The 72,089-nt window shown below is 42.0% G+C and overlaps 1 protein-coding gene and 1 non-coding gene across 5 annotated transcripts; both read left to right on the forward strand.

Moving 5' to 3' along the window:
- Positions 1–5,179: 5,179 nt before the first annotated feature.
- On the forward strand, positions 5,180–45,648 carry LOC122045655 (OVARIAN TUMOR DOMAIN-containing deubiquitinating enzyme 3-like). Of its 4 annotated transcripts, none has more exons than XR_006130062.1 (9): positions 5,180–5,341; positions 5,432–5,543; positions 5,651–5,741; positions 6,138–6,201; positions 6,477–6,582; positions 6,657–6,711; positions 7,558–7,611; positions 7,803–7,921; positions 45,185–45,253. XR_006130062.1 is itself a non-coding variant. In XM_042605971.1 (9 exons), the coding sequence occupies exons 1-9, from the start codon at positions 5,200–5,202 to the stop codon at positions 45,432–45,434; spliced, it is 774 nt and encodes a 257-aa protein (XP_042461905.1). In that variant the 5' UTR covers positions 5,180–5,199; the 3' UTR covers positions 45,435–45,648. The 4 variants fall into 4 exon arrangements, 3 of the variants coding, with proteins under 3 accessions (XP_042461905.1, XP_042461906.1, XP_042461907.1); XM_042605971.1 differs by lacking the exon at positions 7,803–7,921 and adding an exon at positions 45,400–45,648 and having other exon boundaries at positions 45,185–45,299; XM_042605972.1 differs by lacking the exon at positions 7,803–7,921 and having other exon boundaries at positions 45,185–45,648.
- On the forward strand, positions 37,663–37,768 carry LOC122049805. The gene has a single exon (XR_006131061.1). It is a non-coding gene; the product is annotated as a small nucleolar RNA R71 (small nucleolar RNA).
- Positions 45,649–72,089: the final 26,441 nt, after the last annotated feature.

The raw sequence follows: 72,089 nt of genomic DNA on the forward strand, positions 1-72,089 counted from the left end.
AAATTATTAACTAAGGATTACTGTAAATTAGAAAAAGAAATTAAGAATTTAAAAATAATATTAGCTAAATCTTGCCCAATAGAAGAATTCGACAGAATTAAATTAAAAAATGATAATTTAAAAATACAAGTAAATAATTTGAAAAACCATGCATGCTCATCTAAGACCAATGTTAGAAAATTTAATAATTTAAATTAGTATTTTAGATATCATAAGGGACAAATTAGGAACATTTCAAAAAGATATGTCCCTAAGAAATTTTTAGTCAATCCAGTAGGCTGGAACCTATATTAGGTTCCAAAGTCCTGTCTGACTTGAACATGAACTAATTAGATTTAGAGCTTTCAGCGAGAAAATTAGACATTAAAATTTCTTTATGAGCCTTTGTCTAAGGAAGTGGTTGTTGCTCCAATAACCAAGAAGGTCTAGTGTCTCACCACAACTTGTAAGCCAAAATATTAAAATTAAATGTTTAATTAACTTTCTGAGAAAGCATTAAGGTTAAAATTTAATAATGCTTTAAAAAGTTTTTTAAATATTTTTTTCAAATTTTTTTACTTAGAAATTTTTTTTGCGTAACATTTATACTTATAAAAATAAATTAAAAGTTATTCTGAAATTAGAAATTTCTATTTAAATTTTTACTTAGAAAATTTTTTCAAAAATATTTTTGCAAAATTTCCTAAGTCAAGATTTTTACTTAAAGCTTTACATAGAAGATTTTTCATACTTAGAGTTTTTTTTACTTAGAAAATTTTCTTACCTAAAGTTTTCTTAGAATATTTTTTTAACTTAGAATATTTTTTTAACTTAGAATATTTTTTCGTTGAAAATTGTTGCAAAATTTTTTTTCAAAGTTTCAAAATTTTCCCTTAGAGTTTGTCGTTGAACCCCAATTTTTTATGTGATCAAAGGGGGAGAAGAAAAAAATATTAGTCTAGGGGGAGGTAGACCAAAAATTTTAATTTTCTAATTTTTTGCACTTTATTGCAAAATTAGTTAGTTTATTTTTTATGTCTATTTACCCTATCTTAACTTGGGTTATTCACATCAAAAAGGGAGAGATTGTTGGAACCCCAAGATTATTTTGGTGCGATCAACAAGTTAAGTTTGGTCTTGTGTGTTTTTAACCTTGTGTCTAAGTGTGCAGGAGCTTAGGAGCACAGGTAGTCGAGTGAAAGACGCAACTAGTGAGAAGGATGACACGCGGTGCGTCCGAGGGACGAGGCATTGTGGAAGAGTACACCGACGGACGAGAAGGAAGCGTGCGGTGGTTCCGAGGGATGAGAAGCCGGAGCGAAAGACTACTCGGGGAGCAAGAGACGCAGCTAGCGAGAAGGTCGGTATAGGATGTGATCGATGGACGAAGACTGCAGATGAGTACGCTGGCGGACGAGAAGGAAGCACGCGACAATTCCGAGGGACGAGAAGTTGGAGCGGAAGCCTGCTCGAGCAGACAGGAAGTTGGGTTCGGGTGAGCCTTATTCCGGATGACAGAGATCACCCAAGCAAGCGGAATACTCAGTCTGAGGCGAACAGAGCCGGAGCAGAAGACCCGGGCTGAAAAAAGTCAACGGGGGTTGACTTCCCTAGCCATGGCGCCCGGAACAGTCCGGGGCGCCCCGAACCCCTCCGGGTGCCCAGACCGAAAATATATTCAGATCTCGGTCAAACCGATATCTATGCGTTGGGGATAAAGTTTTATCCCCCCAAGGTGCCCGAAATCCCTTCGGGGTACTCCGACCAAAGCTATAAATATAGTCTTGGTCCAGAAGCTTGGTATCAACTCAGAAATTGTGTATTCCAACACTAGTGCACTTATAGTTATAGTTTAGCTTCTATTTCTTTGTGCGTTATTGCTGTAAGAGGTTTCTCCGCCTGAAAGAGTACTAGTGCGATATTTTCCTTAGATTAACAGTCTCCCCGGTTGTAACAAAGTCAAATCTTTGTGAGCATCTTCTTTTACTTTCTGCTTATTTATTTTATGCAAGTGTTAGTTTAAGAAAAGTCGAGAAGGGTTTTGTGTTTTTATTTTTTTCAGGCTATTTAACCCCCCTTCTAGCCGACCGTCGTGATCCAACATAGTGTACTAGTATAATTTTATACTCAAGATAAACTAGTACCAAATTACACTACAAGTATTCCAATAGTTTATCCCAATCCATCTTGGTTGTGAGCTGCTATTTATAATTTATAAGGAACTGATAACATGATCTTCTGTGTGACACCACACACCATGTTATCTATAATATAAATTAAATGGACAACTGCATTTTACTAAATGCAGACATTTGATCAATGTGATTCTTATTTCAAAATAAATGTTCATACAAAAAGCTAGGCTTTTAGTATACATCCTAACAATAAGTCTCTTTAATTGTCTAATAGCCATAACAATATCCATATTCTTTACTTAGAGAAACTTACTAACAATGTTAATCTCATTTAACAACTTGTACCAAATTATCATTCCAGACACAAATTCAAAATTCTCAAGTTCAAATGATGTCAAACCCTCAGCTTCACTCTTTATTTTTGAGTCATCAAAAATGTTTGCCAAATCAATTAAAGCATCTCGTATTTTTGAAGTTTGATCTTTTATGGGCTTCACGCTTTCAACATGGCTTTCCCATCGTGTTTGTGATAATGGCTTGATCGTAAGACCTTGCACATGATCTTTGAAGATTTGCCATCGCTTGGTAGAAGAAGAGAACAATGAATATATGCATTGTATAATACCGAAAAAGGACATTGCTTTAGGATAACATTTCACCATATCACATAATGTGAGATTAAGACTGTGGCATCCACATGGAGAGTAGAAAGCTGTAGGATTAATTTCAAGTAATCTACTCTGTACACCCTTGTGCTTTCCTTTCATATTAGATCTGTTGTCATATCCTTGACCTCTTATATTATCAATGTCAAGTTCAAGATTGCTCAAAATATTTTTAACCTCTGTAAAAAGCTCAAGCCCTGAAGTTTCATCAACTTTCAAAAATCCTATCCAAAATTCCTTAATCGCTATTGCATTTTCTGAATCATCCACACATCTAATTATAAGGGACATCTGCTCCTCGTGACTTGCATCTGGAGTACAATCAAGTATGACAGTGAAATACATTGCATGTTTAATTTTTGCAACAATTGAACTTCTTACTTCAACCGCCAACATCTATATCAATTCATTTTGGATTTTGGGCCCAAGATAAGTGTAATAAATCTATTTTTCTTGAAGATGCCGAAGGTGTTCCTCTATTATTGAATCAAATTCAGCAATCATTTCAATTAGTTGTAAAAAGATTCCATTATTCTCGACATAAAGCTTCTCATTATCTTCCCGAAGTGCCAAATTATTTTTTACAATTCTTTGCACAACTACAATTATTCTCTTCAATACATGTTTCCAATGTTCTTTCTCTTTGTTAATTGCTACTTGCATATTTTCATCAATTGTTTTTTTTCTTTCGAAGTCTTGTTCCTAATTCGATCCAACTAGTCATGCAATCAATATAATCTTTACTAGTTTCATGAAGATTAAGACATCGACTAATATTCTTCCAATCTTTGTATCCTTCATCAACCAGATGACCAAGTTTCATTGTGGTTCTTTGAGTCTTGAATAATTTGTAACAAAAATAGAAGATCTTGTCCATAGAAATAGAATATACTAACCATCTTCTGTCACTTTTCTCACCATTTGACAACTGCCTCTTATAATGTGATGGATTGAAGTGTCTTCCGGTGTTTTCAAGAGAAAATAAAATACTATCATCTTTTCTAGGACCTCTTTCAACTAGAAAGTCCCTAATATTTTGAATTTTGTCCTAATTTCCTCGATCATCAACATTTAAAGGAAACAATATCTCTTGATTTATATCTACATCATTGCCATTTTTAGGCATACTGGCTTCACCTTTATCATTTTCAGATTATTTTGGGTCTTCATTGTGAAGTTCATTCAATTCACTATATTCTTGATCATTCAACTTATTATCAGTGTCATCCTGATTCACTTTTTCTACTACTTCTGTTTGCTTTGCTTTTTGGCTGCTAGTGAAATACTTATTAAGACTTCCTGCTTGACTTTGAATTAAAGTTTCTTCCTTTTATTTTTTCTTCTTTTTTTCTGCTCCAGATAATTGTTTTCTTATAGGAGGCATGTTTGCTAAAAGCCTAAATATTAATCTGCACCGATAGTTCATAGATTAAAATAGTTTCAACATCTAAATGTAGGAAAAATTTACTAAATCATAATATATGTAAATACCATCATGCTAAATCATATCATATTTTTATCCAATCTTAAAACTATGGCGGGCTTAAATAAAATGTTCATCAAGGACTTGAACACTGAAAACATTCAACAAAAAAGTTGAAAATAATAAAAATCAGAGAAATTGAATGTCAATTAACATAGTTTTCCTTTAAATTTAATTATCATTGGCATATTTAATATCAAGCCACATTAGCATTACAATAGTGTTATCTTTAACAAGAGACAAAAGATTACTAAATTAAATAAGAATTCATAAGATTAATAATAAGAAATGTGAGAGACAAATAAAAAAAAGGAAGTAACAATTGCATGACATATAAAAATAGAAAGAAAGTTATCTTTTTTAAAGGATTCTGTTCCTAGAAGAGAGGAAGAGATCAACAAAACTTTGATTGTTGAAGAGATCAGCGTGACTCTTCTTCTAGCTGTAGAGATAAAGGAAGATATGTGAGCGATAATTTTAGGGATCCTTTAACGCCTTAAGCGACTCTACGCTTCAATGGATCTGTAAGGTTTTATATTTTGATGAATATATTTTTTTTAAAAAAATGGGCTCTTTCTTAAATTGGGCCCTGAGGCAAGCTGCCTCACAGGTATTATAGAAGGTCCAGCCCTGACTAACTCGAAAGGAGTATTGAAAGTAGGCAAGAAAACACTACCTAACATATATTACAAATAAAGGAAAAGTAGAAAGTAATTTAGAGAGCACTTGTTATCTTTTATGCCCATCCATATTTCTTTCACGTACGTCGGTTCTTATTCACAGGCTTCATGCAGGAATAAAATATTCTTTTTTATTTTTTAAAAATAAGAATTAATTTTTTAACGATTATAATAATTAGGGATGCTTTTTAAAAAAAATTACCCAAATAAGTTGATCAGATTGGACACGGTTCGAGCTCAATCAGCCCAATTAGTTGATGTGTCAGGTCCATTGGAGTTTGGATCAGGATCATCCGATTCCCTTCCCGTCTTCCCCGCTCCGCTACCTCCTCGCCGCAGAATCCTTTTTTTTCTGCTTCCTTCAGTCGATGGCGAAAGGCGGCAGGCTTCCTTCGAATGGTATGCTCTCGAACCGTATCTCGACCTTCTTCGCTTCTCTCGTTCAGTAGGTTTTCTGGGTCCAAAAGAATCGTTCATATGAGTTTGCAGAAGTCCTCCTTGAGCAGCTGAGAAATGGGACTGCTCAGTTCGAGCTCCTCCCGACGCCGGTTCCCCTGTCTGCTCCCGACGTCCGATTTTTTGCTAGGATCGGTTCCTCCTTGTACTTTTATATCTGTTCCAAAGTCCTTTTTTTTTACCAGGAATTCACTAAAGGGCATTCCTTTTGTTTAATCGATTACTTTTTTTTAAAAAAAATTTGGATTCAAGGGGAGGGGGTGTCTCGCCGGCGACAAAGAAAGTAGAGCGCTACGCAGTTCACAAAGTCACAGGCGACGGTCGGTGCATGTTCCGTGCTCTGGTACAATTTTTTCTTTGTTGACTAACCTTGAAATTTGTTCTTCATATTTCTTTTGTGTTAGCTATCTTCAAATGCATCGTTTGCGTTTAATTTATGCTATTTTTAGATAATAGTCTCATGATAAATGCCGTCTATTAGGAGACTTCGGATTAAGAAACTGATACTGCACTGAATGCTGTAGAAGTATGTTGCTTCATGCTATTCTTTATTGAGAAATCAAACGCTTGGATTGTGCATTGACTAGACTTTTCTGGATTCCCCATTTTTCTTATTGAAATCTATCTCTAATGCTTAAAATTTAATCCCAGATTGAAGCACAGCTGAATGTTTGCTAGCTAAATTTTCTGTTTGTCACACTATGGAAATGATTCACCAGTCATCAACTTATTCTTTTAGGTAAAGGGAATGGCAAATTACAAAGGACTGGCACTTAGCTTAAGACAAGAAAAGGATGATGCAGGTAGTGTGTTATTTTTCTTGTGGGATGGGACTTATAATATCTATTAAATGGAAGTGGGACAGTTCTGTTATAGCTAAGAACGTTTAATATATTCTCAAAGTTCAAGATGTAATGGCAACTGAAGCTTCAAAATTTGTCTTGTTTGTTAATTTTATTATATCCTTGTCAGCTTCTCTTCATTTCAACTCTTCCTTCACTTATATGCTTTTGGTTCTGTTTACTCCACAAAATCTTAACTTGTCATCTCGTATAACTTAATATCTCAAATTATCTAGACGAGTTGCGTATGGCAGTCAAAGAGATAATATGTGACAATGAAACTGAACGACGCCAGTATGAAGAAGCACTTATAGCAATCACTGTGGATGAATCATTGAAACAGTGAGTTTACATGTGCATTTTCTATTATCCTCATTAGCAACTTCCTAATTTGTTTTGAGCACTGTCATTTTCAGATACTGTCAACGTATTGGACGATCTGATTTTTGGGGAGGAGAGTCAGAGCTGTTGGTAAATTTACTGAATCCCTTGTCATTCTTCTGACCATGATATAGATAAACATTCAAGGCTACATACATATGCAAGGGCAGGAAGCTCTATTTCCAAATTTCTAACTTCATTGTGTTCATCTGACAAAATATTAAGTTGACATATACCTGTTTGTGAACCTGTGGGAAATCCCATTCTACTAACTAAAACCTGACTTTATTCTCAAGTTAGTCTTTGCATTTTGTCTTCTCAATTTGGCTCCTTGATTTAGGTTTCCAATCTCACTCTGGAACTTCTACTTGACTTGTGAATTTTAGGTTGAAAATGTTCACCACTGTAACTGTGGTAGAGTTTGGAAACTTTTCTATTCTTGGGCATTTTGTTAAAAATTCAGTGTTTTTGGGAGAAAGAAGGCCCACTCAGAGTAAAATCTTAAATCAACGTCTATGCGAGTTAAAAGTAGAAGGGCCACCATATTAAGAACAATATCAAACTTTAGAAGCACGTTGAAATGTTTCAAAACATGTTGATGCTTACTAATCTTGTTTGAATGGGTACAAAGCTTGCCTTGTGATATAACATTGAAAAACAATATCGCTCCTTCCAACTCATACCCTTCGTGTACTGTTTCTGCCCTCTCCTCTGGTCTATTTGTTAACTTGCAATATATATATATATATATATATATATATATATATTCATTTACAAAGATTAAAATTTTGTTGTTGCATGAACAAAGTTTTTCTCTCTTTTTATGTTTTATTTTACATGTGACATTTATAATTTATCGACTGTAAACACTGATAAGGAATGTTAAATTAACCATTTGAATTTTGAAATTTCATCTAATATTAAGTTTGTCATCAGGTATTGTCCAAACTGTGCCGGCAACCCATCATTGTTTATATACCTGAGCATGAAGTAAGTTTCTGATTTGTTAAAGTTATTGGTTCTAGAACCACAGTCAATTAAGAAATTGTAGATGTGCTCTTAATGTTGGTTATGCCCACGTTAGTAGTGTTGACACTAATGATCAAATCTGAGTTTTGATAAATAACAAGTGAATTAAAGTTAGATATATTGTTGATCTAACCTTATTACTGAGTGCGCAGGGTTGATTAACTTGACGGGACCAGACACTAGGCGGAAGTCCAAATGTGGAATTCGGACAGGAGGTCAGGATGTTTGATTCCCGATGGATTGAAGTCTGGATGTGCGATTCCGGCAGGAGGTTGGGATATTTGATTCCTGATTGACAAAGTCTGAATGTGTGATTTTGGCAGGTCAGATTGGACGTCAAGGAGGTAACTTGACATTTGGTAAGTGAAGGTAAGTGACTAAGGAGAGTGACTTAGTGAGGACGTGTTCTGTTTGAGAGGACAATAGACGTCGGTCCAATTTAGGTCCATTTTGGATCCCTAAATTGAGACCTTGATTAGTTCCTGGTTTTAGAAGGACAAGAACTAATTATTACTGCTATTATATTATTATGCTAATTTTGTTTTGTAGGTTAGATATTTTGTGTCAGACTAACACATTTTGTGAGGCAAAAGGAGCACAAAATGTCTCGGGTGAATAGTACCCGAGGCGCCTTTCAGGCGCCGCCTTCCAGGTGACGGAAGACGCCTTCCAAGCGACGCCTTGAGCAGAAAAGGCGCCTTTGAGAGTTTGGAAGGCGCCTTCAGTTGGATAACTCAAAAGACCTCAACAACGATAAGACATTGGTTTTGCGAGATAAACTTTGCCTATCGAAGGCGCCTTCAGTGCTATGGAAGGCGCTTTCAACCCTCTTTAAAAGAGGTTTTTGCCCAAGGCTTTGATACAACTCAAGAACATCACTTCTACAAGTTTCTACGCGTCCGTTTGATGTTCCAATTGCACCGGCTTCGAAGCTCTGCTATAGCACTATTGCGCCCGACTACTACTGAGGAGCCGTCCAACACCGAGCCTGATCCGATCATCTTCGAAGGTGTTGAGTAACAAACATTTAATATTGTACTTAATTTTTGCATAAAGGAAAGTGTAGCTTGTTATACTTTTCCTATTTTTTTTTTTGTACCCGATCCTCTCTTCTGGCGGTTTATTTAGTGGATTACCTGTCGATAGGTCCGTAGGATCTGAGTCTTGAGTAGGAATTCCCGAAGACTCCAAACCAAGTGAAACTGCTTGCGTACTTGTGTTTTGGCTTTTTGTTTATGCATTTAATTCTGCTGCGTACTCTCTTATCAAAAGAAAAAGAAAAAGATTCTAAAATCATGTGATTACCCCACTCTCATGTGCGTCTCGATCCAACAAGTGGTATTAGAGCCCTTAGCTCTGAATTGGTGCAACCACTAATCAAGCCGACGAAGTTGGTTTGTTTTTTTTTTATGGATTTCAATTTTTCGTATTTTATTTGAATTGGTAAAGTTTAGCTCTTTAAATAATTCGTTCTCGTTCGGTTTTTACTTAAAGTTGGTGCAACACTACTCAAGTCGTCGATATTTCTTCTTACTTCAAACTCTGCTAATCCAAGACCTAGTCTTGGGACATTTCTTTTATTTATTTTTTTTTGCAAGATAATTCAAATAACCCAACTTGAAGGGTACAACACTACTCGCCTTCCACTCTTGAGCGGTGATGACTTCCCCTGTTGGAAGAGAAGAATGGAGGTATACCTGAAGACGAATATCAATCAATGGTTCACCATCTAACGAGGATACAAGGCGCCGGTTGACGAAGCAACCAAAACACCTATCGATTCTGAGGATTGGAACTCGGATATGAAGAAGGCCTAGACTGACAACAAGGCACTGAATACCTTCTAATGCGGGCTGACCAAGGAAGAACTGAGCCGAGTCAGACCATTCAATAACGCAAAGGAATTATGGGACAAACTGGTCGAACTACACAAGGGAACGACCGATTCAAGGGTACCAAAACATAACCTTTTTTTAAATTCGTTATTTAATATCAAAATGCAGGACGAAGAAACCGCAAGCCAACTATACACGAGGATCAAGGACATCCTCAATGACCTACATATGATCGAACATCAACTCGAAAACTGCGACATTATTAGGTATGCTCTTAATTCATTTCCTCAAAATGCTCATCGATCGTAGATGCCTATAAGTTTCGAGGAACCTTTCAAAGTTAAAGTTAGACGAGCTGTTTTGTGAATTGGAACTGTATGAACAAATTAACGTTATAAAGGTCGAGAAAGGGATTACTTTCCTTGCAGGTACTTCAAAGGAAGCCAAAGCACGAACTCGAGCCAAACCTGAGCCGGAGATGGAGTCCGATGAAGAAGAGCAGCTAGTGAACATGGTAAGAAAAATGTTCACTAGACGCAAGAGAAACTTCTCCAAGCACGACATGAAGAAGATGTCCAAGTCCACATCCAACAATCCAAAGGCGAAGTCACGTGCTACGGTTGCAACAAGAAGGAGTACTTCAAACATGAATGCCCGAACGAAGACAAGACAAAGAAGACAAAGCAGAAAAGGTGCTTCAAGCGACGCGGGACGAGTCTTCCTTAGACGGATATGAAGCCGACGAACCAAAACAAGCAAGTTACCTCGCGCTGATGGCAATAGGAGGCGAATCGAATCATGACGAGTCCGAATACGAGTCGAGCAATAGATCCATATCCGGTTCAGACGAACCAAATGGGGCAGATTTTAATTATACTGGAAAGTTTTTTAAAATAATTTCCTGCTTAAATAAAAAATTAACAAAAACTGAGGAACACGCTAAACTCCTCGTTAAAGAAAATAACACCTTTAAGGAACAACTGAACTTAACCTCTTTAATTGATCAAGTTTAAGATAGAAATTCAAAGGAAGAAAATTCTGTTTGAAAAGTCAAGTTAAAGAACTAAAAGATCAGTTGAAAAAGTTTATCTCGGGAATTAAGTTTTGAAACATGCTATTTGGATTCCAAAGAGCTGTGTATAATAAATTCGGACTCGAATACAATTCTAACTCTAAACTCTACCCTTAAATCATTTCTAACCCTAACTCAAAATAAAAAACTAACTAAAGTTTGAGTTCCTAAAACTTATTTAACTAACCACGTTAGACAAAATCAATATTATGTACTTAAAGATAAAATTCATATTATCAAAAATAAACCATAAGATAATTTAAATCAATTAAGAAAATTTACAAAATCAAAACATAAATTCAACCAAAATTACAAAACCCATAAACAAAACTATAATCAAGTTTACTATAACTATAAAATTAAACAAAAACTTAAAAGGAAAAATCTATGATTCAGGGAGGCTTCAAATTAGTTGGCACCTCAAAAACATAAACCCCTTACTTATTAAGGGTAACTAGGACTAGGACAATTAGGGACAAAATTTAAGACAAACAGTATTGGAGAAGTTTGGAATGATAGTAGGTTAGGGAAGTTTTGTTTATGCTTGTCTAGGAAGATATGACTTCGACTTGGTGTATTTGGCTTAGTGGAACTAACTGAAGCTACCCTTTACTAATCCTAGCTGGTTGCTAAAGTTTTGTATTAAGTTATTTGGGCAGGACTATTTGAAAAATCTTGAAGCATATGGTCGTGTGACTTACCACAGTCTAGAAATTTATTCAAAGAATGTCTACATGATTAACCCAAAGCTAAACTTAGAATCTAGCACAAGTTAAACTAAACCCTGAAATTCAACTTAACTCATCTCACAAAATTATAGGATTCCCGTAATTAAAAATATAGATCGAGTGAGATGCAACAACAACAACAACAACAACCAAGCCTTTTCCCACTAGGTTGGGTCGGCTGTATGAATCCTTTTACGCCATTGAGCTCTATCTCCTATTATATCATCATTTATATTTAAATAAATTTTATCTTGTTTTATTGTCGCTAACCAAGTCTTTTTTGGTCTTCCTCTTCCTCGTTTGATATGCATGTTTATCATAGTTTCACATCGCCTAACTGGAGCATTTATTGGTCGTCTAAGTACATGTCCATACCATCTTAAACGTGTCTCTCGGAGTTTTTCCTCAATAGATGTAACTCCGACTTTCTCTCGAATGCTCTCATTCCTTATTTTGTCCATCCTCGTATGCACACACATCCACCTTAACATCCTCATCTCTACAACTCTCATCTTCTGCTCATGTGCTCGAGTCATAGCCCAACATTCAGCTCCATATAACATAGCATGTCTAACTGCGGTTTTATAGAACTTACCTTTAAGTTTAAGAGGTACTTTACGATCACATAAAACATTCGACGCTCCCCTCCATTTCACCCATCTTGCTTGTATTCTATGTAAGACATCTCTCTCAATCCCTCCATCGTTTTGCAAAAATGATCCTAAATATTTAAATCTCTCGGTTCCGGACAACTCGTCCTCTCCTATCTTAACAATTGTTTCATTACTTCTAATATTGCTAAACTTAAATTCCATATATTCTGTCTTTAATCTACTAAGCTTACAACCTTTCTCTTCTAGTGTTTCTCTCCAAGATTCTAGTTTAGCATTTACGCCTTCACGTGTTTAATCAACCAAAATAATATCATCTGCAAATAACATGCACTACGGTACTGTGTCTTATTCATCGAGTGAGATGAATAAGGATTAATTAAATTAATTTAAAATAAAATAAAATAAATTAAATAAAATAAAAAAAGGTAGCCCGGTATACGAAACTCCCGCTATGCGGGGTCCCGAGGAAGGTCCATTATGCGTAGTCTTACTTGTTTTTTGCAAGAGGTTGTTTCCAGGATTCGAACACGTGACCTTTTGGTCATAAAACAACAATTTTACCGTTGCGCCAAATCTCCCCTTCAAAATAAATTAAATTAAATTAAGCTAAATAAAATAAAATAAAATTTAAACTTAAACTTAAAATAAAACCTAAATTTAAAATTAACTTAAAAAATTAAAAATAAAATCAAAATAATACAACTTAAACAAAGTTAAGTTGATACTTAAGCTAAATTTTTTATTCCAACTCTTTGTAAGAATCTAAATAGATATTAGACAGTGGTTGTTCTCGACACATGACTGAGGATCAAATAATGTTCACAAATTGACATTCAAAAGACTAGGAACATTTGCCTTTGGAAACAATGGTAAATTTAAGGTAATTGGAATATGTAACATTGAATTAGAATCCAATTTCATTATTCATAAAATACTACTTGTTAAAAATTTCAAATTCAACTAATTCAGTGTTAGTCAATTGTGTGATTCAGAGTATGAGGTTAGGTTTACATCCACTGAATGTTTAATTAAACATATGAAAGACCCACAATAAAATTAAAAGAATTTAGAAATAATAATATTTACACAATTAACCTATCCAACTCCTTACTTAAGTGTCACTTGACATAAAATGAGGAAACTTGGTTATGACATAGAAGACTGTTCCACACTCACTTTAGAAACCTCACCAAACTAAATGGCTTAGTTAGAGGACTACCAAAACTACCCAACTTGGACTCAATAATTTATAATACTTGTCAACAAGGAAAACAAACCAAATCAACCCACATACCAATTGATCAAACTCAAACTAATTCACCACTTGAATTATTACACTTAGATTTATTTGACTCACACGAGATTAAATCTATTAATGGGAATTTATATTGTCTAGCAATAATTTATGATTACTCAAGATTCACTTGGGTAAAATTTAAAAAAAATAAAGATGAAATATTTAGTGAATTTTTAAATAAATTGAAAACAAAAAAGACTTAAAAATTAAAAGAATTAGAAGTGATAACGGTGGGGAGTTTAAAAACCATAGGTTTACTAAATTCTGCTTAGAAAATGAGTACCATCAAAAATTCTTGTGCCCTAATACACCTTAACAAAATGGAATAGTTGAAAGAAAAAAATAGAACCTTTCAAGAAGCCACTAGGACAATGTTTAATGGATATCAACTATCAAAATATTTTTAGACAGAAGCTGTTAGTATAATCTCCTATGTACAAAATAGAATAACAATAAATAAGAAGTATAATAAACTCATTTGAAATTTACTATAATAAATTACCCAATTGAACAAATAATAGGTGACCCAGAACTAAGGGTTCAAATTATATCATCATTTAGAAACCTAAGTTAAATATCTTTAATTTTTAAGATTGAATCTAAACAGTAGAAAATCCCTGCTTGACCTAAATTGGATTATTGCCATACAGTAAGAACTGGCCCAATTTGAAAGAAATGAAGTTTGAGATTTAGTACCATTACCTGATCGTAAGAAGATTATAGAAACAAAATGGGTATTTAGAAATAAACTAAGTGAAAATGGGAAAATTGTTAGAAATAAAGTTAGACTAGTAACTAAAGGGTTTAGTCAAATAGAGAGACTTGACTAAACCAATGTCGTAGCTAGACTTGAGTCTATTAGAATGCTACTAAGCTATGCGACTCATAAAAGATTTAAACTTTATCAAATGGATGTTAAATCCGCCTTCTTAAATGCTATAAAAGAAGAAGTCTATGTAGATCAACCACCTGGATTTGAGAGTCTAGACTATCCTAACCATGCGTTTAAACTAAAGAAAGCATTGTATGATCTTAAACAAGCACTCAGGACCTGATATGAAAGGTTAACCTCCTATCTAATTTCCAAAGAATTCAAATAAGGTTGAATTGACCCAACCCTCTTTGTAAAAACTCTTAAATCCAATATTTTTATAGCCCAAGTATACATCGATAACATAATTTTTGAATCTACAAACTCAGATTTTTTATAAGAATTTATAAACCTAATGAAGCAAGAATTTGAAATGAGTCTAGTAGGTAAGTTAACATTCTTCTTAGACTTACAAATTAAACAAACTAATAGAGGTAATTATGTCTATCAAGAAAAATATACAACAGAATTGCTTATAAAATTTGGAATGGATAATTCTAAAGAAATAAAAACGTCTATGCCAATAAATGGAAATATAGATAGTAATCCTAATGGAACATCGGTAGACCTAAAGGATTATAGAAGTGTCATAGGTAGTCTGTTATACCTAACTGCAAGTCGACCTAATATACTATTTGCAGTTAGTATGTATGCTAAATATCAAACCTATGCTAAGAATCTCATCTAAAAAATGTTAAAAGAATTTTCAGATATCTAAAAGGTACATAAAATATAGGAATGTGGTACCTAGAATAACTAATTTTGAACTTTTAAAATATTCTGACTCAAACTATGCTAGCTGTAAATTAGATTGAAAAAGTATAAGTGGTGGATGCCAATTACTTGGACAATCACTTGTCAGCTGGTTTAGTAGGAAAATAACATTGTGTTCCTTTATCTATAATTGAGGCAGAATATATAGATATGGGTGAGTGTGTAGTACAATTATTATGTATGATGCACACATTACAAGACTTAGAATATAAAAATACAAAAATTTTTATTGATAACATAAGTTCAATTAATTTAACCAAAAATTTAGTGCATCATTCAAGAACCAAACATATAGAAGTAAAACATCATTTTGTAAGAGATCATGTATCCAAAGGAGATATTGAACTTAATTATGTTCAGTTAAAATCAAATTTGGCCAACATATTTACTAAACTATTATCAGAAATCAAATTTAGCAGCTTAAGATGAAAATTAGGAATGTGTACGATAGACTAGGAGCGGGGAAAAGAATGTCGTTCTATGCACAGATAATTTTTACCGTTCTGTCGCCTGGCCTAAATCGGCACCTGACACGCTGTGATTTCGGCGCGTGATACTCGCGGGCACGGCGCTGTGCTTGCGACGCGTGATATGCGCACATTTGCGACAGCACGCACGATAGCTCGCGATCGATTAATCGAGCTATAGAATGAATTGAATCGATTCCTTCTGTCGCGATTAATCGATTGCAAAAAACCTTATAAAAAGGCACTAGCAAGCGATCGATTAGCAGCAACAAGGCGGTAGCGGCGAGGCGACCACTCCGGAGGTACGATTTCCCCTATTCGCCGGCGTTCACAGGTGGCGCCAAAGGAGTTGTTGGACGCCTCCGGCGGCACCTGATGCGTCCCGCGATGCCTTTGGTGCCGTCTAACCCTGCGATCCACCGTTGTTGAGCCGTGTGATTGCGTTGTCGTGACCTGTGACTTAGTTTAAGAAAATAAATTAAATTTTAGATTTATAACAATTCCCAAGTAGCTGTGATATTCCAAACAGGCTTAAACCCTAATTAAATTATCTCAATAAAATATATAAAAAATATATTTAAATTAAAATTTTAATTAATATTCTAAAAAATTATTTTTTAATGTTTTAAAGTGTATTTAAAAATTAAAAAATTATAATAAATCTGTTTAAAATTTTTAAAAAATTATAAAAATTCAGATATAAATTATAATATTTTTTATTATTTAAAATTAAATTTAAAAATTAAAAAAATTATAGTAATTCAGATTTATATTCTAATATTCTAAAAAAATTAAAAAAATTCTAAAAAATATAATTAATTAAATTTATATTTTGATTTTTTTATTATTTTATATTTTTACAAATAATAATAAATTAAATAATTAATTAATTAATTTGTATAATTATTATATATAAAATAACATCTTTATGCTAATTTATATATTTATTATAGATAATATTTTTTTTCATCTTAGAATTAATTTAAAATTTGTATTCATGAATATTATTTTTATGATTCTTGCTTCCTGAACATATGAAATATATATTTTTATCAAAGAATGTTTCTATTGATCTGTTATATATAATTTTATCTTAGAATATCTTTACTTGATATGTTTAGGAAATATTACATGTTCTTTATTTTTAAAAAAAATTTGATAAAGATATGTTGTCAAGTTTATGATTCCTAATAAAATACTTATAATATTATGCAATTTTAATCATTCTAAATTGAGAAATGTGAATTAATATTTTTAGGAGATTATTTCAAATTTTATAAAGTTGCTCTTTATAGTTTATATTCTAATTTGTAAATTTACAATGATAAATACATTCTTGACGTTATAAAATGATGACCATTACTTTGAAATGTGTATTATTCTTAATTTTTTTATAATGCATAGGCAATGACACCCAAACAACAATCTTATGATCCATCTTGGAGACACGCACGTCGATTAGAAAATCGATTCCATTGGCAATGTTTGCATTGCGATATGATTGGACGTGACGATGTGGTTACACGCCTAAAATAACATCTTGCTGGTGGATATCCGGATGTTTCTAATTGTCTAAAAATTTCTCAAAAAGTTCGTTGTGCAATGAAAAAGGAATTTGATGGCAAAAAAGTATTAAAGTATAAACAATAACAACAATGTGAACTTGTTGATTGCTGAAGCTCTAAAGAAGCAATCTACGATGAATTTGAAGGTCGTGGTGAAGTTCTAAATGATGAAGACTTTTTAGCAGCTCTCAGTGCCTCTCAAACTCAATATGAAGTAAAATATGCGATATAGAAGTGGCTTTGGTGCCAGTGGAAGTCACTTAACTACTGCATCAACATTAGAAAGGAGTGCAAGTGTTTGTTTTCCTTCAACACAAGGTGGTATTGGTCAATTTTTTTCCTTGACGAAGACGTGCAGTTGATATTGCTAATATTGATCCACTAGCATTCCTAGGCCAAGCTAGCAAACAGACTAGGATTGATGATACATATTCAAAAGAGAAGAAGAAATCAATTGGTAAAAGTATTGTTAAATTTTTTCATTTTAATCATATTCCCCCTAATGCAGCAAACAACACATCGTAGCATGGTGTTCAACATCCAAAAATGTGGTCCTGGTATTCAACCTCCGACTGCATATGAAATTGTCGGTCCATATTTAGATGAACAAATGGAGGAGATCAAGACTTAGATCCTATCGTGCAAGAAGCAATGGAGCTTATATGGGGTTACGTTGATGTGTGATGGTTGGACAGGATCTACATGGATGAGCATTATCAATTTTCTACTATACTACAATAGATAGGTGATATTTCATAAATCTATTGATGCAACTACAAACTATCATGATGAACCCTACATATATCGTTTGATGGATAGTGTAGTTCAAGAGATAGGTGCAGAAGATATAGTGCAGGTGATTACAGATAATGGTGCCAAGGCTGGAGAGTTATTGGAACAATAGTATTAAACATTATTTTGGACACCATGCGCAGCACACTGTATCGATTTGATGATGGCAGACATCGATAAACTCGATATAGTGAAGAAGGTAGTTAAAAAAGGTTAATATTTAACAAAAATTCTCTATAATCATCATTGGGTTCATGGATTAATGAGGAAATTTATTAATGGGGAGATTCTGTGACCAGGAGCGACTAGGTTTGTCATTCACTTTCTCTTATTAAAGTCGTTGAATAAGAAAAAAGTCGGATTGAAGGCCATGCTCTCTTCCCATGATTGGGAAGCCTCTCGATATTCTAACACGGCCAAAGGTAAGAAGGTGCAAAAAATTATTATATTTGTTAGATTTTGGGACTATATCGCAGATATTCTTATAGCAGTAGAATCATTGTACGTTGTTCTACATAAAGTTGATGAAGCAAAAGAGGAAATTAAGAGGTGTTTACAATCACCAACCAAGTATCAACATTACATTGATATAATTACTACAAAATAAGACAATCAAATGGGAAAATATATTCATTTGGCCTGTACGTATATTTTAATGTTAAATTTTTTTTAATATTATTATTAATAATTATATATGTTTAATTATCGTAGGTTATTATCTCAATTCAGTATATCAGTATCGTTATAATCTTGGCACAAATGATGATTTATTAGTGGTACTCAGACATGGAATATTAAGATTGCATACAAATAGAGAATCAATTGCTGAGACGGTTAATGAAAGTCGATTATTTTGAATGACGTATGGTTCTTTTAGCGATTTTATTGCAGTGTCATACAGATATAAAATGGATGTAGGTACGTATAGTAAAAATTATTACTAATTATTGTCAACAAATATAAATATTATTTTAATTTTGTTCTTATTTATAGCGGTGGTTACAAGATGGAGGATCAGTTCTAAATTTGAAAAAGATTGCAACACGAATTCTCTCACAAACAACGTCTTCAAGTGGTTGTGAAAGAAATTTGTCAACTTTCTCCCTCATTAATACAAAAATACGAAATTGTCATTCTTATCGTCGCTTGGAGAAGATGGACTATATTCATTATAATATGTCTTCAACTAAGAACAATAACAGAAGAGAATGAAGAACAAGAGTCTGGTGATGTAGACCCATTTGATATTGGATTTGCCTAAACTAAAATGATCCAATGATGGATTGGTGGAGTGTTGTTGAGGCTGAGAATCCGTTACTTGATGAAGCAGGAGATCCACCATGACTATCTCAATTTCCTACTCAACAGATTGAAAAAATACAAGATAGAGGAGATATCTGTGAGGAAGAAGATAATGATGAAGCATTTGATCAAGAATTTCGATTTTCTGGATCTCGTTCTAGACATTCTCAAACATCCCAACCCCAAACCCAACCGAAGACCATAGATAAAGGCAAAAACAAAGGCAAAGCTCTTGCAATTTTTATTAAAAAGAAAGAAAAAGGTAAACCTCCTGCTTTTATGGGAAGGGGTCAATTGAGAATTAGAGAAAATTCACTCGATACAACACACATGCAACTCTAGATTATGATCATGGAGCTAGAAGTAGCGCTATTCAATATCAGCGTCGATATAAGGGTGACAAACAAAAGAAAGCTCATAATTATCAAGATATGCGGGAGAGTTTGGCTGAGATAGATTCGGGTCGAAGTTCATCATACTCGCAACTTTCTTATTATAACTCTGATGCATCATATGGTGACCCATCATACCAGAGCTCAGGGGCGTATCCTTATCCTGTGTCTATTTCTCTACCTATTCTGATTTTAATGGTGCCAGTTCAAATCTAACATCCATGAATTGAGACACGCTGATGGACATGTGGAGAAATCAATATCAATATTGCATGTCATGGGATGATTATTTAATCTGGGTGTTGGAGAACTATAGAGTTGACTTAAGTAGAATGTTACAAGAACCAATGCTTCTATTTGATTCATGCTATTCCTTTTGGTATTAGTAAGGTAACATATTATGATGTATCAATTTAATTCAAGTTATTGATAAATCAATTTTTTTAAAAGAAAATTATATTTAATTATTTTTTCTAACAATTTTAAGTTGTTCAATAATTGAGAATTTATATAAAACCAACATATAACTTATTTTTAAATTATACACAATAAACATATTTATCTAATAATTACTATATATAAATAAAAAAATATCGAAACATATCGGCACGACACGATACGATACTGAAATCGTATCATTTTAGTCTGGGACCATAACCGCGGCATGGGTCAAGATTTTAAACCCTGACTAGGAGTAAGGTTTAAAATTTGGACCCGTGTTGAGGTTTTGGTCCTGGACCAAAACGATACGATTTTGATATCGTATTGTGCCGTGCCGATATAGTTTTGATATTTTTTAAATATAAAATATATTAATTAAAAAAAAATATTTAATATAAATATTTAAAAAATAAACAATATAAAAAATAATCTTTAGAAAAAGGAAAAGATATGAAAATAGAAAATAAATAAATAAAAAATTTATTATAATTTTTAAATTAAAATAATAAAATATAAAATTCATTAGATAATTTTATTAGGATTTACTAAAGCCTTTTTAGATTATCTCCATTATAGTTAGGAGTTGATTACAATAATTAATCTAATTTTAATTAAAAAAATTCGAAATCCGACACCACTCGCGAGCTCGCGCCACTTCAGCGTCGTTGCGGGATTGCGCAACCCCTCAATTATGGCCGCATGGATCGGGTGACTCCTCCAGCGCAACTGTGGTGATCGTGCGACCCTCTGTAATGGCCGTAGAGTCGTGCGACGCCTCCGCTGCAACAACGGAAGAGTTATGCGACCCCTCTGTTGCTGTTGCGGCCATGGGGTCGCGCAACACATTACAGTTGTCGTGGGTCTGGTGTTGAGGTCGTGCCGGTGCTGGTCGTCTAGCGGAACGAGATGTTTCGCTTGTTTTGACTGTCTAGGCATAACACTTTAAACTATGATCAAACCTGAGTTTTGATAAATGACAAGTGAATTAAAATTAGATATGTTGTTGATTTAACCTTGTTAACACGTGTACAGGGTTGACTAACTTGATGGGTCAAGAGGACCAGACAGCATGCAGGAAGTCCAGATGTGAGATTTTGGCAGGAGGTCGGGATGTTCGATTTCCGATGAGTTGAAGTGCGATTCCGGCAGGAGGTTGTTACGAAGCCGCAAGTGCACGGTTACGTCGTCAGTCATATAAAAGATTGTCGAACCCACATGGACTGTTGATTAAGTACTAGTTGATTTCGCACAGAGTAATTCCCTAGACAAACGAAAGGTTGGTTGAAAAAGAGAGAGTAAGAGAAAGATTAAGAAGGAGAGAGAGAAGGAATAAGAGATTATCTTGGAAGGGGATGGATGATAAATGTTAGGATTTCGATTTTGTTACGATACTAGTTAATGTCCCTATGCATTGTTCATCTATCTAACTCCATGCTTATACTCATATAGAGATTCTAACTAAAGCCTAGTACAATCCCACATAGGTTGTACCGGAGAGTCTACCCAAGTTTTAACGCCATTAAGTAAAGAAGTAACCTAAGAGATCCGATTAAGAGGGAATCCCTATCATTATGAACCCTCGACCATATGTTCCTAGATTACATAGTTACTTCCTAACATTAATTTGGAGAAAATTCCTAAAACTTTAATTAAAACCCCTAGTAGAGTATTGATCCCGGTTTCAAGGGAATATCGTGAAAAGTAAGGGATACCCTCTGTCACTGGTCCCATTGTAAGCACTGGGTCCCATTATCTTACAATCCACGACATCTCCTCTACATGGTTAAGATCTGATGTGGATATAGCTTAGGGACTTAGGAGGAATTAGATGAAAAAGGAGGGGTATCACACGTCGTCGTTGTCGGTCGCACACCTTCTCCATCGTCGCCGGTGAGCCCTTGCTCCCCTCCCCTGCTTCCCTCTTCGCTACCTCCTCCCCCACTTCGACACTGACGCCGCTGAGGAGGATCGCCGCTGCCTCCGGCGGGCACTGCCTCCTCCAGTGGGAGCTGACGCCGCCTCTGGCGGCTGTGGATGCCACCGCCGACGCCCCCGGCGAGCGTCGACACCTCTTCCAGCGGTCGCCGGTGCCTCCCGTCGTTGCCGCCGACGCCTCCAGTAGCTGCCGACACCGCCTCCAGCGGGCGTCGCCTCTGGCAACAGTTGCTGCCTCCTCTAGCGGTCGCCGTCATCCTCCGGGCTGCCGCCGTTTGAGTGCTCAAGTTTGCCTACTCCGACCTTCGAGTCGAGGTGATGTTCGGCCTGCGAGCCAATGTGATTTCGGCCATCGAGCCATTATATTTCGCTCTTCGCACTGCTATTACGATTATGAGTTACTGGTATTATCCGGCTTGCGAGCCGCTATCATATTTCGGCCTACGTGCCGCATTCTGGATCTATGCTGCACCGGATTCCATGTCGTCACCCCTAGATCCGACTCCTCAGTTGACTCACACTCATCTATCCTGCACGGTCGCGACGACTCGATCAACATCACGACCAGCTCACCGATCCATCCGAGGGCGCCCCCCGGGCGCCAGGGTATGTCACCGTATTCATCCTTTATTTTACTTTGTTAGTCCACTATTTATTCGGCTGCTTATATATTCGTGAGACCCGCCTCGAGCATCGGGGTACTAGGGACCGGTGCAACTTAATCATTGGCTACAGGTACTGTTGACTAGAGGACTTCGGACGACTTGGTCAACATAGAAGACAGTTTACCATCCGGGTCATGGAGTTGCTGTCAACATTCTAGCCACGTCATTCCGGCAGTTCCTTCTTCTTAGATTTTGGACAGGATCAAGATCTTTTGACTCTAGAAAGTGGGTAAGTATCGATGCCCTCTGTCACTAAGGGTATAATATGTCCGGTTGAATGAGTATCCTTTGTTACTAAGGATCCCTCGATTATTCAGTTTTGTAACAACCTTAACATAGAGACAAACCTCTCATGTCTACATGTTTACATCATTCACACATTTCGTCAAACACGTAAAAGGCGTAACACATAGAACAAGTGATCCTGTTCGAAAGTGGGAAGGTGGAAAACTGGGGATGTGGCGGCTTTGCTGACCGATGCTAGACTTCGCTCAGCTCTGCAAAACAAGTAGCGTCAATGCCGACTTAGGTAAGGGGTTACTGGCGTTAGCCCTCCGATGCTCAAGTTAGTCATCGAAACTGTAGAAGAAGTGGAGCAACAGTAGAATTAACACCAAACAGTAATAACGTTTACCTCTGTTGGTGATGAACCCCTTTTATATAGAGCTGTGGGGGACGTGCACGCTTCTCAAGGTATAAGCACGCTCTCTAATATGTCCTATGAAAGGATCTGTCAGAAAAGTACCTTTGATACCATACCTTAATAGGGGATATCCCTGACAAGACAGTAGAAGCTTCCACTATACGATCCGCCTGTCGACCATTCCTTGTGTCAACGACACTATCTCCCAAAAGGATGTCGAGAGATACTACAGTGATCCCGTTGCTTGGCCGAGCGGGGTAGCCGCTTGGCCGGGACTTCGCTCTGTCCACAGCCAGGTCCCGCTGCTTGGCCGAGTGGGGTAGCCGCTCGGCCAGGAGCCCTCCGCTCTGTTGACCTCAGTTGATCTTCCGTGCGGTGACTGTTTAGTAACATGCCTTCCCCTGTTCGGACAAGCTATTCGATCTTCCTCTGTGTCATGTTGCTCCGTACTGAGCGTCGGCTGTCTTACGTAGCATCCCGAGCTGGACGGGTGACTTGCTCGGATATGTCTCCTGTCGGTCGGGCCCTGATTGACCCGATCGACCATTGCAATTGTTCTTCGTTCGGCCCTTTGACACCTAGGCATTGACCACCTTGACTTTGACCTTCACCTTGGTAGTTGACCCCGTGCCAGGTGGGCCTCCTTAGATCATCGCATTACAAGCCTCCCCTTTAAGTCTAGTCGAAGGAAGCTGTAAGTCTGACTGACTAGACCAGAAGAGTCTTTGGCGACTTTCACAGTTTTGCCGTTTGGCTTGGTATCGCTAGGCTAGTTCTGTAACTACCACTCGGACCACGCCTTTCAAAGCAGATTGTGCCTCGGCCGTTCGGCTATGTGATAATCCCTTATCAGTGCCCGGTCGAGACGATGTGCGATAACACTTTGGTGAATTTTCTCCTTTCCTTGCGCCTCCTCAGCTAAACGTCCTGACGTCATCTATATTTCTTGAAGACCGTGCAAATCTTCGATCATTAAGATCGAGCACGCGGCCATACCTTTTAATTAAGTCTCATTAATGATTTCCGGTGATTGAACGCCACGTGTCCCCCTTTCTACCGTCGCATGTTTGACGTGACAGGCGGAGATTTGTTGTTGACGCGACATGCGTCTTTTCAAATTCAACAGTTGAATCTTCTCCTAGTTTTTCGCAACCCTGGATCGGACGACGAGGTCGATTGGCCGCGAGGTTTATAAACCTCGCGTGTGTCGTCGTCTTTTTCATTTCGCGTGCCTTTGTCTTCGAGCTCCTCTGCGATGATTCACCTTCTCTTATTCTCCGATGATCTTTTCTGTAAGCTCCCTCTCCTTTTCTTGTTCGAATCTGTTCGTTGTTCTTCTTCGCCTTTGTTTTCAATGGCCAGTTCCTCGCAAGCTCCTGTCCCTGTCTCTGGGCTCTGGTACACTTCCATCGAGTCCAGGTTCGATGGAGACGACGTTGAGAGCCTAACCTCTGCCTACCAATTTCCTCCCGGCTACCAAATTGACATTCCTTTTGCCTTTAACCAACCACATGAACCACCGCCGAGTTTTTTATGTTTCTTTAGGGATCAGTTCACCGTCGGTCTACGGTTCCCTGTCTATCCTTTTTTCTCTGCAGTTTGTAAATATTTTCGTATTTCCCTTAATCAATTAGTGTCGAACACCTTTCGGCTGCTGTGTGGGGTAGTAGTTTTATTCCGCCTGCACGATATTCCTTTGACTTCTCGGCTCTTCCATTACTTTTATTATTCGAAACTGTCTGAGCTGGGGACCTTTCGGTTCCAAGCTTGAGTGAGCTTGGTTTTCTTTGATAAAATACATTCCTCCAACAAGCATTTGAGATACTACTACTTTTTTCGCTTTCTCGAGTGGCCAGATTTTCCGACCAACTGACAGCTAGAAGTGACGAATCCACCATCGCTCAAGAATTACAAAAGCCGATCGGACTATCTCCAGGTAACTTCAAGCTTGGCCGGTCAGAAGTACCACATCCATAAGTTGTTGCTGGAGGGCGTCCTCTACTTGTTTGGCTTGAGTCCGATCCGCACAAAACTTCCGTCCAGCCTAGGTGTGCTCTTTCTTTTCCTAATCTTTAAATCTAACTGATTTTTCCTCCTCTTTTGCAGCTCGAATCATGTTGCGAGCACGTTTGGTCGACAAATGCAAGCTCGCAGACGCAGAGATCAATACTGCGGTCGTGGCCAAGCTGGAGGGTCGCGGCCTGCAGTCGGTCAGCTCCCACGAGGGTCCGCTCGGCGACGAGGAGGGAATGCAAGCGCTAGGGAGTGTAGATGACTGCTAGTGGAGTGACAACTACAGCGGACCTTTCAATCGAATGGTCGTCGATGATTCCGATTGCGGTCGCTTCAGAGTCAGCTACTTCCGGCGAACCCCTGCGACAGTGCAAGAGACGCTGAAGGAAGCTCCGAGCTATCGAGGATTTAGAAATCAAAAACAAAGAGTTTTGGGTGTTAGCTCAGAACCTGAAGGAGGCGGAGGCCTCCCAGAATGCCGAGCGGGAGGGTCGGTCGGTCGAGCACTCCGCCGCGAAGACCCAGCTTCCGACGAAGGATGAGGAGCTGGCCAAGTGGAAGGCGGACGTGGAAGCATCCCGAGCGGCCCTCGAGGCTTATCAGGGTGTTGAGTCCAGCCGATTTGAGCTCATGAAGCGGGACTATCTCTGCTCGGACGCCTTCAATGACTAGCTCATCGATCGGGCGCTTTGTCTCTTCAACCTTGCCCTCGATGGGACGCTTGACCAGCTGAGGGGCGGCAGCTATATCTCGACCGCTCTGACAAACAAGGTTATCAACCGGGACAAGATGTCCGAGTCGCTGCCCAACGATGTGTTGGATTACCTTGAGTGAACCCATTCCTGCGAATCTTGTCTCATTTAGTATTGCTCCTTGTAAAAATTCTAAGTGTTAATGGAAGATTGCTTGTTCAGACTTCAGCGGCTTTTCCTTTTATGCGTTGATCTCTGCTCTGCTCTAGTAGGACTACGAACTACTTACTGTTTTTGCGAAAAATTTCTTAAGTGTGGCTCCATGGACTACTGATCAGCGACGTTATACTTGTCGATCATCTTTATTCGTAGAAGGCTTAACTTTAGAGCGGTCGATCAATCATTTTTCGTTATAGCCTCAGGTTTAAAGTCAATGCTCGACTGTTGACGAAGATCAGGATTTAACGTCGTCACTCGATGGTTAAAATGCATAGACACAAGTTTAAGGTTGGCGCTCGACCGTCGATGAAGACGAGAGTTTAAGGTCACCGCTTGACCGCTGACGTAGACGAGGGTTTAAGGTCGCCGTTCGACCGCTGATGTAGACATCAGCAAGGGTTTAAGGTCGCCGCTCGACCGTTGACGTAGATGAGGGTTTATAGTCGTCGCTTGACTTTTAACTTGGCCGATTGACTCAAGAATTTGAAACACTTGTAATTTTATTCATATTTATCCTGCATCCAGAAGCCATACATGCAGTTATATAGGTATATTTATATTTATTCACGCACCTCTCACCTGGCCCTATAGGGTTGGAGATGGTTCGTGCTCCACGGTCGCTCGAGTTGTCTTCTGTTTTCGTCCTCCAGATAATAGGCTCCCAAGCGAACCTTCTCCACGACCTTGTAGGGTCCCATGGGGCTTCGACTTTGGTGACATCGCCGATCGGCGTTATTCTCTTCCACACCAGAACACCGACTTGGAAGGATCTCGGGATCACCCTCCAGTTGTAGTTCTGCTTCATCCACTGCCGGTATGCCATTAGCCGAACGACAGCCTCATCCCGCGCCTCATCCACCAAATCGAGATCCAAAAGTTTTCGTTCGGCGTTCCCCTCATCGTAGAGCTACATCCGATCAGATTTTACATCGACTTCCACCGGGACTAACACTTCACCGCCGTACACCAGATGAAATGGTGTTACGCCGGTCGTCTCCTTTGGAGTCATGCGAAGGGCCCACAAGACGCTGGGGAGCTACCCAGCTGTCTCCTGTATGGTCGAGCCGAGCTCGTAGACCTCTGAGGATCTCGCGGTTGGTGACTTCCGTTTTACCATTGCTTTAAGGGTAAGTCACTGAGGTGAAGGATTGCTGAATGCCATAGCCTTCACACCACTTCCTGAGCATCCGACCGGCAAACTGCCTCCCATTGTCTAAGAGGAGACAGCGGGGGATGCTGAATCGGCACAAGATGTTCTGCCAGACGAACTTGATGACCATTTGCTCGGTTATCTTTGCTAACGGCTCGGCTTCCATCCATTTTGAAAAATAATCTATGGCGACGAGTAGGAATTTTCGCTGAACGATCGTCATTGGAAACGGTCCAACGATGTCCATGCCTTATTGGTCGAACGGGCAAGACACGACGCCTTCATCTCCTCGGTCGGTTGGTGCTGGATATTATGATATTTTTGGCACGACAGGCAAGTGGCCACTACCCGAGCAGCATCTTCCTGAAGTGTGGGCCAAAAATATTCGGTTAGGAGGATCTTCCGGGCTAATGAGCGGCCACCCAGTTGACTTCCGCAGGAGCCTTGATGTACTTCTTGGAGGATATACTTTATGTCTTCTGATCCAACGCACTTGAGCAGTGGCCTCGAGAAAGCTCGCTTATAAAGTTGGTCCCCGATCAGCATAAAGCGTCCGACCCTCTTTTTCAGTAGATGAGATGCTTCCTGATCGTCCGTTGCGCTCCCCGATCGGAGGAATTCAATCAACGACGTCTTCCATTCGCTTGGAAAGGCTATTCCCTCCATCCGATTGGTGTGCGCCACTAGTAAGACCTGTTCGACCGGCTGGCTTATCACGATCGGCGATAATGAACTAGCTAATTTAGCCAGTTCGTCCGCTGCTTGATTGTCTGATCGGGGGATCTTTTGTTTAATGACCTCTTGGAAATTTATTCTCAACTTCTTGAAGGCTTCTGTATATAGTTTGAGTCGGGAGCTGCTTATTTCTAACGTCCCTAACAACTACAGTGACTAACTGAGAGTCCGAGTGAATGAGGACTTTTGTAGCTCTAACGTGCCGAGTTGTCTGCAGGTCGTGTTGTTAAAGGCGCGCTTGAGGTGCGCCCGAGGCGCTAGGCACACAAGGCGCTGGGAAGAACGCCTCTTCCCACGCAAGGCGGGGCGTTGTTCGCCAAGCGCACGCCTAGGCGCGCCTCGTGCGCCTTTTCACCTCAACGAAGGCGCGATCGAGGTGCCGCGATCGATCGTGAACAAATTTGGATTTAAAACAAAAAAAAACATTCCAAATCAACGTTGTTTGGAATTAGGGCTTGGGAAACAGGAGCAGAAAACGCAGGAAGGGAGGAAGAGAACGCAGGAAGGGAGGAAGAAACTAAACCCATTTCCGTCCGCCGTCGCCATCGCTGAGTCGCACCATCACTGAGTTGCGTCATCGCTGAGTTGCAAAAGTTTGTTATTAAAGTGCTTAGCCTCACTTGTAGTGATTCTGGTTGTGAGCGCAATTGGAGTGTATTTGAGCGGGTATGTAATAAATATAAATGTTTAATACTATTAGTATATTACTTTTATAAGTAGAAAATATTCTTTGCTATTTTATTATACTTATTGTGATTTTTGACATTTTGTAGATTCACAGCAAAAAAAAAAGGAATAGGCTAGCTCAGCGGCGCTTAAATGATTTGGTATTTGTGAAATATAATCGTGCCTTAAAACTTCGGTATGATGCACGTGATAAGATTGACCTCATCTCTTGATGATAGTAATGAGTTGATGGGTAGAATGGATGGAGAAAGTGATAATGAAGAAGATGAGTTGGTTTTTGAAGGTGATGACTTAACATGAGATGTCGTTGCTAGGGCTAGTGGAGCTGAAGAGCCTGAATATTGTACTAGAGGAAAAATTATTGCATCCATGATCTCTAGTTCACATGCTAGGCCTAAACAAGTTGAGAAGGGAAATATATCTTCCTCTATGAGACACTCATCTCTAAGACTTAGAGATGAAGAAGAAGAAGAAGAAATTGAATTTAAAGAAGAAGAAGAATACAATAAGGATGATCTTGAGCTTGATGATTAATTTGACTTATTACGCTTGTTTTGATGAACTTTGTTAGTTTAAATTAGAAAGTTAAAACTTGAAAGTTTGAAACTTTTATTAATTTTATTATGGCGTTGCTTTGCTTGTCATATTTGATATTGATGTGTGTGGAATATTAATAGTTATCATATTTGACATATTATATGAGTGTGTCAATAGTTTAGTAGTCATCAACCTCATGTTCAAGAGGCGCGCACTTCGAGCACGCCTTGCGCCTCGGGCTCTAGTAGCCCCTTTACGCCTCAGTGCGCCTCGCGCATCTAACAACATAGTCTGCAGGTCGACTATTAAGGCTTCATATTCGGCTTCGTTATTTGTTGCCCGATAGTCCAACCGAACGGACAGTTGCATTCGATCCTCCCACGGTGAAATCAACAGAATGCTGCCTTGTCGAGTAGATGAGCCGTCGACGTATATTTTCCAAATTGCATCTGGCTCGTTGTTTTGGACTTTTGTGACGAAATCTGCTAAGGTCTGGGCTTTAATCGCCGTCCTGGGCTGATATTGAATGTCGAACTCACTTAGCTTGGTTGTCCATTTGATCAGCCGTCTGGATACATCTGGGTTAAGGACTCTTCCCAGGACACTATTGGTCATCACGATGATCGGATGTGCCAAGAAGTACGGACAGAGTCTCCGAACGGCTAGCACCAATGCATACGCTAATTTTTCACCAATGCATACGCTAATTTTTCGAGACAGGTGTAGCGGGATTCTGCATCTTTCAATATATGACTAAAAAACTACATGGATTGTTGTTCGTGGCTGTTTTGCTTTACTAATGCCGAGCCAACCGCATACTCAGTAGATGATAGGTAAATCCAGAGCGGCTCGCCCTTGCTTGGCTTGGCCAATACATGCAAGGAGTTAGGTACTCCTTGAGCTCTTCTAGCGCTTTGTCGCACTCCGCGCCCCATTGAAATTTTGTAGCTCGGCGTAGCACCTTGAAGAACGGATAGCTTCGGTCGGATAATTTGGAGATGAACCTTGACAATGTGGTGATCTGTTCGGTCAGTCGTTGGGCCTCCTTCAAGCTACGAGGCGGGGGTATATCCTGTAGCGCTTTCACCTTGCTTGGATTCGCCTCGATTCCTCGCTCGGTGACGATGTATCCAAGGAAGCGGTCACTCTTTGCGTCGAACAGACATGTTCAGATTCAGTTTTATTTCGTAGGCCCTTAAGGTTCGATAGGTCTCCTCGATGTCTGCACAAAGGTCAACAGTTCGGAGGGATTTTATTAATATGTCATCGACATATACCTCCATGTTGCGGCCGATCTACCGTCAGAATACCTTGTTCATCAACCTTTGATAGGTGGCGTTGGCATTCTTCAATCCGAACGGTATGACGTTGTAGCAGTATGTTCCGTCGACAGTATGTTCCGTCGGCCGTGATGAAGCTGACATTTTCTTGATCCTTTTGGGCGAGTGACACTTGGTGGTACCCTTGGTATGCGTCGAGCATGCAGATTAGCTCACAACCCGCCGTAGAGTTCACCATCTGATCTATCCTGGGCAGCGGATAGAAATGCTTCGAGCACACCTTATTTAAATCATGGAAGTCGATGCAGACCCACCACTTGTTGCCCGGCTTGGAGACCAGCACGACATTACCCAGCCAGCTCGGGAATTGGCCTTCCCAGATGTGACTGGCCTCCAACAGTTTCTCTATCTTTGCCCGGATAATCAGGTTTTGTTCCGCGTTGAAGTCCCTTTTCTTTAGCTTCACGGGCCGAGCGTCCGGTTAGACGTGAAGCTCATGTTGAGCTACGCTCGGCGAGATACCAGGGCGCTCATGTGTCGATCAGGCGAACACATCGTAGTTTTGTCTAAGGCAGGCGACCAACTCTGCCTTCTTTTCGTTCTCCAGGTCAACGATGACGAAGGTGGTTGCCTTCGGTCGGTTGGGGTGGATTTGAACCTCCTTTTCGTCATAGACCAGCGTAGGAGGTTTCTCCGTGATAGCGTTCACCTCCAAGTGCGGATTTTTTTGAGCGGCCCTTGCTTCAGATTTGACCATCTCGACGTAGCATCGCCTAGTGGCCAATTGGTCACCTTTAACTTCACTCACCTTGTCCTTAACCGGGAACTTAATCTTCTGGCAGTAGGTGGACACCACCGCTCGGAACTCATTGAGGGCCGGTCGACCTAGTATGACGTTGTAGGCTGACGGTGCGTCTACTACAATGAAGTTTATGGTCCTTGTTCTCTTCAGTGGCTTCTCCTCGAGCGAGATGGCTAGCTTGGCCTGGAATAGCAGCAACACTTCATTGTCGGTAAAATCGTAGAGCGAGATCGTCATGGGAAGCAACTCACTACGGTCGATTTGAAGCTGATTGAACGCCTTCTTGAATATGATATTCATCGAGCTCCCTGTATTAACAAAAGTTCGATGAATAATGTAATTAGCGATTACCACTCGGATGATTAACGCGTCGTCGTGAGGGATCTCCACTTCCTCTAAGTCTCTCGGGCCGAAACTGGTCTCGGGTCCTTTGGCCCTCTCCTTACTGCAGCGAACATTGTGGATTTCAAGTTGTCAAGCATGCGACTTCCTCGCCCGGTTGGAATCATTGTCGGTCGGCCCACTGGTGATCATTCCTATTTCTCCCCGAACGGCGTTACTCCTGTTCTCCTCTTGAGCCAAAGGTTTGCCCTGCTCGACCAAAGCTCAGGTAGGACTCCGGTTGTTCCCCCTCTGAGATTGATGAAGGCGTGGCTCGGCCACTGTCCTTTCTTCCTCCCTTCGCCCGGTTGATCAACGTCTATTTCGCCGATCAGGAGATGGGGATCGATGGAGATATTCCCCCGAAGTATCGTGGAGCCGACCTGCTAGCTATTGGCGTCAGGTCGTAACAGTCCCGTGTGTTGTGTGTCGCCGACTGGTGGAAGGAGTAGAACAGCGGCGCCCACACCTTGCCTTTTGCAGCCTTTGGGCGACCGGCTGCCACATGCTACATGACATACGTCCTGGGCTCATGGTGTGGTTGGGCTCCTCCCAATCGAGGCCCTGTAGGGAGTTGATGGTTGCTCGACTGTCGCCGTTCAGATGCTCTTGCAGGTTCGGCGGGCGTCTCCCTCCTCCTTGTCGTCTGGGTTTCTTCCACGTTGATGTATTTTGTGGCCTTCCTTTGCAGGTGGCCAAAGTCCTTTGGTGACTTTCGAATGAGCGATCGGAAGAACTCGTCCTCGGTGAGCCCCTAGGTGAAGGCGTTTACTAGTATGTCTAAGAAGACCGCTGGGATATCCATGACCACCTGATTGAAGCGCTGGATGTAGACCCTCAATGCTTCCCTTGGGCCCTGCTTCAGCGAGAACAAATTCACGCTCGTCTTCTGATGACGACGGCTACTGGCGAAGTGGTGTATGAACGCCGTTCGGAAGTCCTTAAAGCTATGGATTGATTCGTTCGGCAACTTCTTGAACCAGTGTTGTGCTGACTCAGAGAGAATGGTGAGAAAGACCCGACACTTCACTCCATCGATGTACTGATGAAGTGTGACCGCGTTGTTGAATTTGGCCAAGTGGTCGTTCGGGTCGGTAGTTCCGTTATACTCTTCGATTGCTAGCGCCGTGTAGTGCCTTGGCAGACGGTCGTTCAGAATCCCCTGCGAAAATTGTTGATTGATTCGCTCGGGCGAATCATCCTCTCTGGGTGCCTTCCCTTTCTTTGCGTCCCGAACGAATACATCATTTGAAGAAGATCCCCCGATCCTTGTCTGCTCGGTCCCGTTCCTTCGGTGGGGCCTTGAACAATGCTCGGTGGATGGGGATAGGTGCATTGGGTCTTGTTATTCTCTCGAGAGGATATTCGGTCCTCTCGGTCACCGTGTTCAGCTGGTCGATCGGCTGCTGATGCTGCGGGTTTTTGCACTTGGCGTTCGGCCAGTGCCTGTTGTTGTTGCTGCTCCACTATCTTAGCAGCTCGGACTTGTACCAGCATGTCGAGCTCCTCTTGTGTCAACGTCACCGTGGTGAATCGTCCAGTGTCCTCCATCCTTTCGTTCGGATGCAGGCTACGTTCTCATAGACGACGCTAAAATGATCTTGTCCGAAAGCGGGAAGGTGGAAAACTGGAGATGTGGCGGCTTCGCTGACCGACGGTAGACCTCGCTCCGCTCTGTAAAAGAGTAACGTCAGTCTCGAGCCAGGGATGGGGTCCCTTGCGTTGACCCTCTGACGCTCAAGTCAGTCACCGGGACTGTAGAAGAAGTGGAGCAACAGTAGAACTAGCACAAACAGTAATAACGCATACCTCCGTTAGTGATGGACCCCCTTTATATAGAGCCTTGGTGGACGATGTGCGTGCTTCTCGAGGTATGAGCTCGTTCTCTAATATGTCCTATGAAACGATTTGACACTATACCTTAACAGAGTATGCATATCCCTGACAAGATAGTAGAAGCTTTACCGTACGATCCGCCTGTCGACTATGCCTCGTGTCAGTGACATTATCTCTTAAAAGGATGTCGAAAGATATTACAATGATCCCGTTGCTTAGCCGAGCGGGGTAGTCGCTCGGCCGGGACCGCTCCGTCCACAGCCAGGTCCCGTTGCTTGGCCTCAGTTGCTCTTCCGTGCGGTGACTGTGTAGTAATATGCCTTCCCTCGTTCGGACAAACTATCCGGTTTCCCTCTGTATCCTGCTGCTCCGTACTGAGCGTCTGTTGTCTTATGTATCATCCCGAGCTGGACGGGTGGTTAACTCGGATATGTCTCCTCCCGGTCAGACCCTGACTGACCCGACCGACCATTGCAATTGTCCTCCGTTCGACCCTTTGACACCTGGGCGTTGACCACCTTGATTTTGACTTACACCTTGGCAGTTGACCCCGTGCTAGATGGGCCTCTTTATATTGCCGCATCAACAAGCAATAAACATATCATTGCATAGGAAAATGTCCAAATACAAGTTCATACATCACATCGCATCATAACTACTTTTTACATCCTAGATCTAGAGATCTACTCCACTGCAAGGGAGATATAACCAAGAGGCGATAAATATAGCATCTATAACTCAAAACATGAATTGAGAGAGAAGATGAATGTTTATCTTTGAAGCGTGACGTCCTTGGAGACATTCCCTTATTCCGGAAGTGGACAGATCGGTGAAGATCGACGAGGATGAAGCCTAAGGCTCCCCCAAGGGGGAAAACCCTTCCTCAATATCCAAGATGATTGAAAAGGGGAAAAAATCCCTTTAAATGGAGCTAGCACGACCCTAGCCACAGGTCGTGCCATGACCGTGCCCAAGGGGCATGACTAAAGCCTGTTGGCTGCTAGAACTAGCGCATGGCCGTGTGGAATCCACATGGCCTGAGTGAAGTTAGTCTCTGGATGTAAGACACGACCGTGCCAAAAGGCACGACCCGCTCCAATTGAGCTCTGGAGAAATCACACGGTCGTGTAAATCTACACGGCCTGAAGCTGTCGGTCACGGGAACTACCACACGACCATGCCTGGGGCACGACCATGTTCTTGTTGCGTTCGGGGTAAGAGGCACGGTCGTGCCAAGAGGCACGGTCGTGCCAAGAGGCATGACCTTGTTCTGCTCTCTTCTCCACATGCTTCTTCTTAGAGCATTTCCGCTTCGTTTTTGCTCCAAAAGCGTTCCTGTCATCACAAAATGCACAAGAGCAAATCTCCGAACCTAAAGTAGTCGAAATATGATATTATAATAAAATAGGGTGCAATAAACATAAATTATACTCATGAAATACAAGTAGATGTGCGTCAAAATATGCATAAAAGTATATATAATCTACGTACATCACATTCCCAGACTTAAACTTTTGCTTATCCTCAAGCAAAATCCGCATCTAAACTTATGTGGTTAAATAATACATCATAATCTCTAGCAAGTCGATCAAATTCTATCAAATAATTTTATTGGTGAGGAAGATGCAAAATTTGTTTGAGTACGGCTTAAGTACTAGTTCACCGTGCTCAGTGCAAAAGTGGCTAAATTTTTTAAATTTTAATCTTTAAGCCTAGTCAAGTTATTATAAAATTGTGTTCCTTATGCTTCTGGAGATAGACACTTACTTGCCACACGCTTGGTTCATATATCTAAAACTACACAAGGTTTCAAAGGACTACTTGAAATTAAGAGAAACATTATATTTATTTCCCCAGTAACCTAACTCGGGATAAATTGTTAGTTTACACTCACGACAATTGTTTTTTTAATCCTTTATTCATATTTTTTTTTAGTGCTTGAAAGATGTAGTACTAATACAAATACAAATATATAAATGTAAATACAGGAATTTTGATTTTTCCAAGTGAGTTGTCATGATCCGAGATCATCTAGTAACTAAAATATAATTAAGAAGTTACCTTAGAAACCCAAGTACTAGTCCAGTTTTATGAGTTGATTATTTTCAGAGTTATCAATCATTAAATTAGACAAGGTGTAAAGTGATCTTAAAATAAAGCCAACACTCAAATTTCTACTAAAACCATTGCTCACTTTATGCTATTATAGATAGGAAAAGATAGATCACTAAACATATTAGCATCATAAGTAACTAATAAGCCATATGAAATCTAGAACAAGCATACTAGTATTTTATATTAAGGAACAAACAATCATTATGTGATGAATGATGCAACTAGTAAAAATTTTATTATGTAAAAAGAAATGTAATAAAAATTAAAGAATATGATAAAATTAAATTAAACCCAATACATCCCTAGACTTAAACTTTTCATTGTCCTAATGAAAATTAGAAATATAATATGGAGGAGATTTGAAGAAAAGTTACTAAATGATACGTGCAAATGCCCAAGTCATTAACTTCTCCATCGGGTAGCCACGCTCCTAATCTTTGAATCCTATACAAAGAAGATAGACATGAAAAATTAAGTAGAGGATTTGAGTTCTTAATAAGAAACTAAAAACTGAAATGAAAACTAGAAAAGAACTTGGGTAACTCCCAAGAAGTGCATGTTTTAAGTTATTAGCTCGACCACCTAATTAGATTCATCTAAATCTCGCTCTTGGAGGGGTAAGATATTTCAACACCCTCTTACCATAGGTTCTTATTATGGAGAGAGTTTTCATCATAGGAGCTACAAAGTGAAGTATCACTCTCTCCATCTTCGTCTTCTTGAAACTTCTTTCAGGTGGTCGAAGATGATTTAGATTGAGCTTCCAATTATAGGTCCCATAAAAATTTGCACATTCAAAGAAAGAGCACACCTCCCATACAAGAGAAAGATAAGAAATAACACTAAAAATACTAGGCTTAACAGAGCATGTATTAAAAGATGAATTACATCTAATAAAATCAATAACAGGTACCTCTATGAAAGTTTTTAAAAGATCACTAGTGATACTTACTTTACATTTCGGAGAGGTACATGAAAGTTCTAAATAGGTGGATGTGTCTTCTTTAGGATTAAGTACTGTTCTGGCTTTGGCTTTGGCTTTGACTTTGACTCAGGTGAAAGTGCAACTAAAGGTGATGATTTTTGAGACTCTGTCGTCTCTGCAGAAGTCCCTACACATTGATCCACAATATGTTCAATTCTTACAACTCTCATAGACTCAAAGGGTTTTGTGGATAAAGGAGGTGATTTTTGAGATGCTGCTTCCATAACACAGCTCCTTACACTTCCATATCATTAACATCATCACATACAGTGAAAAATATACCAACATCAATATCATCTACAAGAGAATCAATTATAGGAGAATCAACAACTTCATTTGCAGTCTTAAATTGATCTAGTTCATCATATTCATCATCTGAAAATTCTATTTTACTATAATTCTAGGAGGTAGATCTAAAAACTTGTTATTTACTGCATTATCATTACAATCCTCATCTTTATACACATCAAGAAATTTACACTCAACAATATTGATATCACAGAATTTGCTAAAATCTTTATTATTGTTGGCCCCGACTAGTCTTCGTAGAAAAGGAATTCTTAGTAGAGGCCTTGGGAAGGATTAATCTTTCTTTTTCTCATATTTCCTTTGTGCTCGTGGCGGAGATCCAACTTGCTTGTCTAGTGATGGTGTGATCAACCATTGAAGGAAAGGTACTTGTGGTCTTTGGACACTTTCTGGAGTAATGGAACTGAGTTTTGTGATTTTCTATTGTTCTTTTCCTCAATTCTATATAAGTCCTTCAAAAATTCTTCATAATTCTTGTCACTTCTCAACTTAATATCGTTATAATGTTCACTAAACCTTGTTTGAATAGGAGGGAGGTCATGTTTGAACTATTTCGAAATTATGCTAACAATCTTTGCCTTTAATTGTTCGAACCCCTCATTCCGTGACTTGTGATTGTCAAAACTCTTGGATGGTTGAATTGTAATTTGTTTGGCAAACTCTTTTGCCTTAATGGCTTGCACTTCTGAAGTTCTTGAGAGAAATTCCATCCAACTTTTATCTGACAATTCATGAAGGCTTAATGTCACTTGATTAATTAATGTGAATGCTTCATCCACACTTTTGTTCATAAAGAACTTCCAGTAGATGAATCCAATAATGACTTATCTGAAAATGAAATCCTCATATAGAATATGTGTAATTGTAGCCATCTTTCTAAATCATAATGAGGACACTGTCTTAATAAACTTTTGAATCTCTCCCATACTTCAAAAAGCGATTCTCCATCTGCTTGAGCAAAACTTGTAATGTAATTCCTCATATACACTGTTCTGCTTGGAGGATAAAAATGATTTAGAAATCGCTGCTCCAATTGTTCCCAATTTGTGATGCTTTGAGGACGGAGAGAATAAAATCAAGTCTTTGCTTTGTCTTTGATACTGAAAGGGAATGTCATCAACTGAACTGCATTCGCTGACACCTCTTCACAATTTACCATGTTGCAATATTCAAGAAATTCTTCAAGGTGCAAGTATGGGTTTTCTGATACTTCTCCAAATTTATGATCTTGTATCATGGTAATTAACTCTGGGTCCAGTTGGAAATTTTTTTCTTCGATATGAGGTTGTACAATGAGAGACATAAATCTTGTAGAATGGGTGCAGAAAATTCTCTTAAAGACCTGCTTGACATGTTCGTGTTCATGTCTAAAAAAAAATTGAGAAAAAATAAAAATACAGAATTAAGAACAAGAAAATGCAGAAATTAAGAAAATGAAAAACTGAGTTAAACTAATAACAAGAAAAAATAAATGCGGAAATGAAGACAAACAAGGAAATGAAAATTCTATTAACAAATCTAGAGTAGATCATATGCTAATTTACTAATGTTAATCGAAAATAGTACTCGACAATGACGGCAAAAACTTATTACGAAGCCGCAAGTGTACAGCTACATCGTCAGTAATATAAAAGATTATCGAAAGATTGTTGATTAAGCACTAGTTGATTTCGCATAGCGCGAATTCCCAAGACAAATGAAAGGTTGGTTGGAAAAGAGAGTAAGAGAAAGATTAAGGAGAAGGAGAGAGAAGGAATAAGAGATGATCTTGGAAGAGGATGAATGATAGATGTTAGGATTTCGGTTTCGTTACGATGCTAGTTAATGTCCCTTTGCATTGTTCATCTACCTAATTCCATGCTTACACTCGTGTAGAGATTCTAACTAAAGCCTAGCACAACCCCGCGTAGGTTGCATCGGAGAGTCTTCCCAAGTTCTAACGCTATTAAGAGGTAACCTAGGAAGTCCGATTAAGAGGGAATCCCGGTTACTAGGACCCCGGTCATACGTTCCTAGATTACACGGTCACTTCCTAATATTAATTTGGGAAAAACTCTTAAAACTTTAATTAAAACCCCTAGTAGAGTATTGATCCCCGTTTCAAGGGAATATCGTGAAAAGTAAGGGATACCCTTGTCACTAGTCCCATGATCTTATAATCCACGACATCTCCTCTATATGGTGACCACTTTTCTACAAATTAGTCCCTATGTTAAGATCTTTTGACTATGGAAAGTGGGTAAGTATCGATGCCTTCTGTCACTAAGAGAATAATATGTCGGGTTAAATGAGTATCCTCTATCACTAAGGATCCCCCGATTATCCAGTTTTGTAACGACCTTAACATAGAGACAAACCTCTCATGTCTTTATGTTTACACCATTCATACATTTCGTCAAACACATAAAAGGTGTAACACATAGAACAAGTAGTAAACACATCATTGCATAGGAAATTGTCCAAATACAAGTTCATACATTACATCGCATCATAACTACTTACATCCTAGATTTAGAGATCTACTCCACTGTAAGAGAGATATAATCAAGAGACGATAAATATAACATCTACAACTTAAAACATGGATTGAGAGAGAAGACGAATGCCTATCCTTGAAGCGTGACATCCTTGGAGGCGTTCTCTTGGTCTGGAGGTGGACAGATCTGTGAAGATTGGTGAAGATGAAGCAGCTCCCCCAAGGGGGAAAATCCTTTCCCAAGATCCAAGATGACTGAAAAGGGGAGAACAACCCCCTTAAATAGGGCTAGCACGACCCCAGCCATGGGCCGTGCCACAGCTGTGCCCCTTGGGCACTGCCAAAGCTTGTTGGCTGCTGGAACTGGCACGATTGTGTGGAATCCACACGGCCTAAGTGAAGTTAGTCTCTGGTTGTAAGACACAACCGAGCCAAAAGGCACGACCCCTGTCACGCCTCCAGAGAAGTCCCTACCGAAAAATTTCGGCAGCATCTCCCCTGTACCGGTGACAATCTGAAGCAATAAATACATACATACTCAACATATAAACATAACCCACAGCCCACACGGCTGGATATAAGCACACAACCACGCAGTTTAAAAGATACAGCCCACTCGGCTGGATAGAAATGAAAACACAACCACGCAATATATAATAACAGCCCACACTGTTGAAAGTAAACGCAGCGTAAAATACAAAATAATACGAACGTAAGACCAACAACGACACTAATAAAAATACCTGCAATCACCAGACTTGACTCCAAAATTCGTATCGACTTATTGAAAAGCAAAATACACAGAATCAACATTCCACCCAAACATTAACAAAACCAAACAGAAAACTATCCTCGAGTGTGACGTGGGACTGGCAGCTGGGACTCTCCAAGCATCCATGACTCATCTACCTATTACCTGGCGAAAGAAAAATCATTTTGTGGGGTGGTGAGTATTGGAACTCAGCGGGTATAGGAAAGATAGTGCATGAACATCAAAATATAACTAGAAAGTGAACCAAGAGTATACAGTCTCATAAAGAAATAGCAGATACTAAAATAGAACCATAATAAATGCTCATACCTGAAACCATATCCTAGGCTAGGTATAGAAGGTCAGAAATGGTACAGATCTGCTATAGTACTGCTCATAACTACAGAGGTATTAAGCAAGGTATATACAAACTTCCAGTGAATAAGCCAATATCTAAACATCTACAATGAGAGTATATCTCAATATAAGTAAGCATATCAGCATAAGAAACAACAGTAGTATAAACTAGCAACAACATGAGCTAATAACAGCATCAGCAGATATAATGATAACAGCGTATGCACTAATGGTCACCCCACCCACCTCTCTGCACCATGACCCCTGTATGGTCGAGAGGCCGGATCGATGACAACTGTACCACCCAAAGGCCGCCACTACTCTCGAGTAACCGGATGGACAGGTACTGAGTAGCTAACTAGCTACACAGCGAAGGGGGTCCCTGCTGCTCGCAACTCCAGCTACCACTACCCACGCGTGGCTGAATGCGGCACGACAGGACAAGCGACATCAACTCCGGCTACCACTCTCTCGCGTGGTCGAGGATGCAGCCCTGGTCAACGACTCTCTCGACCACAAGGGAGAATTGGTCGTTGACATGCATGTCATGATATGATGCACCAAATGCAACAGTCATCATACAAATATAAGTAGAAAATTAGGTATGCTACATGAAGCCAGCATGTTCAATATAATACATAAATAAACAACAATAAAAGCATACAAACATGATATCTAGTATCTGCTACTTATCATAGACAACAACAAGAGACTGTATCGATATGGAAACGAATATCTCAAAGGCCACGTGGAAGTATCAAGCGCAGGAAAAATAAGAGTGAAGTCAAGATAAAATAGTTTCTTATCCAAAATAGTTCATGCACCAAGGTCAAAGCACTAAAAGAAACAAAGCAAGAAGTACTCGCCTTTAATATGTAGCTCGAGCTAAACAATCCCCGCGTCGGAGTGCTCGTCTTGAAATAACACCCTGCAAATCACGTGATGTACAAATTTAGCTAATTTCATAAACAACCTGGCTAAACCTAAACCCAACTTAATTAGGGAAAAACCCTAATCCAACTATGAACCTTGATTCACCCAAATCCTTCCATGATCACCTAGAACAAAGCAACCTAAACATCCCAAATAAATTTCAGATTACGTTTCCACCCTTAAACCACCACTATGGCAATTCTGCCCAGGATTTACAAGAAGAACAGGGAGAATAGCAAAAATGATACCATTCAAATCCACCAAAAATTTTACTAATGTTTCACCGACAATCTCCATGAAACAAACCGTAGCAGGAACATCACCTGAGATTAACTCACAACCTATTCAACCCTAGTCAATTTTAATCCACCGTCCACAAACAAAATATGTAGCCAAATGAATCCTTAAATCAAACAATAGCTACTATCTGTTCAAAACCCAGAAGCCTAAATGTAGAGTATGGCTGATCAAACCCAAAACTATCCTCAATAGATCTCAAACTACCGAAATTAATTGAAAGAATCAAGCATCGTCAACCACAACTAAATCCCCAAAACTGAAATGTCTTACCAAGATTTTGTCTACCTCTTCCTCTCCGGCTGGAACCCACTTTAACGAAATTAGGGCACGACAGGAAGTCTCGGGTGCTCGCGTGTGGAGAGGAAGATCCAACGGCTTCGCGTGAGGGCTCGGGGAAGACGAGATCGCCGGCTGTGCGGTGCTCGTGTGAGGAGGAGGAGGGCCTTCTCCGAGAGAGAAGAGAGGTCGGCGGGGGAGGCTGTTGTTGGCCGACGAGGAGGCGGCGATGGCACGGCGCACAGCGCCGCCTGCGCGTGTGAGTGCGAGAGGGAGGGAGGAGGGTCGGCGGCGTCGCGATGAAGAAGGGGAAGGTTTTCGCCGATTAAGGTTAGGGCACGGGCGGGTTTTTAAAGACAAGGAAAAAGAAAAACATTTAAGGAAATTAAACATTTCCTCATTTAACTCAGGTAGCTTAAACAGACTTTACCCTGACCCAATAATTTATCCCCTTAATCTACGTCTTACAAGCTCCGAAAAATTCCCATGAAATTTCTAAAAATTCCTAAAAATTTTGTTAAAATTATTCGTACATTAAACTTTATTATTTAATTATTATTTGAGCATTGTATTTTACAACCCCACTCCAATTGAGTTCTGGAGAAACTACATAGCCGTGTAGATCTACATGGCCTGAAGTTGTCGGCCATGAGAACTGCCACGCGGCCGTGCCTGGGGGGCATAGCCATGTTTTGGTTGCGCTCGAGGTAAGAGGCACAACCCTACTCTGCTCTCTTCTCCGCATGCTTCTCTTTAGCGCGTTTCGCTCTGTTTCTACTTCAAAAGCATTTCTGTTATCACAAAATGCACAAGAGCATATCTCTAAATCAAAAGGAGTGGAAATATGATATTATACTGAAATAAGGTGCAATAAACATAGATTATGCTCATGAAATATAAGTAGATGTGCGTAAAAACATGCATAAAAGTGTATATAATCTACGCACATTAGAAGTCGGGATGTTCGATTTTTGATTGGTGAAGTCCGGATGTGTGATTCTGACAGGAAGACTTGATGGGTCAGATTGAACGTCAAGGAGGTAACTTGACATTTGGTAAGTGAATGTAAGCCACTGGAGGAGAGTAATTTAGTGAGAATGCATCCCGTTTGAGGGGACAGTAGGCGTTGGTCTAGTTTAGGTCCATTTTGGATCCTTAAACTGAAACCTTGACTAGTTCCTGGTCTTAGAAGGATGAGAACTAATTATTACTACTATTCTATTATTGTGTTAACTTTGTTTTGTAGGTTAGATATTTTGTGTTGGATTAACATATTTTGTAAGGTAAAAGGAGCACAAAATATCTTGGGTGAACAGCACTCGAGGCGTCTTCCAGGTGACGGAAGGGTTATGGAAGGTGCTTTTGAGAGTTTGGAAAGCGCCTTCAGTCGGATAACTCAGAAGACCTCGGCGATGATAAGACACTGGTTTTATGGGATAAACTTTGCCTATGGAAGACGCCTTCAGTAGTATGGAAGGCGTCTTTAACTCTCTTTAAAAGAGGTATTCGCCCAAGGCTTTAATACAACTCAAGAACATTACTTCTACAAGTTTCTATGCGTCCGCTTGACGTTTCGTCTGCTCCGGCTTCAAACTGTTGTTTTGCTATGACACTACTGCGCCCGACTACTGCTGAGAAGCCATCCAACACCGAGCCTGATCTGATCATCTTCGAAGGTGTTGGGTAACAAACATTTAATAATGTACTTAATTTTTTGTATAAAGGAAAGTGTACCTTGTTACACTTTTCCTATCCTTTTGTTTTATGTATTCGATCCTCTCTTTCGACGATTTCGAAAGAGATATTTAGTGGATTACGGGTCGATAGGTCTGCGAGACTTGGATCTTGGAGTAGGAGTTGCTGAAGGCTCTGAATCAAGTAAAACCGCTTGCGTACTTGTGTTTTAACCTTTTGTTTCTGTATTTAATTTCGCTGCATACTCGCTTTTCAAAAGAAAAAGAAAAAGTTTCTAAAACCACGTGATTCGCCCGTCTGCGTCTTGATCCAACAATGTGCACTTGTACAATGCAAAATTTCTAAACCTTTGAACTATTATTCCAAGGTGACGTCATTAGATGATTCATTGGTTACTGCATCTTCTTCTTGGACCATATTCCTTAGCTTCTTCCTTTTTGTCAGTGTTTCAATGTCAGCTGATGATCTTACAGTTGTTGTACTGTATATCGATGTTCTTTTGGAACTATATACTACAAAATCACTGACCGAATGCCATTGGGAAGCTTGTTTAGGAGCTTTTCCTCAAGAATTTATTTTATGCCTTATGGTTTTATGTTATATGCGCTACACATGTGGATTGAAGAAAGGCCTACCATTGCATGTGTCAATGTAACAAATCAATTTCCAAGCTTCTACTATGTTCATTTGTCATGATGAAGCACCATTTTGACATTGGTATTGGACCAATAAAGGATAGTTGGTTTTGCTAATTCGAAGTCCATATTATGCATAAGTGGGATAGTGTTTTAAAACTCAGTTATAGTCTAAGTCATTCAGCTTAGGAATCAACACTGAAGCAACACCAAAACATGACACTAGCAGAACCATGTGGGAAAGCAACCAAAGGCGGAGATCTCAATTGACTAACTGTTGACTTGGAAGGCTAAGCAAATGATGGAAACATGAGAATTAAGAACCACTGGGTTGACTGACCAAAAGAATTGTGAACTGAATGGTACATTTCATCTGCTTTTGGTTCTTCCTCTTCCTTTTCCTCTCCCCTCCCCCTCCACCAATAAACCAATCAGCATGGCCTACCCATGCCGACTGGCACCATGTATTGGCTTAGGTTGGCACCAAGAAAAAACCTTTGGTTCAATGATGAAACTGCATTTCTAAACCTTGGTTGAGATTTAGAAATCTTGTCCCTCTGTAAACTTCTAAAATGTAACAAGCTCTATAGCCAAAATCTAGTTTAACTAACCTACACAGGTTTCATCCTAATTCCTACTGGCCCAAAGGTTTCAACCTGAGCACTTAACAAATTGATACCTTGCTTGTCGTTTTGCCAAGGATGCCTGTCAGTTCCAGCCATTCAATGCACCATGAACAATTTAGTTCTGAGAAAATCAACGTTATCAATCTATTTAGTAGTCTGGTGTGATATTTCATTACTTGGTTGTCATAAATCTCTGTGAAAAACGAAAAAGCAAATTGTTTCTGTTGCTTCTAATATATGATGTTCTTCATTCTGTTGCTTCTATGATTTTGCAACTATTTCGGTCCAAAATATCGTAGTATGTTACAAAAGCTATAGTTTTAACTGAAGAATGTTATTGATCTACTGCAGCATACACATGGAGGATGGGGCAGTGGATTTATTCCTATAGCTGAATACGGATCTGAATTTAGCAAGAAATCGAGAAAAGGAAAGCAGAGGGAACCCGTTAGATTATTATACAGTGGTCGGAATCATTATGATTTACTGGTTTGATAGTTCAGAGTTGCTTAAGTTGTTTTTTTTTCCGCTGCTGATTGAGCTGAAAGAGTATAGAACTTTGACAGTTGCTGCTGGAAAATTTACAAGTGCTTTGATTTGATGAACATCTAACAAAGTTTCAGTGGCTGAGAAGTCATTCGAATGTATCTTTGGGCTGTTAAACATTACCAAATTCCTTCTAGTCGCCTGCCATGAATTTGGAAATTGATCATGAAGCGAGTAATGTATTCGTTATGTTTATGCTTGTGAAATATATCATGTTTTTGCCACCGAATAGTCATTGTGTTATATAAAATATGATTAATCATTAAATCTGTGCATTTTTATACTTAGATTGTCATGCACCATACTAGGGATAATTTTATAATTATTTAAATTATCATGTAAATTTATAGAATAATTTTCTAAATTATTATATATATTATTTAATTATCTACTAACAGAGGTATTTTGGTAAATTGTACTAATTTTAAGCGCAACCCCTAATTCTGTTAACTTTTCCATCGATTTGAACTTGTGTCTTGTTTCAGTTCTAACTTTGTTATGCCTTGAAAGAGTCCTTGCCCGATAAATGGACAGCTTCTCCTTATTTATGACAACATATGAAATCTGGATATATTATTACATGGTTGTACAAGTATAATAATTACAGCTCATACAGTTGGAATTATACACAATCACGTAGGATAAATAGCAGTCCACATGGTTGAAAGAAAAATACAGCGGAAGGCATAAGGACAACTCACATAAATCAAATGTTAGTTAGAGTCCTAGAGCCAATCATTTGATGATTGTTGTATAGGCTCATTGTATCATATTCTTGTATATTAATAAAGACATTTGTTTTGGTTATTATATTTACTTGTATTCATGCCAAATAACTAAGTATAATAGCGTCCTTGAGTAGAGGGTTCTTACCTATATCAATCGGTTAGTTGAACTGATAGTGAGATGATATAGGGAACACTACTCTTAATCATTCCTAGTCGAGTATTAACATTCAGGGACAATGTTAATGCGACGAGACTAGCATGTAGGTCAACTCGATGACTTGATCTCACAAGTCATAGATATAGAGATATCAAGTTGACACATGGGTATGCATTGGAGAATGTATACTGAATGACCCACCATGAGAAAGTATCATGGATCGTTATATGAGTGTCATATACTTTCTCATGTGGCTATTAGTATGACTACTAGTCCTTAGACCTGAAGTCACCATGGATCCCTACATAAGGAGTTACGTACTTTGGCTTCGTCAAACGTCACCCGTAACTGGGTGGACTATAAAGGCGATTACTGGGTATGTAACGAATTATGCAGAGGGATGTGAGTGATGTAAATGAGATCTATCCCTCCTATATGACGGGAGCGACATCAATATTCTTGATAGAGTGAGACCACGAAGTGCATGACCATGCCCAAATGAGTCAATATAAGATATTGAGCTCATTTGATTGTGTGAGTCTACTTGGAGTTCAAGATTTAGATTGATTAGATGATGACACAGTCTATGCCTCATATCGATCAATCTAGATGTCTAGGATAGAAGGACACTTGTCATATATTGCGAGGAGTCACAATTAGTAGTCACAAGGTGATGTTGGATCTCAACATTCTTATAACTTAGGTAGTAATGATGTGTTGCTAGATACCGCTCATTACTTATGCTTCTAAATGAGTTTAGGAGCATTGCCAACATTATAAGAACCTATAGAGTCACACACAAAGAACAATTAGATGGAGATTAGGTTCATATGATGAACCAAGAGGATTAGATTTATGTGATGAATCAAATTGGATTAAGAGTAATCCTAATTGAACTAATTGAGTTGGACTCAATTTGATTCATGTGTTCAATGAGTCTAATTTAGATTATGACTCATTGAATCAATTTAATTAAATGAATTAGATTCATTATATTAAATTGGCTTGAATTAAATGGTTGGATTTGATCAACCATGGGAGTTATAATATCAAATTTGACTTGACTTGAGAGAAAGAGGAAGAGTCAAGTTTGACTTGACTATTTGCCACCTCATTTGTGAGTTGGCATTAGGAGGACTAATGATGATGTGCCACATCACCATTGTTGGCACATGTGTGTGTCATCTCATGGAGGTTACAAATCTTCTCTTTAATGGCCACATTAAATGAGAATGGAGGTTACAACTCCATTGTGGCCGACCGCTTATTGTGAGGAAAAGAGTTGATTTTTTCATTCAAGGCATTCATTCCTCCTTCTTCCTCTCTTCTTGCTCTCCCTCTCCTCCTCCTTGGCCGAACCATCTAAGGTGCTAGCACACCTTTGTTTGGTCTTCTCCACCTAGTTTGTTCGTGTGGATACTTCTAGAGGATCGTACACTTGACGATCTCGAGATCCGGCGAACCGTTGGACGAGCGGGATTGCGAAGGGCATCGCATCGAGGGTAAATTCCTTCTCCTTGTAGATCTAGTATAGAACTAGCATAAGAAACTCGTACTCGTAATGTTTTTCAAAAATTTTACTTCGCACGGATCCGGTGGCATGGGAATCGGGGTTTCCGCAACGCGAAAAAGAGGGTTTTGCGGCCCGAAATTCCCAACATCAAAAACAACAAATTGTGAGTCGACTCAGCTTCTACATCAACCATCAACAACCATGAAAGTGTTGGTGCGGTTAGCACTAACGGTCTAACTCAGATTTTGATGAATGACAAATTAGGTTAAGTTAGTTGTGTTGTTGATCTAACACTCTGATCGAATGTGCAGGAGAAGTCCAGACAGGTCGATGGGCTGACCGGATGTCTGGCACGAAGCCCAGCTAGGTCGACAGGCTGACCGGATAGCTGGCACGAAATCCAAATGGGTCGACGGGCTGACCGGACATTTGGCACGAAGTCCAGCTAGGTCGACGGGTCGACTGGATAGCTGGCATGAAGTCTAGACAGGTCGACGGGTTGATCGGATGTCTGGCAAGAGGTAAGTAAAGGTAAGTCACTGGGGAAGAGTGACTATGAGGACGCATCCTAGTTAAGGGACAGTAGGCGTCGGTCCAGCTTAGGCCCATTTTGGATCCCTAAATTGAGATGCTGACTAGGTTCTGGTCTCGAGAAGACAGAACCTAAATCATAAATCTATATAAACTGTTTATGCATATATTTTTATAACTCTATGTTGTAGATACAAATGTAGAGCTCCGAATTCTGCACGTGTATCAACTGACAGAGCTTGATTCTGAGTTCGGAGTCAAAAGTTATGACCCTCGGAAGATTACTGTGTCAAACAAGTAGTTGGACGCGCCTGGGATCAACCAGATTCGAACTCTCCTCATCTGATCCGAATTTTGGGATCTGATAAGCTCTGGAGACTCCTCCAAAGGGCTATAAAAGGAGGGGTTGAGCAAGCTTCAAAGACAGAACCCTCATACATGCTTCAACGTATCCAAACGACTTTCCGACTGCTCTGGGCTCCTGCTACGAAGCTGCTGCGCTCGACGACTGCTCCAAGGAGTTCCGATCGCGCCCGACAGACAGACATCAACACAAAGTGCTTCATCTTTTGATCCTTAAAAGTGTTCATAAAATTTCCTTTATTGTACTTAATTATTATAAAAAGCAAGTGCAGTGTCACTTGTTGGATCGTAGACGTTCGATAGAGTAAACGCAGCGGAAAAGTAAAATAATGCAATGCTAACACAAGAACCAATTTTACTTGGTTCGGAGCCTTTGGCGACTCCTACTCCAAGGCCCGCACACAAGGGTGCTTTCGTTGGGCAATTCACTAGCAATTCGAAGAGTGATACAATTAAGAATTACAGGAATGCTAATAAAAAAATTAATACCGACAAACTGAAAAGAAGTAGACTGAAGGCAGCACCTTGTCGGAGTAGCCTCAAGGCGTCGCAGGAGCACAGTAAAGCAGAGAGTTCTGAGTTGTTGTTGAAGCTCCACTCCTGCCCCTTCTTTTATATGAAGCTCGGGGTGCCCCGGATCCCTTCCGGGCGCCCTGGTGGGACGTGGCAGGTCCAACCAGTGAGCTCCACGTGGCGACGACGTGTTTGGATAAAAGTTGCCTCCCGGGCGCCCGGATCCCTTTCGGGCGCTCAGACCTCTGGGCGCCCGGACCTCCTTTCTCCAGAAGACTACTTCTCTTGCAAGACAAGGTTAATCCAAGGAAAATATATAATTTATAACCTGCAAAACAGAGTGTTAGTTCGGTTTATAGTTTGACAAAAATAGTATGACTTATATTCCGTCTTTCCAAGATCGGAATCTAGTCACGATCTTGACTTAGATAACCGAAATGGATCTAAGCTGGATCGACGCCTAATTTTCCCTTCCCGGGAACACGTCCTCATGGTCACTCCCTTCCAGTGACTTACCTTTACTCACCTGCCAAACGTCCGGTCAGCCCTTCGACCCGTCTGGACTTCTCGCCAAGCATCCGGTCAGCTCGTCGACTCGCTTGGACTTCTCGCCAGCTATCCGGTCAGCCCGTCGACCTAGCTCAACTTCTTGCCAAGCGTCCGGTCAGCCCGTCGACCCGCTTGGACTTCGTGCCAGACATCCGGTCAGCCCGTCGACTTGTCTGGACTTCGCCTGCACACTCGGTCAGAGTGTTAGATCACGGCAAACCTAACTTAACCTGATTTGTCATTCATCAAAACCTGAGTTAGACCGTTAGTGCTACCCGCACCAACAGAAAGGAGCCATAAGGTAAATACTAAGTCCGAGTCAAATTGTTACAACACCAAATCTATAAAATCAAAACATGTTAGTAAAGCATAAAACATAGTAAGCCATTCTCAGATATGACGTAGGACCGATAGACAAGATACTCCTAGCGACTCAGCAATATCTACATGTTACTAGAGAAATATAAAAGTACAAATGAAGGTGGTGACTCACGGGTAATAGACATGATAGTACATGGTCAATATAAAACATAGAGATCAAAGCATACAATCTCAGTAGGGAAATAAGAACATAATCATATATGACATAATAAATACACAATTATAATTGACATAATGATTCACATACCCAATCTAGATTTAACACACACTGTGTAGTGATTAGTAAACTCACTAGGGATCAGCTACAGATCTATTTATAACATCTCAGCAATATAAATAACAACATATATATGTATGATAAATGAATATGTATGAAATATGACAACTAAATGCAGCAATCATAGCTCAATCAAATGCGACATATCACAAGCATATGCAGATATATCTCCAAAAGATGCACTGCGCATCATATGCATATGTATGCGTCCCTTCTATACTCCACTCTAAGCTACCACTACATCAATGTGGCCAACTGATCAGGACTGTGACAACTGCTCGCGTCTCCAAGCTACCACCATATTAATGTGGCCGAGATGGGAAGGATGTAGAGTAGCTATCTAGCTACATAACAATAGGAGGGGGGGTCACTGTCTGCACGACTCCAGGTACTACTACATCAATGTGGCCAAGTGGGCATGACAGGATAGCTGCACCCAACTCCAAGCTACCACTACCCCTAAGTGGCCAAATGGGCAACAAAAATGACTGACAACTAGCTCATACTACAAAGGAAACAATGGTCATCAGTATGCATATAGCGCAATGATGAACATGATGTAAATAATCATGGTATAGATGCAATCATCATCAATGCAATATCTCAAACAATATAAGTACATCCAGTACAAGATCTATCTATCACCTACGACTATAGGCATGAATAGATCCAACCGGTGTCTACCAACAACACATAAGATACAAGCCACTCCTATAAATGATGAACATAATATAACTAATCATGATACCAATACATTTATCATCAATGAATCAGCTCCATCATCATCCAACACATGATCTATCTATCGCCAAATCTATAGGTATAAATAGATCCCACATGTGTCTACTAATCAAAAAATAAGCTACAAAGCAATACCCATCATACACCCTACATAAGTGGTTACGCTATAACATATAGGTAGTCAAATAGATTTACCCCTATAATGCACATCATACACGTGTTCACACTATATGCATATAAACAATCGACATGGTGCCACCTAAGGTACATATCATACACGTGCATACTCCACATAGTAAAGATTATCCAAAGCTAAGATTGTATAAGAAATAAATAGATCATGATGTTAAACACGTAAGTATTAAGCATGGATAAATACTAGTAGATTTAATGTAAAATGACCTAATCTATTAATTAAAAATCATGCACTAAGTTTAATGAACTATAGAGGCTAAGGAAAAAGTATCCGCCTCAAATATAACTCGTATCAGAAATAACCCCCACGATAAGCTACTCGTCACAAATCAGGATCTTGCATCACATGTGTAATTTAGCTAATTACATATATTACAAATAGCTAAATCACATTCCAAAATTGATAGCTAACCCCGAATCATTAATTAATCTTGGTTAATTTTCCTTTATTGATCAAATTGGATCTAACTCAATCCCTAGTTTAATCCATCTAAATGATTAAATTAAATTAGATCCTCAATTAACCTTAACCATTTCACAATCAACATTGGATTAGATATCCCTAATTCTTCCTTAATCAAATTGCATTAGATTTATGCATGATTCATCTCCCAACTCACCCATCCAGATGTTCACCTATTGACTCATGACGGGGCAACTTGCTACCAGAAAAATATGGTCGGAGCTAGGTGAAATCGATGATCTCCAAACCAAGCACCCTACATCACGAGCAACATAGCCATATTTGAGCGTTAGACCTAATTCCACAATGAACACTCCATATCTAAAATTAAACCTAATTACTGATCAATAACCTCTTTAAATTAGATATCTTACCCTCAATTGATTCCCGATTTATGTTCAAATCACTAACGTTTGCAAAGATTCTAGCCGGAACAATGTTGCTTGGGTAAATACGACCGAAAGATTCACATCGACCAAGAGGTGAGGTCCAACACTGGTCCTAGAGGCAAAAGGATGGTTGGAGTAGAGAATGAAAACAGAGACCACCAATAGAGCACTAACTGCCTCTTGTTTGTGGTTGAATTAGAGTTGGCAGTGTACAGAGGCTGGTGAGCTCATTCTTGTGACTGGAACAACTCCGGTGAAATGATGGCGCTAGGGAAATGGTGGCATTGGGGAAATGGCGGCGCTGCGAAAACGACGACGCTGGGGAAACATCGCAGTTTGTCTTCTTAGTCAGCTAGAGAATGGACGACCTACAGAGCAATGCTATCGTCATCCACCTCCCTTGCTCTCATGGTCAGCGATACATATGGCTGGTGACGCAGTCGCCTAGTTGGAGATGACCACGATGGAGAGGAAATCCTAACGCTTGGAGGCCGAGTGTGCTAGCCACACCATTTGCTGCCTCTACGTCCAACGATGGTGGCTGCAAAGAGGCTGCACCGGCGATGACCGGCTCATCGTGAATGTCGACGTTGATGCCCGACAACGCAAGAGAAGACTTAACGACAAAGAGATGGAAGAGAAGGAGTCAGGGGAAAATGAGGGATAAACCTAGGTGTAGATTTATATACCTGGGCTAATAAATTAAAACTTTAGGTTAATGATGTGAATTAACTCCCAACTTAATTGATATTCCAAACAGACTTTCCTTAAATCTAATAGATCTATCCCTTAAAATGAATCATTCGGACTTGATTTAAATCTCAAAAAATTTCTAAAATTTTCTAAAAAATCTAATAAGGTTATTTCTCAAATAACGCTTATTAATTATCGTATCTTACAAACTTGATCCTCTAGCTTTAACGGCTTCTCGTGAAGCTTGATCGACTAGGTCCAAATCTCGTATGCATTCTCAGACTTTTCTAAGCTGTACAATATATTGTTAGGTAAAATACAATAAATTAACTCAATTACCTTTCTATTCAACTCTGAGTCCTGAAAAAACTTTTTCAATATCAACAAAATGATGATATTTTCGCTTCCCATGAACCATTCCATTCCTTACCTCAGTAGTTGAAATCTTCTTGATCGTATGATGGATATTCGTGGATATTTTACCCTTCTTTATGAGACATCTTAAAAAAATAGAGAGATAGTTGCCAAGACTAGATCTTGGATTAGTAGTGTGAGAGAAAGTGAATAAATTAGACAATGGCTCGAATAGTATTGCACCAATTTTAAAAAATAATAAAAAAATTATGACAAATTTGTTAATATATTTTTACTCCTGCTCGATTGGTGGTTACACCATTCAGAGCGGTCTGACTCTAATACTACATATAGGACCGATGCACGTGGGGGGGGGGGGGGGGGGGGGGGAATCACGTGTGTTTAAAATTTCTCTTTTTTGGTATTAAGAAATACGAGTGCGCAGCGGAATTAAAAATAGAGTAGAAAATCAAAAGGAACACGAACACAAGCGATTATTTGGTTCGGAACCTTCGACGACTCATACTCTAAGACCCATGATCTCTCGTACCGTATCGACGAACAATCCATTAAAAATCTCTTCTGGAATCATCGAAAAAGAGAATCGAGTATAAATAATCAAAGGAAGTGTAACAATACTGCACTTCCTCTATTCAATAAAAGCCAATAGATATTTGCAACTTAAATTAAAATATACTGATTCCTAGTAGATCAAAGTCGAAGCTTGGAGTCGGTGTCACAGTAGAGTAGCTTGCACATGATCGGAGCAGCAGAAGGATCGTAATTGCTTATATCGAAGTTCTATTGTGGCTGCTGGTCGAAGGCTCTTTTATAGCCATCTCCGGGCGCCTGAACCATCCTTAGGCATCTGGATCGAGGCCTATCTGATCTTGCTTCATCGCTGACTTATCCATGTCTGGGTGCTTGAACCGCTAACTTGTCCGCCTTCGTGAAGTTCTATCTCTGAAACTTCATCCATCTCCAGGTGCTAGGACTAATCTGGGCACTTGGACTATGACGTGTGATGGCCAATCAACATGCGCTAACTCTTCTACTCGGGTGCCTGGGTTCGGCCCAATCCAGGCGCTTAGACTAGGTCTGAGCGCTCGGATCTCCGGACGCTTGGATCCTTCCCAGGCGCTTGGAGACCCTTTTTACAGTCAACTTATAGTTTTGATTTTTCGCAAAACATGTTAGTTCAAACAACAAAAATTATCCTATAAAACAGAGTTGACATATTAAAAAATATGATCAATTTATGACTTAGATACTGTCTTCTCAAGACTAAAATCTAGTCATAGTCTCAACTTAGACATCTAAAATGACTCTAAGTTGGACTGCTCTATAGTCCCACTATGACTCGTCCTCACTGGATCACTCTCCTCCAGTGATTCACATCACTTATCCTTTGCAGTCACTTGACTTACCTTTTGACCCACTAGGTCTCCCCGCCAGTTGTTAGGTCCGAAAATCCAACTGGACTTCTTGCTAAATATCAGGTCACACCTTGACCTATCTGAACTTCGTGCCAGTTATCAAGTCCTCAGACCCAACTGTCTTCAGTCTAGTGTCAGGTCTTCTAGACCCATCAATTCCTGCACACTCGATAAAGAGGTTAGATAAATATAACACCTAACTTTAATTCATTTGTCATTTATTAAAATCTGAGTTTGACCATTGGTGTTAACTGCACCAATAAAATGGTCAATGTTGAGATTGATCATTTGGATGAATAGTGCTCGAGGCACCTCAGATTGGACTGGAGGCACCTTGGATGTCTAGCAGAGCAACTGTGGCGGAAGAGACTTGAGGCACCTCAGTTAACTGGAGGCACCTTTGATGAATAGTAGCTAAGGCGCCTCAGATCAATCGGAGGCAACTCCGATGCTTAGAACCATTGCGACCTGGATAAAAAGTGGGAAACCACGTCAGCAACAATCAAGGTGCCTCCGATGAATCGAGATGGCTCTGATGAAGCCAGATCAGTTTTTTGATCGTTACATGGATAAAATTTTATCCACTTGTTGGTGCCTCCAATTGTTCAAGATGCCCCGAACTACCATGCTAGCAAAATGGTCACTTTAACCGTTGAGCTATAAATAAAGCCTTGAAGCTAGTTATAAAAAAATACACCCATAGCACAACTTTTGTATTTCTTTTTGAGAGTTCAACTGCTATAAGGGGCTTCTTCGCCTCCGACTTTTATCAAATACCATTACCTTGGATTAATAACCATTTAAATTGTAACCAAGTAAAATTCTAAATCTCCTTACTTATTTCTTCTATGTCATTTATTTTAATCAATTAATAGTGTCATTGCTAATTCAAAAGTAAGAGATTGTTTTAACTTAATTTACAGGTTATCTATTCACTTTTCCTCTAGCCGGTCCAACCCGATCCAACATATAGTTGCTATGTAATTATAATAGTTAAGAAAGTGCTTCCTAAACTTATCTTCTTTCTATTCGACACAAGTTGGTACAACATAGATAAAGAATGTCAAAACTCCCAAGTCTAGTCTAGAAGGAAAGAAATGAGAGAATGAATTTAAATGCATCATTATTTTTTTACAAATTCGATTTACATGAGAGAAATAAATAAATATATATATATATATATATATATATATATATATATATATATATATATATATATATATATATATATATATATATATATCAACCTTAATTAAATAAGGTTGAAATTGGGTTTTAATATCGGTGATAATAGAAATGTAAAACTATTAAAATTGACCTAATTAAATTTATTGAGTAAAATAATACTAAAATAAATAATAATTAATAAGAAATAAATTATAGGAATATATAATGTTTATTAGAATTTTTCTAGATTATTTTGTAATTTTAAAATGAATATTTAGATATTTTATGGGGATAAATGTTAGGGTCGATTGATGATAGAGAGAGGGAGGAAGGGGGAAGGGAGGTGAATAACTCGTCGTACTTCGGTTGCTTGCTTTGATGATGTTGTTGTAGTGGAAAACACTCAAGCAACTCTCACAACGCTAACACAAGGGATTTACTTAGTATCCACCTCAAGAAGAGGTGACTAATCTAAGAATCCGGTCCTCACTCACTCATCCACTATGAAATAACTCCTTCTCAGTTAACTACAGGAGGCGGAGAAGCCTCGTACAAACTCTCAATACAACAAGAATAAAAGAGAAGCTAATACAAATAAAATCTTACAAGATTTACAACGTGAAATCAAAACCCTAGCTTTTTCTTCTTGTGTGGAACGCCTCTTGACCATGGAAGTGTAGCAACACTTTGCTCCAAGAAGCTTCAAGAACTGGTGGAGAGTTGTGGAGAAACTCGCTTAAGGATTGGGATGGAGTTAGCGAAGACGTCTAGAAGAAATCGCTCGCCAACAGCTTTAACCTGCGCAGCGTTCACATCTCAATTGATTGGGGAGGCTTGAATCGATCGGATGATCGATTTAGAGCGCCTCTGTGCTTTACTAGAGAAGGCCTGAATCGATCAGCTGATCGATTCAACCTTTATCACGATACACACGATTTCCAACCCCCCAATTGATTAGTCGATTGATTGGCAGTCCCCAATCGATTGGTCGATCGATTGGGAGCTCCTCTATGGTTATGATTTCGCTTTCCAATCGATCAACTGATTGATTGTGCCAGTCTTCACTCACGCACACAACTAATCGATTGACTGATCGATTGGACTATGGTCCAATCGATTGGTTGATCGATTGACCTCCCTTTGACTTGCTTAAATCAAGTCTAAGATCCTCAATTCCAACATCCAGTCAACTGTGACTTGTTGGAACTCCTCATGCCTAGCATCCGGTCAACCTTGACCTGTTGGGACTTCTTCACAAAGTGTTTGGTTAATCCTTTGACCCACTTGGACTTTTCTACTCGTGCCAAGTGTCCGGTCAACCTTGACCCACTTGGACTTACCATCTCGTGCAAAGTGTCCAGTCCTTCATGACCTACTTGGACTTCCACCAGATGTTCGATCACCCTTGACCCATATTGATTTCCTCGTGCTAAGTATTCGGTCAATCCTTTGATCTACTTGGGCTTCCCAACACCAGGTGTCCGGTCAACCTTGACTCACCTTGATTTTCACGTGTCTGGCTTCACTCACCAGGTCTTTCTATTTACCTACCTTCACTCACTAGGACTTTTCATCGCCTAGCTTCACTCACCAGGACTTTTCATTTGTTTGGCTTCACTCAACAGGACTTTCACCTAACTTCACTCAGTTGAATTTTCCCACTGCCTAGCTTTACTCACTAGGTCTTTCACCTGACTTCACTCACTAGGATTTTTCAATTACCTAGCTTCACTCACTAGGTCTTTCACCTGACTTAACTCACCAGGATTTCCTCTCGTCTGATTGGAGTTAGGACTTTCCCAATCAAATATCTGGTCAACCCTTTGACCTACTTGACTCTTCTTCATATCAATTGGTCAAAGCTTGACCAGAAAGGAATTGCTTCAACAATCTCCCAATCGGACTATTGCGCCTGTAATCTTCATATATTGTCAAACATCGAAACTCAAACATTAAGACTCAAGCTTGAGCCAACTTAAACTTAGTCAACCTGGTCAACTGACCCAAGGATATTGCACCAACAATAAATGGGTCAAACTTTTCTAAAACCTGTTTTGAATACCCAATGAAAGTGAGAGTTGATTGAAATAAACTTAGGTTTTTATTAATCAAACCCTAGGTTTCTCTTTGCTGTTCTTCCCCTCATGCACTCGTGAATGGGTCGGCGGCGTGTGCGACTGACTGCGCCACCCTCCTGCTGAAGACAATGCCACCCGTTTACCCATGCGATTGACCGACCTTGGTGTTGTGTCCACGCGTGCTTTGTTACACTGCCACCGCAGCCGCCACCATGAGCCCCACCGTTGGCACCACGCTTCCCCACTGCCGCCTCCCAGTGACCGACCATCTCCCTCCCTTCCCGAAGGCTAGTCGCCACATCTCTCCGCTCTTGTGTCCACCACGTCACCACCCACTGTACTGCTGGCCACGAAGCCCACTGGCCCTCCCCAGTGCCCACGGTCATTCCTCTCCTTCTCCCCATCTCCAAGTTGAAGCAACGGATTGTTGCTTTCGGCCTTTTTCCGGTTCGCGTGTGTGACACACGCGACACCTGCCTTGTCACCGCATCGATCGTTGCGTACCCCCCATCGTTGCTACCACCATGATTGCATCCTCAGCCAGCTGATCGAAGCTACACGACCAGGCTGCCTCTGGTGACTCAGGCCAGTGTCGACCATTGGTTTGCCATAAGTTGTCATCGAGAAAGAAGAATGGGTAATTATGTTTGATTAATGTTGATTAATTAATTTGTTACAATTAAACAGAGGTGGATTAAAATTAAGTAAATGGAGTAGGGATTCAGATTAATTGTAGGTTGGTCGGATTAAACATCATATTATTAAAGTAAATGTTAGCAAGATATTAATTTAATTAAGTTAATAGATTAACAAATAAAGAATTTATGGATAGGTTAATATATACACAGGTTGATTACTTAATTAGTATGATGACTTACTTAGATTGGTCCGTATCCGCTACTTGTAGATGCGAGCTAAAGGTGGACCCTCTTATTTGAAGACGATTGGGGCGATTTACAATCGAGGTGGGTAGTTTCTACTTGTCTTCTTTAGATATTTGATTTTAGTGCATGATTATATCTGTTTATATATTGATTAGGTAATATTTATTTACTTATCTTGACTTTATTCATATTATCTCTTGAGCTTGACCTTGTATTGCTTGACCTTAGAGATGATCCATTTTATAGCTATACAGTCTCATGATTTTTCATGCTTGATTTTTTTTTATATATATGATATTACCATACCATAGTATAAGATGTTGAGGATCCTGCTAGACCCTTGGTTGATGATCTAAGCTTATGCTTATTGTTAGTCAGATTATATTGTAGTATAAGATATTAATGTTGATGCAATTTACACTAACAGTGTAGCTCAGGTTTTGATGAATGACAAGTGAGTGAAGTTAGATGTTATTGTGGTGTAATTACTTTACCAAACATGTAGGAGTTGACAGGTCTAGAGGACCTGACACTAGGATGAAACCCAACTAGATCTAAGGACCCAATAGATAGTACGAAGCCCAGATAGGTCAAAGGGCTGACCTGATATTTGGCATGAAATCTAGAGTTGGGTCCGCGGGGCTTGACAGTTGGCCGAACTCCAATTGGATCTGCGAACCTGACAACTAACATGAAGACCTGGTGGGTCGAGAGGCTAGTCAACCGAGTAAAAGTTGGTAAGTGAAGGTAAGTCACTGGAGGAGAGTGACTCGGTGAGGGCGCATCCTGGTTGAGAGACAGTAGGCGTCGGTCTAGTCTAGGTTCATTTTGGATTCTAAAACTGAGACCTTGACTAGTTCCTGATCCCGGAGGGATAAAAACTAATTAATACTCCTTATTATGATTGTATTAAACTTATTTTGCAAGTTAGATATTGTCGTGTTGGACGAACCTAACTTACAAGGAAAAATGAGCAAAAAAGGTCGTGTTACACTTGTCGATTCTTTTGTACTCAATCTCCTCTTCCGACAGTTCTGGAAGAGGTTTTTAGTGAATTACCTGTCGATAGGTCTGTGGGACCTGTGTCTTGGAGTATGAGTCGTCGAAGGCTCCGAACCAAGTAAACTGACCAAGTTTGGGTGTTCTTTTGCTTGTTTTTATACTTCACCTTCTAACTTAGTTTTCCACCACGCACTTTGATTTCAAAATCGAAAAACAAGATTTTTGAAAACCACATGATTCACCCCCCTCCCCCCCCCCTCCTCTCACCTGCGTCTCGTTCCAATAGTCAAGTACCCTACTAGACCCTTGTTTATTGTTTAAGCTCATGCCTATACGTTAGTGAGGTTAGACCAAGGGGTGATTATAGAGTATTATATTGGATGTGATTATTTATTTTTTTGCTTATCGTTACGTTATTATATCATGACGACCATTGTTCTCCATTTGTGGTTGAGAGAGTCTGATCCTGTCCGAACCGGGAATCAGTGGACCCTGAGCACGTGGCGCTTCCTGCTAGATCCTCGAATGCTCCGGTGAACCTGCAACGAAACCGAGCCGGGAGGGGTATCCCGGCGACGGCCCTCCAACGCTCAAGTCAGGCGAGGAATAACAAAAAGGTGGCTTCAAAATGAAGATTTTTCATACCTCCAGTGGAGAAATAGAAGCCTTATATAGATCTCTCAAAGAAGCCTGGGCGTGCCAATCAAAGCAACCACCTGCCTTTGACCATGCCCAGGTATGGGTCTGTCAGAAGGGCCATGTCTAAATATGGATCTGTCAGGGAGACGTCCATGAGACCATACTGCTACTGTATCAGCCTCTCCATGATGTGATGGCAAGATCGTGCGATCTTGTGTACGACCTAATCATTAGACATGCTTCGGCTGACATCTCATATCCTAAGTCGAGCGCATAGGCCGCTCGACCCCCTTTATACCCTCGCCCCTATTTTGGCCGAACGGACAACCCCCTAGGCCCTTGGCCCCTGCCGAGCGGACTCCCGCTCGGCCCTTCGGTCTTCCTGCCTTGGCGTCGGAAACATGAGCCCATGGATGGGCTTATCTATAGCTCCGTTCGGACCTACCCATCCGCTCGGCTCGGCCATCCACCGCACAGCCTTTCATCGGTCCTCAGGCTGAGACCCTTCAGGAAGTGGGTCCCCCCTTCTTACGGCCGGATCACTTGCCTTCCCTTCAAGTCTAGTCGAAGGAGGCAGTGAGTCCGACTGACTGGACTATATGTGTCCGAGCGGGCGGTCGCCGTCCGGCCCTTCTACCAAATTCAGCCGCTCGGCTCTTTATTTTGGTTGTCTTGTCGCTTAATGTTGACATTTGCTTGTCTAGATCTCCTCGAAAATTATGCAAATCCTCTCCATTAAGTCGGAGCATGCGCGGTATGGGCGCATTAATTGCACTCGGTGACAGGGCGCCACGTGTCGACCCTTGTGTGGCGGCGGCGTCACTTACGATGGGACGCGCCCGTTTGAAATGGACGGCCCGATGGCGTCCTTGTTTCTCGTGACCTGGATCGGACGGCGGAGGCTGACCGGCCTCGGCCGTATAAAGCCTCCGTCCCTTTTTTGGCCGTATATTCGCTCGCGCGTTGCCTTCTGCTTCGTTCTGTTGCTGCGGCCTCCGGCGATCTAGTGTCTGGTTTTTAGGCGGCGATCACCTCATCGGTGATTCTTTCCACCCGTTTCCTTCCCAGTGAGTCCTCTGCCTTCACTTAATAGGTTTTCCCTGCGCATTTCGCTCCTTTCGTTTCCCTTCCTCTGATTTTTTTCTGAGATGGCGAGTTCCTCCGAACCCGCTGTTAACATTTCGGGCCCCTGGTACCTGACCATGGAGAGCCGATTCGATGAGGAGCATGCCCAGCGCCTTGTTCGGACATACGGGCTTCCTGATGACCACGAAATAATTATAGCCGGCCCGTCCGACCGTCCACATGACCCGCCGATCGGCTCCATTTGTTTCTTTTTAGACCAATTCCAGGGCGGCCTTAGATTTCCTACCCATCCATTTATTCTGGAGGTTTGTAATTACTTCCGCATCCCGCTCGGCCAGCTTGTGCCGAATTCCTTTAGGTTGCTGAGCGGGATGGTCGTCCTCTTTAGGTTGCACAGTATTCCTCTTGACCCTAAGATATTCCATTTCTTCTTCTACCCCAAACAATCCGAGCCGGACACTTTTATCTTCCAAAGTAGAATAGGCTTTAAATTTTTTGATAACATGCCGACCTCCAACAAACACTGGAAGGAGTTTTTCTTCTTCATCCGACTTCCCGATCGGCCAGCCTTCCGCACCCAATGGCAGACCGCCGTGCCGACCCAGCCGGAGCTTGGCAAGTTCAGAAGTAATCCAGCCTATCTTCATGCGGCGAACTGGTTGTCCGGCCAGCGATACAAGATCGACCAGTTGCTCTTGAAGGGGGTGCTATATATTTTCGGATTATCTCCCGTTCGGGCGAATCTCCCCTTCCGCATGAGTAAGGACTCTTTACTCTCTTAGTCTTTTTTGTCTAACTGATTTTAATTTCTTTCACTGCAGCTGACGTCATGTGGCGATCCAAGGCTACCGCTCACTTGAAATTGAAGTCTGTAGAAATTGAAGCGGCCACCAAAAAGGAGCTCGCCGAGCGGGGTTTAATCCCTAGCCGCCCGGCAGGTGCAGGAGAGGGAGGGGCACAGTCCGCTCCTGAAACAGAAGCTGCCTCATCCGCTTCGGCGGCGGTTGAGGCGGAAATCGATCCTGTTTCCTCGGCTCCCGCCGAGCTGGGCGTTCCCCAGGTTGGAGATCCGCCTTTGGAGGTTCGGCGGAAACGTCGAAGAGACCCCCGCCTTCACTCAGCCCAAGAGGGGGAACCACAGGTGCCGATCGGCGTAACTTCGCCCGACCGCACGCCGTCACGGATCGGGACCCCTATGGCTTCGCCTGCCGCACAGTCTTCTGGCTCTCCTCCTCGACCTCGCCGCCGCTTACGTCGGTTGGGCGAAACTTCCACCATAGGGGAGTCCTCGCATCAGGCGGCCGCGACTGAAGAAGCGCCGTCCGGCCACCCTACTATCAAGACTACTCTCCGATTCCCATCGGAGGAATATTTGCTGTCTGCCGATCGGCCATCGAGCCCCGTTCACGAAATAACCCTGACTGGTCCGCTCGCCAAGATTTTTGAGGCCCTTATGACGCCCAAGCAACTCGGTGATAACAATATGCAGCAGGCCACTCAGGTAAACCCATCTTCATTCCCGTGTCATGCTATTGTTTGATTCCTGACATTATTATTTCCCTTACAGCGCTGGGCTGAACAAATTGCCACTAGCCATCGGCTAGCCGAGTTGGAGGGCCTTCTGGAAAAACTCCAAGTGTCGGAAGGTCCCTCGGCCGAGCGGGAGAAACAAGCTCTTGAGGCCGAACAAAAGAAGGCTGCCGACCTGGCTGTTGAGGTAGCTCGGCTAGAGGACTTGGTGAAGAAGCGTGACAAAGAGGTGAAGCGCGCTGGTAGCCGGAAGAGGCAGGCGATCGCTGACCTGGACAAAATGAAAGTAGATGTCCATGCGCTAAATCAGCGATCTAAGGATCTGGAGGCCCAGCTGAACGCCGAACGGGAGGTCCGTTCGGCTGAATGCACAAAGGCTGAAGCAAACTTGAAGGCCCTTCAAGATTCCTTAACTGCTTCCCGGGCGTTGCTCAAAAAATACAAGGAGGGAGAGCCGAGTCGCCTAGCCGTAGCGCGCCAAGAATACATCCGCTCAGAGCGATTTGGCGAAAAGTTTGGTGGCAACGTCTCCTCAACCTTCCTCGAGGCGGTCAAGGTCACCACGGCGTACTTCTAGAAGGGGGGCATCTTCCTGCTGACCTGAGCATTCCCCCTCCCGAACTGGCGGCCATGATCGACGACATCCCGGACACCTTTTTTAATTTTGAGGATCCGGAGTGATGTGGGTTATTCAAGCACTTTTTGTACTTCCTCCGCTCGGCGGATGTGAAATTTTTGTACGTGCCGTTCGGCATAATTTTTCTTCTAATGAAACGATGTCCCTTTTCCTGTCTTCTTACTCATTGTCCATAATATTCTTCTGTTTGCTTAACATTAATGCTTGTAAAATTTTCGCCAGTCGTGCTCTTAAGCTTTCTCCCTCACGCGTCCGATCGGCTTGGCTCATTGCATAAAGTGCGAGTGAGCAGACCTACTCGCTCTGCACGTATCCTGCTTGCGTGGAGTCAACAGACGCCGAGTGTCGAAGGACCAACCCCCCTTCGGGCCTGAATGCTTTAATATTTATAGTTTCCGCAGTTTCTTACTCCGATATTCGTTCTTCCGCTTGGTATATTTATAGCCGATCGGCGCGGCTCTCGATTTTTAACGACGGTGCTCGTCGGCTCGGATATTTATAGCCGGTCGGCGCGGCTCTCGATTTTTAACGACGGTGCTCGTCGGCGCGGATATTTATAGCCGGTCGGCGCGACTCTCGATTTTTAACGACGGTGCTCGTCGGCTCGGATATTTATAGCCGGTCGGCGCGGCTCTCGATTTTTAACGACGGTGCTCGTCGGCTCGGATATTTATAGCCGGTCGGCGCGGCTCTCGATTTTTAACGACGGTGCTCGTCGGCTCGGATATTTATAGCCGGTCGGCCCGTCTCTCGATTTTTAACGATGGTGCTCGTCGGCTTTCCGCTCGGATTATTTATAGACGCCGGCCCGTCTCTCGATTTTTAACGACGGTGCTCGTCGGCTCGGATATTTATAGCCGGTCGGCGCGGCTCTCGATTTTTAACGACGGTGCTCGTCGGCTCGGATATTTATAGCGTCGGCCCGTCTCGATTTTTAACGGCGGTGCTCGTCGGCTCGGATATTATAGCGGTCGGTAGCGGCTCTCGATTTTCGCAGCGGTGCTCGTCGGCTTTCGCTTCGGATTATTTATAGGCGCGGCCCGTCTCTCGATTTTTAACGACGATGCTCGTCGGCTCGGATATTTATAGCCGGTCGGCGCGGCTCTCGATTTTTAACGACGGTGCTCGTCGGCTCGCCGCTGGGATTATTTATAGACGCGGGCCCGTCTCGATTTTTAACGACGGTGCTCGTCGGCTCGGATATTTATAGCCGGTCGGCGCGGCTCTCGATTTTTAACGACGGTGCTCGTCGGCTCGGATATTTATAGCCGGTCGGCGCGGCTCTCGATTTTTAACGACGGTGCTCGTCGGCTCGGATATTTATAGCCGGTCGGCGCGGCTCTCGATTTTTAACGACGGTGCTCGTCGGCTCGGATATTTATAGCCTGTCGGCCCGTCTCTCGATTTTTAACGACGGTGCTCGTCGGCTCGGATATTTATAGCCGGTCGGCGCGGCTCTCGATTTTTAACGACGGTGCTCGTCGGCTTTCCGCTCGGATTATTTATAGACGCCGGCCCGTCTCTCGATTTTTAACGACGGTGCTCGTCGGCGCGGATATTTATAGCCGGTCGGCGCGGCTCTCGATTTTTAACGACGGTGCTCGTCGGCGCGGATATTTATAGCCGGTCGGCGCGGCTCTCGATTTTTAACGACGGTGCTCGTCGGCTTTCCGCTCGGATTATTTATAGACGCCGACCCGTCTCTCGATTTTTAACGACGGTGCTTGTCGGCTGTCGATTTTTAACGACGGTGCTCGTCGGCTTTCCGCTCGGATTATTTATAGACGCCGGCCCGTCTCTCGATTTTTAACGACGGTGCTCGTCGGCTCGGATATTTATAGTCGGTCGGCGCGGCTCTCGATTTTTAACGACGGTGCTCGTCGGCTCGGATATTTATAGCCGGTCGGCGCGGCTCTCGATTTTTAACGACGGTGCTCGTCGGCTCGGATATTTATAGCCGGTCGGCGCGGCTCTCGATTTTTAACGACGGTGCTCGTCGGCTCGGATATTTATAGCCGGTCGGCGCGGCTCTCGATTTTTAACGACGGTGCTCGTCGTCTCGGATATTTATAGCCGGTCGGCGCGGCTCTCCGGTTTAATGTCTGGGCTAGATGGATTTAGGGCTAACTCCTTACCAGGTCGAGCGACCTTGGCCTTCCGTTTCGCAGAGGATACCCTGTGCTATCATCCCTCTACTTCCTGCATCGCAAGTGCATAGGCGACCGAGGAGCATATACAGTTACATTTAGCGCACCTTTCACTCAGTGTGGAGAACGTATTCCTGACCGAACGGCTCAGGGTCTGCTTTGTCGAGCATTTTTTGCTAAGATAATTTACCGCCGTCCGAACGGTACAGGGCCTTCGACCCACGATAATGTCTCATTTTCGCTCTTTTGACTCTTCATTTCTGCATTTCAAGCATTCAGTCGAAAAATGAAGTACACCGAGTGATTTATAGTGATACACCTTTCATCCCGCCCGGTAAGGCTGGAGGTGGTTCGCGCTCCACGGTCTATCTAGCTGCCGACCGTCCTTGTCCTCCAAATAATACGCGCCCGAGCGGAGCTTTTCGATGACTCTGAAGGGACCGGCCCATGGAGCTTCAAGCTTGCCGACGTCGCCGACCGGCTTGACTTTCTTCCAGACAAGATCGCCGACCTGGAATGATCTGGGAATGACGCGCCGGTTGTAAGTTTGCTTCATCCGCTGGCGGTATGCCATCAGCCGAACGGCTGCCTTCGCCCTCTCCTCTTCTACCAAGTCCAGCTCCATGTTTCTTCGTTCGGCGTTGTCGTCATCGTAGCTCTGGATCCGGATTGAATCAACGCCGACTTCGACTGGAATGACGGCCTCACCGCCATATACCAAATGGAACGGTGTGACTCCTGTCCCTTCTTTTGGAGTCGTTCGGATGGCCCACAAGACGCTCGGCACTTCATCCGCCAACTTCCCCAAATGGTCGAGCCGACGCAGAATCTGGAGAATTTCCTGTTGGCGACTTGACTGACCGTTGCTCGGGATAGGCCACGAGGCGTGAAATGTTGCTCAATCGTAGCTCTGCACCACTCTTCTAACATTTTCCCTGTGAACTGCCGCCCGTTGTCGGCGAGGGATGCCGAACCGACAAATGATGTGTTGCCGGATGAATTTTTTAACCATTTGTTGATCTTGCGAGCGGCTCGGCCTCCACCCACTTGGAGAAGTAGTCTACCGCCACTAGTAAGAATTTTCTCTGCCCGGTCGCCATCGGGAATGGACCCACAATATCCATTCCCCATTGATCAAACGGACATGAGATGGTTGATGCCTTCATCTCCTCTGCCGGTCGGTGGATGAAGTTATGATACTTCTGGCATGAAAGGCATGTAGATACTGTCCGAGCGGCATCTGTTTGTAAGGTTGGCCAAAAGTATCCGGCCAAGAGGATCTTCTTGGCCAACGAGCGCCCGCCCGGATGTCCCCCGCATGATCCTTGATGTACTTCCTGGAGGATGTAAGCTGAGTCTTCCGAGCTTACACATTTCAGCAAAGGACGCGAAAAAGCTTTCTTGTAAAGCTGATCTCCGATGAGTGTAAACCGACCGGCTCTTCTTCTGAGGAGCCGGGCTGCATATTCCTCAGATGGTGTGGTGCCCGAACGGAGGAATTCTATAATAGGTGTCCTCCAGTCACTTGGAAACGTGAGGCCTTGCATCCGGTCGACATGCGCCACCAGCAGCGTTTTTTCAATTGGTTGCTGAATGGCGACCGGCGTTATTGAGCTCGCAAGCTTGGCTAACTCATCGGCCGCCTGGTTCTCCGTTCGGGGAATCTTCTGAATAAGCACCTCTCGGAAAGCAGCTTTGAGTTTTTCAAAGGCCTCAGCGTAGAGTTTGAGCCGAACACAGTTGATTTCAAAGGTGCCGGAGAGCTGCTGAGCGGCCAACTGTGAATCCGAATAAAGTGTCACCCGACCGGCTCCCACATGCCGTGCTGCCTGCAGTCCGGCTATAAGGGCCTCATACTCTGCCTCATTGTTAGTAGCTTTGTAATCCAGCCGGACGGATAGGTGCATCTTTTCTTCCTGAGGTGAGAGTAGTACTATTCCGATCCCACTTCCGAGCCGAGTGGAGGATCCATCCACATATATTCTCCACATAGCTTCCGGCTCTGGCCTTTGCACTTCGGTCACAAAATCAGCCAAGGATTGGGCTTTAATCGCCGAGCGGGGCTGATATTGGATGTCAAATTCACTTAATTCTGTCGTCCACTTGATAAGCCGTCCGGACGCTTCTGGATTCAACAGCACTCTTCCAAGTGGACTGTTCGTCCGGACAATAATGGTATGAGCCAAGAAATACGGTCGCAGGCGCCGAGCGGCTAGAACTAAAGCAAAGGCCAACTTCTCGAGCCCAGTGTAACGAGATTCAGCATCTTTTAAAATGTGGCTTAGAAAATACACCGGCTGTTCTTCGCCGTTCGCCCTCACAAGTGCTGAGCCTACAGCATGCTCAGTTGACGACAGATACATATAAAGTGACTCACCCCCGACCGGCTTGGCTAACACTGGTAGAGAATTAAGATATGTCTTCAACTCTTCAAATGCTCGGTCACATTCTTCATCCCACTGGAATTTAGTAGCCTTGCGCAGGATCTTGAAGAATGGCAGGCTCCGGTCGGCGGTTCTGGAGATGAATCTCGATAGAGCAGTTATCCGACCGGTCAACCTTTGCACTTCTCTTGTATTTCTTGGGGGCGGCATGTCTTGCAGTGCTTTAATCTTGCTGGGATTTGCTTCAATTCCCCGCTCGGTCACTATATACCCCAAGAAACGCCCTCCTTTGGCTCCGAACAGGCACTTTTGGGGATTTAGTTTGACTCCATATTTGCGCAGCGTTCGGAAGGTTTCTTCCATATCCTTGAAAAGATCGGCCGCTCGGACGGATTTGATAAGAATGTCGTCCACATAAACTTCCAGATTCCTCCCGATCTGCTCCTTGAACACCTTGTTCATCAAGCGTTGATAGGTGGCTCCGGCATTCTTCAATCCGAACGGCATCACGTTGTAACAATATGTGCCGTCAGCAGTTACGAAGCTTACTTTTTCTTGATCTTCCCGGGCGAGCGGTACTTGATGATATCCTTGGTAAGCGTCAAGCATGCAAATTAGTTCGCAGCCGGCCGTGGAGTCCACCAGCTGATCTATCCGGGGCAGAGGATAAAAATCCTTGGGGCATGCCTTGTTCAAATCTCGAAAGTCGATGCAGACCCTCCACTTGCCGCCCGGCTTGGAGACCAAGACTACGTTGGCCAGCCAGCTCGGGAACTGCACCTCGCGTATGTGGCCGGCCTTCAGAAGTTTTTCCACCTCCGCCCGGATAATGGCATTCTGCTCGGCGCTAAAGTCCCTTTTTCTCTGCTTCACTGGCCGAGCGTCCGGTCGGACATGCAATTCATGCTGCGCTAGGCTTGGGGAAATTCCAGGTAATTCATGTGTCGACCAGACGAAGACATCATGATTTCGTTGGAGGCATTGAATCAGCTTCTCCTTCTGTTCTTTCTCCAGATCAGAGGCGATAAAAGTCGTGGCCTCCGATCGGGTCGGATGGATCTGGACTTCCTCCTTTTCATCATAAATTAAAGCAGGAGGTTTCTCGGTTATGGCGTGTACCTCAATTCGGGGCGCCTTCCGAGCGGAACAAGCTTCTGCTCGGATCATCTCTATATAGCACCGCCGAGCTGCTAGCTGATCTCCAGGCACTTCTCCTACTTGGTCCTCCACCGGGAACTTTATCTTCTGGTGGAAGGTTGAGACAACCGCTCGGAATTCACCGAGCGCCGGTCGTCCCAAAATGACGTTGTAAGATGACGGAGAGTCGACCACCACGAAGTTTATTGTCCTGGTCCTCCTGAGCGGCTCTTCTCCCAGCGAGGTGGCTAGCCGGATCTGCTCGACCGGCTGAACTTCGTTGCCCGTAAACCCGTAGAGCGGGGTCGTCATGGGCAGCAGCTCGGCTCGATCTATTTGCAGCTGATCGAACGCCTTCTTGAATATGATGTTGACCGAGCTCCCTGTGTCAACAAATATGCGGTGAATGGTGTAATTTGCTATTACCGCTTTAATGAGCAGCGCGTCGTCATGGGGCACTTCTACTCCTTCTAAATCTCCGGGCCCGAAAGTAATTTCCGGTCCACTTGCCCGCTCTTGGCTACAGCCGACCGCGTGGATCTGCAGCTGCCGAACGCCCGCCTTTCTGGCTCGGTTGGAGTCTCCTCCGGTCGGCCCTCCAGCAATAACGCTGATCTCGCCCCGGGAAGTATTGCTCCTGTTTTCCTCCTCCCGAGCGGACGGTCGTGACCGTTCTCTGGACGCCCGGCGATTCTCCCGTCTTGGGGATCGGTGCCGATCGGGCGTCTGGTGATGTCGCCTCTCGGTGCGGGTCCGGTCAGCTTCATAGGTCCTTTGTCTTCTGTCGATGGGAGGAGACCGTCGTTCGGCTCTCCTGGGAATGGGATTAGTCACGAAGGGAAGACTTCGACAATCCCTCGTGTTGTGCGTATCCGACTGGTGGAAGGAGCAGAACAGAGGGGTCCACTTCTTCTTCGGTTTGGGCCGAGCGGCAGCCACCTCTTGTACATGTGATCTGGCGTGGGGGGATCGAATTGCTTCGGCCCTCGGTCCTCTAGGTGGCTGCTGAGCGGCGTGCTGTTTCCGCTCGGCCTGAACAGGTGCACGCTCGGCTAGAGTTTCCTTTTTCCGAGCGGCTTGCGCTTCTTCCACGTTTATGTATTCGTTGGCCCGATGCAACATGTGATCATAATCTCGGGGCGGCTTTCGGATGAGCGACCGGAAGAAGTCACCATCTACCAGGCCTTGTGTGAAGGCGTTCATCATCGTCTCCGATGTGGCCGTTGGGATGTCCATTGCCACTTGGTTGAATCGTTGGATGTAAGCCCGAAGCGATTCCTTTGGATCTTGCTTGATGGCGAACAGGCTGACACTTGTCTTCTGATAACGCCGACTGCTAGCAAAGTGGTGGAGGAAGGCCGTTCGGAAATCCTTGAAGCTTGTGATAGATCCGTTCGGCAACCTCCGGAACCACCGTTGAGCCGATCCCGAGAGTGTGGTAAGAAAGACGCGGCATTTCACTCCATCGGTGTATTGATGGAGCGTGGCCGTGTTATCAAACTTACCCAGATGATCATCCGGGTCCGTTGTTCCGTTGTACTCGCCGATCGTCGGAGGCACGTAGTGCTTGGGCAGAGGGTCTCGTAGAATAGCCTCCGAAAATTGGCGGTTGGCCCGCTCGGGAGATGAATCCGCCCGGGGAGCCTTACCTTTTCTGTCATCCCGCCTTGGTATTTCGTCCGAAGAAGAACCTCTATCTCTTCGAGCTGGTGCGGCTTCAGGGGTGCGAAATAAGGCCCGGTGAAATGCGACGGTAGCTGGAGGTGCTTCCGCTCGGCCACCAGACGCAGATGTCACTTGTTGCTCCTGTCGTTCGGCCGCTGCTTTCTGTTTTTGTTCAACAAGTTTGGCGGCCCTTATCTCGACCAGAGCGTCGAGCTCTTCCCTCGAAAGCGTCACCGTGTTTTGTCGTCCAGCTTCGTCCATTGTTACCGATCGGATGCAGGAGCGTTCCCACAGACGGCGCCAATTTGATCCTGTCCGAACCGGGAATCAGTGGACGCTGGGCACGTGGCGCTTCCTGCTAGATCCTCGAATGCTCCGGTGAACCTGCGAACCGGGAGGGGTATCCCGGCGACGGCCCTCCAACGCTCAAGTCAGGCGAGGAATAACAAAAAGGTGGCTTCAAAATGAAGATTTTTCATACCTCCAGTGGAGAAATGGAAGCCTTATATAGATCTCTCAAAGAAGCCTGGGCGTGCCAATCAAAGCAACCACCTGCCTTTGACCATGCCCAGGTATGGGTCTGTCAGAAGGGCCATGTCTAAATATGGATCTGTCAAGGAGACGTCCATGAGACCATACTGCTACTGTATCAGCCTCTCCATGATGTGACGGCAAGATCGTGCGATCTTGTGTACGACCTAATCATTAGACATGCTTCGGCTGACATCTCATATCCTAAGTCGAGCGCATAGGCCGCTCGACCCCCTTTATACCCTTGCCCCTATTTTGGCCGAACGGACAACCCCCTTGGCCCCTGCCGAGCGGACTCCCGCTCGGCCCTTCGGTCTTCCTGCCTTGGCGTCGGAAACATGAGCCCATGGATGGGCTTATCTATAGCTCCGTTCGGACCTACCCATCCGCTCGGCTCGGCCATCCACCGCACAGCCTTTCATCGGTCCTCAGGCTGAGACCCTTCAGGAAGTGGGTCCCCCCTTCTTACGGCCGGATCAGAGTCATTAGTGACTGTTGGTCTATCTCATTGACCATTATCTCCTATTCGTGTTTGAGAGA

Source organism: Zingiber officinale, chromosome 2B, assembly GCF_018446385.1.
Source record: "Zingiber officinale cultivar Zhangliang chromosome 2B, Zo_v1.1, whole genome shotgun sequence".
NCBI classification, from domain to species: Eukaryota; Viridiplantae; Streptophyta; class Magnoliopsida; order Zingiberales; family Zingiberaceae; genus Zingiber; species Zingiber officinale.

Coding starts and splice junctions, on each gene's coding strand:
- LOC122045655 (XM_042605971.1), top strand. CDS start 5,200: ATGTGTCAGGTCCATTGGAGTTTGGATCAGGATCATCCGATTCCCTTC. Junction 5,544..5,650: donor GCTAGGATCGGTTCCTCCTT/GTACTTTTATAT, acceptor TTTGGATTCAAG/GGGAGGGGGTGTCTCGCCGG. Junction 6,202..6,476: donor ACAAGAAAAGGATGATGCAG/GTAGTGTGTTAT, acceptor CAAATTATCTAG/ACGAGTTGCGTATGGCAGTC.